The 71,175-nt window shown below is 34.5% G+C and overlaps 8 protein-coding genes across 12 annotated transcripts; 6 read left to right on the forward strand and 2 right to left on the reverse strand.

The window, feature by feature from the left end:
* The first annotated feature begins 8,720 nt into the window (after positions 1-8,720).
* Positions 8,721-21,878, forward strand: LOC111410602 (B3 domain-containing protein At5g42700-like). Of its 4 annotated transcripts, none has more exons than XM_023041028.1 (9): positions 8,721-8,817; positions 8,907-9,018; positions 9,096-9,185; positions 10,499-10,530; positions 10,596-10,758; positions 10,980-11,186; positions 11,274-11,364; positions 11,477-11,662; positions 11,746-12,234. In XM_023041028.1, the coding sequence occupies exons 2-8, from the start codon at positions 8,941-8,943 to the stop codon at positions 11,659-11,661; spliced, it is 846 nt and encodes a 281-aa protein (XP_022896796.1). In that variant the 5' UTR covers positions 8,721-8,817; positions 8,907-8,940; the 3' UTR covers position 11,662; positions 11,746-12,234. The 4 variants fall into 4 exon arrangements, 3 of the variants coding, with proteins under 3 accessions (XP_022896796.1, XP_022896798.1, XP_022896797.1); XR_002705718.1 differs by lacking the exon at positions 8,721-8,817 and adding an exon at positions 12,716-13,879 and having other exon boundaries at positions 8,840-9,018; positions 11,746-12,563; XM_023041030.1 differs by lacking the exon at positions 8,721-8,817 and having other exon boundaries at positions 8,837-9,018; positions 10,596-10,692.
* Positions 21,879-22,099: 221 nt separating this feature from the next.
* LOC111410603 lies at positions 22,100-23,530 on the forward strand. Its single transcript, XM_023041031.1, has 2 exons — positions 22,100-22,209; positions 22,362-23,530. The coding sequence occupies exon 2, from the start codon at positions 23,119-23,121 to the stop codon at positions 23,524-23,526; it is 408 nt and encodes a 135-aa protein (XP_022896799.1). The 5' UTR covers positions 22,100-22,209; positions 22,362-23,118; the 3' UTR covers positions 23,527-23,530.
* A 6,264-nt stretch (positions 23,531-29,794) lies between these two features.
* On the forward strand, positions 29,795-34,909 carry LOC111410604 (B3 domain-containing protein At5g42700-like). 2 transcript variants are annotated; one of them, XM_023041032.1, is made up of 7 exons: positions 29,795-30,153; positions 30,493-30,600; positions 32,677-32,708; positions 32,833-32,989; positions 33,065-33,271; positions 33,798-33,888; positions 34,075-34,909. In XM_023041032.1, the coding sequence occupies exons 1-6, from the start codon at positions 29,953-29,955 to the stop codon at positions 33,822-33,824; spliced, it is 732 nt and encodes a 243-aa protein (XP_022896800.1). In that variant the 5' UTR covers positions 29,795-29,952; the 3' UTR covers positions 33,825-33,888; positions 34,075-34,909. The 2 variants fall into 2 exon arrangements, with proteins under 2 accessions (XP_022896800.1, XP_022896802.1); XM_023041034.1 differs by having other exon boundaries at positions 34,198-34,909.
* Positions 34,654-39,500, forward strand: LOC111411435 (B3 domain-containing protein Os01g0234100-like). Its single transcript, XM_023041968.1, has 8 exons — positions 34,654-34,790; positions 35,858-35,921; positions 36,377-36,589; positions 37,619-37,650; positions 37,800-37,953; positions 38,029-38,235; positions 38,306-38,399; positions 38,581-39,500. The coding sequence occupies exons 1-8, from the start codon at positions 34,654-34,656 to the stop codon at positions 39,186-39,188; spliced, it is 1,509 nt and encodes a 502-aa protein (XP_022897736.1). The 3' UTR covers positions 39,189-39,500.
* A 204-nt stretch (positions 39,501-39,704) lies between these two features.
* Positions 39,705-40,812, reverse strand: LOC111410605. Its single transcript, XM_023041035.1, has 2 exons — positions 40,095-40,812; positions 39,705-39,981 (listed from the first exon to the last, which is right to left on the reverse strand). Exons 1-2 carry the CDS (start codon positions 40,528-40,530, stop codon positions 39,968-39,970), a joined length of 450 nt encoding a protein of 149 aa, XP_022896803.1. The 5' UTR covers positions 40,531-40,812; the 3' UTR covers positions 39,705-39,967.
* Positions 40,813-45,269: 4,457 nt separating this feature from the next.
* LOC111410606 (protein CHROMATIN REMODELING 25) lies at positions 45,270-56,095 on the reverse strand. Its single transcript, XM_023041036.1, has 21 exons — positions 55,815-56,095; positions 54,930-55,310; positions 54,444-54,530; positions 54,083-54,323; positions 53,895-54,020; positions 53,741-53,797; positions 53,552-53,638; positions 53,265-53,360; positions 53,032-53,082; positions 51,650-51,724; positions 51,449-51,535; positions 49,986-50,077; positions 49,767-49,899; positions 48,843-48,962; positions 48,647-48,760; positions 48,442-48,525; positions 48,275-48,346; positions 48,135-48,193; positions 47,483-47,657; positions 47,312-47,410; positions 45,270-45,785 (listed from the first exon to the last, which is right to left on the reverse strand). The coding sequence occupies exons 1-21, from the start codon at positions 56,018-56,020 to the stop codon at positions 45,432-45,434; spliced, it is 2,796 nt and encodes a 931-aa protein (XP_022896804.1). The 5' UTR covers positions 56,021-56,095; the 3' UTR covers positions 45,270-45,431.
* A 13,026-nt stretch (positions 56,096-69,121) lies between these two features.
* On the forward strand, positions 69,122-69,697 carry LOC111411436. Its single transcript, XM_023041969.1, has one exon. It carries the CDS (start codon positions 69,122-69,124, stop codon positions 69,695-69,697), a length of 576 nt encoding a protein of 191 aa, XP_022897737.1.
* A 14-nt stretch (positions 69,698-69,711) lies between these two features.
* On the forward strand, positions 69,712-70,527 carry LOC111411438. The gene has a single exon (XM_023041970.1). It carries the CDS (start codon positions 69,712-69,714, stop codon positions 70,525-70,527), a length of 816 nt encoding a protein of 271 aa, XP_022897738.1.
* Positions 70,528-71,175: the final 648 nt, after the last annotated feature.

A 71,175-nucleotide genomic window follows, 5' to 3' on the forward strand; every position in this document is an offset into this window, starting at 1 on the left:
CATTGATTTTTACCAATTGTAATAGTAGACAATACCAATGAAAAATCAGTTGGTATTGGTTAAGACTTTTGCCAACAAAAATTTCGTTGGTAAAAGATTCACACTTTACCAACGGAAAATCCGTTGATAAAATGTTTACTCTTTACCTACGACATGATCCGTTGATCCGTTGATAACTATCAGCGACCCTCAAATTACCAACGGATTTGTGGTTGCAAATATTCCGTTGGTGAAGATTATTAGCAACGGATATTGAGGCTTTAGTAACTGAAAATTCGTGCCTAAAACTCTATTTTTTAGTAGTGATCCATTAACTTAAGTGTCAAAATGTCCAGAACAGTCTCACATAAGTTGCAATTTGGAGAAACACGTTTTCTCCATAAAAAACAATCACCAAAAAATAATAAAATTTGGATAGATCAACTTGATAATTTTTGAAATTCAAAAAAATTATTAGTAAAAGGAAATAAAAATGTGTGAGTTTGAATTAAAATCAAAATTTAATTATCTGTTCAATTATAATGGATGTTGATGAATATGGTTCAATAGCAATTGTTTATCACTTTACCCAGTTTGAGAGTTTTACATTCATAATTGTGATAACCGATGGATATTTATGTATGGTTTAATTAACTAATTGAGATGGATATTTGTTTATTTTGGTATTGAATTTGATTGAGTTATGTTTAATATGGGTGTATATATTTAACTAAAATGTTAATTTTGATTGAATTGGATAAAATTTAAATTAATTTATTTTTCACTGTAAACGGTTTGCAAAGATTGAAATCGAAACCAAACCCCTTTGAAGTGATTTGGTTCGGTTCAAAATCAAATCGTTGACGGATTCACGTGAACTCAAACCAACGATTTCAAAAAAAAAAATAAAAAAATAATCGGTTTGATTTTGTGATTAGATAGTTTCATTATTCAACCCTAACGTATGTGAAGCTCTTCTCCATATTGGTTAGTTAAGAAAATCATGCTGATTTATAAGTTGTAGATGAGCCCATTGTTTGCGAATTTATCTTGAATTGGATGCTTTAAACATTCTAAAAACTCAGCATTGTGCATATAGCTAGCATAAATAAGGTCAAGTGGTGTAACTTTTACTAGGTCTAGACTCTTTAGACACGGGTTGGGTTGATTTTGAGTCCAACCTGAAACCTAAACTGACTTGGATAAATTTCAACTAAAATCGACCGAATTTAGTCATTGAAACTAAACCAAACAAATCAGTTTGGGTTGGTTTTGTTTAGATAATCGGTTTGAACATTGATGCGAGTTAAAATAAATTGTCTACCTATTTTAGGTTAAAAATTTTACTTTCCTATGTGTATATATATATTTTTGCTTGTGTAGTACATATCAATAATTTGTATAACATAAATGGTAAATATTCAATTTTTTCAAAGTCATCCTATATTTGATAGTTACCAACAAATAGCTTGGGAGTAGTTTGGTTTGAGTCTATTTCAACTCCAACTCGAAACCAAAATCAAATTAGTCGGTTTGGGGGAATTTCAACCTAAATCAACTCACTATAACGCTTAAATTGAACCAAACCAAACCAAATAGTTTGGTTAGTCGATTTGGATTTTTAGTTCAAATTGAATTTTTTTTTTTAAAAAAATTGTTCTAGTTTTGGGCTCACTTAAATTACAAAAACTAAAATAATCAAATAATTTCATATATAAAAACTATTGACTAACAAATTAAATCAGGTTAATAGAGATGGATCAACTGAAATCTTAAAAATTTTGCTGTTTTTTATTATGTAGTATGAATGTTGGAATAGGAAAAAATGCTAAGTATAATATAATGAGCACGTAAAATGAAATTTTTAGTGCTATTACTTATCGACAATATCATAAATTGGAGAGAATCGAGATATAATAATGAGATTAAGACTTATCTTTTGCTTTTTATTTTTCTTAAATTAAAAAAAATGGTAAACATGTAAGTGGGTTGGATTAATTCGATTAATCAACAGTTTGAGATTTTAAACCATGACTGAACCGACACATCATGATTTTGTTTGAAAGAAAACCAAATCAAACCAATTACCAGCCTCAAACCAACCCGAATCGGTTCTGTTGATTGGTTTGGTTGGTTTTTCGATTTTTTGTCCAGGCCTACCAACAAACAATCTAAATTTGAAGTTTAGATTAAACACTTCTTCGTTTTGCTTTCTTTTCTTTTAATATTTGAAGTGTCAGTAGAAAAAGTATAGACGGTAAACAATTTATTTAAGAAAATATTATATTTATGTATTTATTATTTTATTTTTTAAGTTTAAAAATGATTCATTTTAAAATTAAACAAAAAAGTATTAGCGGATTGGGTCGATTAATTGACGGGTTGGTTGTTTAAATCAAAACCAACCCAACCCGACTGTTTAATGGTTAAAATTAATTCAACCAAACCAATTTTTTGGTTCAAATCAATCCGACCCAATTCAATTTGGTTTGTTTTGCCCACCCCTAGTTTTTGCGGTACTGTTGCTTGCATTTTCTTTTCTTTGATAGGTCTAATTTGTTCTTAGAAGCTAGATGATTTTGGTCATGCATATTGTTGTCCAAGCATCTTCTTGCGATATAATTAGATTAATTTCGTTGAAGCACATTCCACGATTTACCTCCCTTACAAAGCTCTAAGGGCGGGACGGTGAGAGCCCTCGAGGTTGGGATTCAACATTTTTTAGATTAATTTCATTGTGTGAATTTTCTTCCAAGTTGAGAGCTACCTACTTATTTTCCTACTGTTTCAAGGATCAACTAATAAGAATTTTCTTTTGTATTTTACTAGAGCAGGTGAACACGGGAAATATGAAAAGGGATACGATGAGGTAACTGGATAGTTTATTTATGAAAAGTCAGTTTCTTCAGATTCCTGCATGAATTTTATTTTATTTTTTTAATTTGTAACTTGGTATGTTCTTTTATATAATTCTGTAGTTATGAAGCAAAGGTGAACACAATCACTGATGGGAATAGTTGTAAAGTCGAGGCCTCTGCCCAGAAGCGAGCGTAAGAAGTTCGGGCAAATCTGCCAGCAAAGTTCCCGACTTCTGCTCCGCCTATGCTCGAATCACATGTTACTGGTGGTTGGTTGGTTAGTGCAAATTCACCCTGGCGCTGCGAATTCCTTAAAATGCTGATGTTTATATAAAATTGCTGTCAATTATTCTCAATAGCAGGGTTTGCCGGAGCCACTTTGTGATACACATTTGCCAAAGCTTGATTGAAAAACCTGGACTGAGTGGCGGGTGGAGAGGCTTCTCCCTTGCTCACAAATTGTTGGAGGGAGATGTCTTGGATTTCCAATTGATCTATCCTTGCAAGATTAAGGTATCTCTTCACATGGATTATTTTGGCACTTTCCTTTAATGGTGGATCGTGATAGATTATTAAACACAGCCAACATGTTAACAGTGCTAGTTGGATTACGGTTATACTAAAATCTGTGTGTTTGTTTTGTGGGTTTTTCCATATTGCTTTCCTAGAATATTTTCCAAGAAATAATACGTGAAATATTTCGCTGAAAATGGTATTAGTGCAAATGGAAGAAAGAGCACTGAGGGTTGATTTATTTGGAGCTGTCTGCCGTATACATTCATCGAGAGAAAAACCCCTCAACATTAATTTCTGACAGCGAGCCTGATGCAGATCGATCTGGGAAGGACCGACCTACAGTGCCCGCGGGGATGACCGCACACACACACACACCACAGACGGATCACATTTTAAATTCAGGTGGGACCCACTTTGGTATGTGAGGGTACGGTCACCCGTTGTGTCAACCATGCGGGTCCTTTGGCAAAATCCATCTGGGAAGGATGAAAGCGATGAATTTGGCTCCATAATTATGGATGGCATCAGATTATCAGAATCTTCTGCTGACTTTAAAGGCGTGAAAAGTTCCAAAGATTAAATATTCCTGTGAATGGCTTAATTCTAGACTTGATCTTCAAACCAAATATTAGGAGCCGTGCTCCAGCCAAAAAATGTTCCTTCACGAGCATCTTGTTGAACAGTAAATTAGCTGCTGGAATGATTTCCGAAACTATTAACATTGCTGATGCTATAAGAGCTGCGAAGGTTAGCACATCTCTTCATCATTTGGAAAGTCCGGACAAAAATCTAAAAGCTTTTGAGGGTTTAGGCTTGGAGGTTGGATTTCTACGTGCACGGCTATATGAGCTTGTAAGCCTTTCACGAGAATATCCCGAGTGATTATTGAATCGAAAAAACATGAATGCGCTAAAGCAAAAGAAGATATTTGAGATCTTGAAGCGAAATTTTTGAAGGTTAAATGGCAAATGAAAATTTTAAAGGATGAGATTGAGGCCCTGAAAATGACGAGAAGCTGACCACAACATTTAAGGAGATTGCAGCATCAATGGCATTAATTTTGTTGAGGTGTACCATTTCTATCATATATGATTGGGGTAGAAGTTGTAAACAGTGAAAATATCTTCATATCCCTGATACAGCCTAATGTAGTTCTTTAATGTTGTAACTTCTAGTTCATATGGATTAGAGAAACGAGTAGAATTTGTTCATATGATTTAGAGAAGAAATGAGAAGAATTTGTTCATATGAATTAGACAAATGAGTAGAACTAGAATGCACTAAGGTTGGTGTGCTTTTGTGTATGTTATGTTACCTATTCTCGGAGAATATATATTTTGTAGGGCATGTATGGATAGTAAGTACATGCATGTGTACTTTCAGGTTTCGTGTTTAAGGTTTATAATTTCCAAAAAATATAAATGCATATGAATATGATGCTCATTCTTCAATTTTCCAATATTAAATTACACAAAATTTAGAAATATAATCGTCATATTCAACTCAATCATATCAACACTATCAAAGAATACAAGTAAAATAATTTGTATAATCTCGTTTATTTCTTATTCAAGTATATTTTTTCTAGATGACACAATACTGTTATGCAATTGTAAAAATAATTTATAATTATTTTCTTATATCATAGAAATATTTCTAGATATAGCTTCAAAAACTTTTCAAAAAATTAAAATTTATACACTAATAAAAATACAATAAATGCAAAATTCGTGTAACACACGTGATAGTTACTGTGCGGAGAGTTTTTTTTTTTAAACTTCGCACTGTATGAAGAGTTTGCCAATTCTCCGCACTGTGCGAAATTTATTTTTTATTTTTTATTTTTTTTACTCTGCATTGTACGGAGAGTACTCACTTTGTGAGGACAATGTTCGCACAGAATGCCATCTCTCCGCACTGTGCAAAGAGTTTTGCTATGGTGTTTGCCATCTTTCTGCACTGTGCAGAGATTTTTTTTTTACTTCGCACTGTACTGAGAGAGTGCTAACTTTTCGCATATGGTTTGTCATCTCTCCGCACTATGTGGAGAGTTTTTTTTTTTACTCCGAACATGGTTTGCCATCTCTTCGCATTGTGCGGAGTTTTTTTTTTTTTTTTTTAAAGCTCATGTGCGAAGAATTTTTTTTCATGGCATTTTCTATTTACTAAAATTATTATTATTTTTAATGCCAGTGGCATGATGTATGGAAGAACATTTGTTTGATATAATTATTTTTTTAATATTAGTGAGATGATGTGTGAAAGAACATTTATTTGACATAAACAAAATAGAAAATAAAAAAATGACATCATGCATAATAAATTTGGATTCATTTACTATTGCATGAATAGTAGATCCTCCTTCCTCTTTTTATTAGAAGTTAGATATATGTTGAAATGCGTTATATTTCAAGTGATTCATTAACTTGGTTACCTTGGGAGATTACACGGCATTCAATGAAAAAAACATAATTTTGACTAATTTATTTACAAAAGAAGACAACATGTAACATTGACATTTCCAAATAAACTATGTAATTTTCCTGTGGGTATCCAAACCATGTCTCATTCAATACGAAATAGTTAATACTTGACATGTACCTTATGAAATTAAGTCCGTATTTAGTTACGAAAGTTGATTAAAATCTAAGCTAAAGTATTAACTTTATTCCCAATTTTCTTGAAATCATTACTTTTCAACCTTACATTACATGATCTTTTATTAAAAAATCTACTAAAATCTAGTTTTAATTCAAATCACCGTTTTGCCCACATTCTCTTTCATTTTTTTTCCTCGATCTTATTTTCAACCACACAATCTTTCATAAAATAATATTACACGTAAATCGAAATTTTTCATTCTTTTTCAACCACACATTTTTCAAAAAACACTATTTCAAACATTAAAATTTAAAAAAAAAAAATTGGGGGCCAAATGGGATTTAAAAAAATCTACTAAATTCTAATTTTATTCAAATCAAATGGAGGCTATATATTATGGGAAAAATTCATATTTCAGGTCTATTCTTTACAGCATTTCAAAAATCAGGTAAGAAGTTTGAAAATTCAAAATTCAGGTTTGTATTTAATTAATTAAAAATATTTATTAAATAAATATATTAAAGTGACAATTAAATAATTAATGGTCACAAATTTATTTACTGGTAACATATTATCAAATTAATTGATCACAAATTCATTTACTGGTCACATATAAAACATTTTATAGGTTACAAATAATTTCAGGTCATGGATCAAAAAGGATTATCAAATTTCAAGGTCACAAACCAAATCGTTGAGGTCACAAATTGTCAAATTTTAAGGTCACATGCCAAATCGTTGGTCACATATACCAAATACTCCATTGTTGAACCCAATCCACCACCAATGATTCGTCACAGAGCAACCAAATGGTCACCACCACCACCAACAATGTCGTCACCACTAGATCCAACACATTGCCAACAAAAATACCACAACTACCACTATTAGATCCATACACACAGAACTCACACAAATAAGCACAAATACACCACAGATCGGCCACCTGCGCCAACGATCATCGTCATCGCCATAGCCACAACAATAATCCTAAAACCACCAAAAACATAAAATCACTGTAGCCTTGATCTGTGCCATCACCATGCCGCTACAGCCATCGCGCACAGCATAGCGTCGAGATCTTCGTACCCCCCACAAAATCGCACACCTCCACTACCACCGCAATCACAAAACTAGGACACCATCATAGTGCGCTGCTCCACCTTCCTTGATGGCTCCACTGCAAGGCGCCTGTGGGTAGGGAGAGGGATAAAGATGGAATGAAGAGAGGAATGTATAAGGGAGAGAGATGTAGGGTTTGCTATATGGGAGTTGAAATCGACTTCTATTGTGTTTGGATTTAATATTTAAATATATAATAATTAAATTGAAACCTGAGATTTGCATAAACAACTTTGGAACCTGACTCTTGCACTGGGATCTCCAAATACCTGGGATTCTATAATTTCCTCATATATTATCCTTTCAGTCCAGCACTTGTTAGAAAATGGCTACAAATTTACTTACCAATTGATAAAGTGACAAGATTTGATTAGTTCGAAATTTCATCAACCAAAAAAAAGAAAAACACCCCTACATTTTTTTGATACCTCATAAATCTGTAAAACATTATATAAATGATGATGTATAACAAGCATTTTTCATGTTTCCCTTGTCATGATTTTTAGTGCTTGTTTGGAAGTTTATAAGTTGCTAAAAAATTGTGGTCAAAATCAACAATTAAGCCCCTATTTGTGCTCCATTAAAATGAGATTTGGGGGAAAAAATATTTATGAGAATAGTGATTTTTTGGAAAATGTTTGAATAAAAAAAATGCTTTGAGTTTATGTGTAACATTATTTTATAAGCGAATAGGTGGTTGAAAATGGATCTTGAAAAATATATTTTTGAAAAAAAGGAGCCCAAACATGGACTAAAAATTTAACTAGATATGTACATGGGACCCACAACTATTATTCATTTTTCACATCTCTTCAAAGTATGTAAATTTAAAAAAATAATTGTTGTACATTACCATTTATAGATTTTCTTTAACAGATTGATGAGGTAGCAAAAAGAGAGTAGAGAACTTATTATTATTATTTGATTGTCGAGGTTCTTAATCAAATCTCGTCGTATCGTCTGTTGATAATTAAAGTTGTAAATTATGATATCCCTATAGCACAACCGTTAAATTAATCCCCCATTCGTCTACCACTAAAGCAAAACTTTTTTTCTCAAACTCATTTTCAACCGCACACTTACATAAAATATGTTATAGGTAAATTCAAAATTTTTTTTGATATTTTATCGACACATTTTTCTAAAAATTACTATTCAAAAATTAATTATCACAAAATTACTATTTTGAAAATAATGGAATTAACTAAGGCTATCTCCAACGCTGTACCAAAATTTGAACAATTTTGCACCAAGTCTTTCACCAAACCAAAATTTATCTCCAACCCTTACACCAAATGAACAGTGTTTAACCATTTTTTCCCTTTTTTATTCTTAATAATTATTTATTTGAAATATTATTTGTTTAATTATTTTATAAATATTATGTTGTTTAAATGTAAAAAAAAATAATAATAATTTATTGTATTAAAATATATATAGCACACATGACACAAATATCTTTAATCAATTTATTTGGAGAAGGAAAAGTTAGGATAAAAATGACATTATACATTTTGCACCATTTATTTCGAAAAGGAAAAACAAGGGTAAAAATGATATTATTCGCTTTGCTCTATTGTGTAAAATTGTGCAAAGTTTAATGTCACTTTAGATGAAATTTGAACCAAAATTTGGTACATTTTGATGAGATGGTGCATGCATTGCAGATCCTATAAGAGCTTAGGATCCTAAACTGCTGGCTGTATTGCAACAAAGTACAGCAACGCTATATTTCCGCAGAGTGGGTCCTCATTTGCTGTTTCCTTAATTCCATTTCGTTGTCTGTTTCGGCTGTTTCTTTCTACACTCATTTTCATAAATGTATACCAGGTTGTAAAAATAGCCAAGCAGGACAGGATTCGCCATGGAAACCAAGAAACTGAGAGAAAAATTACACGAGATTAAGACCCAAAACTTTACTGATTCTCATTCTTCATCCAAGGTCTTTTTTAATTTAATTTTTTTCAAAATTTCTGCCTGTGATTTTCGTTCTTGTAATTGCAATTTTTTATTTGATAGGAAAAGAAGAATAAGAAGACAATGCAAATGGGAACCGAGAAAAAGATAGTTACAAAGAAAACCAAAACTCGCAAATCTAAGCATAATGAAGTGAGTTGTTGTATTTTTTTTATTTATGTGTGTGTGTTATTTGTGGTTCTTGAATAATGAACAGCATGATGGTTTATTATTTTTGCTGGGCTCAGAGAAGGAAAATTGGAGCAATTTTAAATGTGGGTTCTCTTGGTTTTCCTATAACATATATGTAATTTGTTCTGCTTTGCGTCTTTTGGGTGACCGAAATCTATTTTCGGTCGAACTTTTGAAACCCTAATTTTTAGACGAACTAAGAATTACAACAGATTCCGCTAATCGGTGAATGAGGTTGTACCAAATGTGGTTTCGTGATTTCCGATTTTCTTATTTTAATCTCTGATGGTTTTGTTTTTATTACCAGTTTTTCCTCGTGAGCTGAGACCCAGTGTTCAGATAGATGGCTTAAACTAATGAGCTCGGATATTAATGGACTCTTAGAAGAGTTATCTGTCGGAACAATACTCTTACCTATCTATTAACAAGAAGTAGATCCTTTTTGGGGTTTGTGAAAATCTTTGCTCCAAATGGTAGCTCATGACTGTGATATAATTGAAGACATTTGATCAGACAAAATCTTGTTTGATATTTTCAACATTATAATTTATGGGGACTTTTTGTTGGGTAAATGTCAAAAAAGTGGGGAATGTAGAGGCCAAAGCTTAGCTATAAAGTGGTAAGAGTGAAGTCAGGTCAATGGAAATAGATCCGAGCCTCCTTTGGGAGGAGCATGAAATCCTTTTATCTCGTTTTAAAAAATGAAAAGAAGTCAGGGAATGTAACGAGTAAATCATTCGAAATGAGATAATATCACACACGAAATTCATGTGAGTTATTCTCACAAGTATATTAACATTAAAGTAGAATTATAGAATTTTACTTTCTCATCATTTTCTAGAAGACGACCGATAGCAGTATATCGTTTTATATGTTTCTTGAAATTCATGTATTAAGTCTCGGGATGGTTATCTTTCTTTAGAGAAGTAGCTCAATTCCGTATATGTTGATTATTGTTTTTATATAGATCCGATGTGGATTTTACCCCAATATTCAGCCTTGAGATTCCATCTTAAAAGTTCAATAAGAGGATTAGCCCACACTAATATATATGATAATTGTTTCATATTTAAGTGAGGTGAGATTTTATCTTTATAATTATGTTGCCTGTGTCATGTATTAGTTGGATATTCAACTCGATGGCTCATATAAATGATCCATTGTTTATCTTAATTTTCTCTCATTAGCCTATGCAATGTGTGAGGAGACTTAATGCTTTACGTGGTTTAGAATATATTCAATGAATTGATGCAATTACCTGTGCTCTTGACTAGGTGTCTTCCGATAATTCGAAGAAATCAGAAAGGTTAGCAATTTATTTGAATGACTTTACAATTTGGATTTTTTTTCTGATTTCCTGATCTACCCCAGCATTGTACGAAAGAGGGCAAGGTATAGTGACATGTATGATGATATTGAAGCCCGATTCTCGGTTATGGAGCGAGCAGATAAATTGCTGGCTAGTATAGTGAGTAAAACCCCTAACTTTATCAAGTGTATGCTCCCGTCAAATGTTTCTCACGGATTTTGGCTGGTAAGCCTGAAATTTTGCACTCTTTTTAAGAATACAAGCAAGTTAGGCTAAGCTTAAAAGCTACTTTTCTCAGAAGTAAGTTAAGAGAGAAGAATTCAAAATTATATTTGACAAATAAAAGCTTAAAAAACAGTCATACTTCTTAAGCTTAGCTAGACATGCTCTACCCCACATATTGGTGAACAAGATGGAGATCTTTGCGCTAATGCTTTTAATGACAGCATCTGCCTAGGAAATTCTGCGACCTGCACTTGCCGAAACATGATTCCACTACTGTTTTGGTGGATGAATGGGGAAATGAATACAAAACATCTTACTTACTGGAAAGGAATGGTTTGAGTGCTGGATGGAAGGGTTTTTCTGTATCTCACAGGTTACTGAAGGGAGATATATTGATTTTTCTTTTGGTCGAACCTTTCAAATTGAAGGTTATTTTTTCATCATTTGTATGTACATATATGCTTGTACGTAGATCGAAGATTACTTTTCCATTCTAAAGCATTATGTTTTTGTAGGTGCACATAGTGAGAGTTAATAGTTCAGACGTCATGGATGCAGCACTTTGCCTCATGAATTTGTATGCTCATGGGAGAGGCATAGATCCGGGTTCGTTTTCCTTCCCGTTTTCTTCGTCTTTCTCGATTCATGAAATATTATCCAAAATCTGCTATGCTGTCGATCTCGTATGTATTCTTTGACATTTTACATTTGAGTGAAGATCTTGTGAAGAAAGACAATAAGAAGCGTAAAAAAGCAACTTTTGTAGACCCTTTCGTGCTTGTAATATCTACGCCGCCAGAGAGTGTTCATAGCCAAGGCAAAAACACACCAAAATCTGTCGTTCAGCCTGTAACAAATCAATCTGAAAGTAGTAGCAATGGTTTTCGCTCTGAAATTCTTTAAGGTACATGGTTGGTTAGAATATATTGAATTATGAATTGAGGACCCCTTGAAATTTATAATTGATCCAGGAAATGGAATTTGTAGGCATTGACAGCATGAAAGACCCTAAACTCTTCAACTCTGGTTCATCATATCTACATGGCCAAACCGGCCAAACTCGCGAAGGGGTCACCTGTAGGTAGAGGATTCCAAGGAACATGGGTTTTTTGGCATTAGCTCAGATCGATCTGAGCATGTTGACTATCAGTGTTCTGTTCATGAGACTTGATCCCGATAGGTACGTGAAAGCGCGAATGTACCGACATTGAACGTCAAAGGTAAAACTTACCCAGTAACAACAATGTAGTAGCTGTAAAATACTTTTGTAGGAACTTGCTTGTATCAACTTATGAGTAAAAAATGAATTAAAATATTCAAACATTAAAAAAAGAAAAGAAAAGAAAAGAAATTGGTATGGGCTTGTTTTTAATTGTTGTAAGAAAAATGCGAAATCAAATCGCTTTGTAAAGGATAGAAGTATATTTGAGAACATTGGATTGGATCAAGAGATGTTAAATCGCTTTAATTCTAGAACTTGGGGTTCCAGCATCATTTTAAAGCTAGATATGACCAAGGCTTATGATCGGCTTGATTGGAATTTTCTTAAAGAAATCCTTCATTCTTTCGGCCTTGGTGAGAATTTCATTCAGCTTATTGATTATTGTGGGACCACCCCAAAGTTTTCTGTTATGATGAATGGGCCGTATAAGAGTTTCTTCAAATCTTCTCGTGGAGTTAGACAAGGAGACCCTTTGACCCCGTATCTTTTTATTTTAGCAGAGGAGTTGTTGACCAGAATGTTGAAGAATGCATTTGAAAATGGAAAGCTTGGATACATGATTCAACCTGTTGGTGAAACAAAAGTAAGCCATCTAGCTTAAGCAGAGGATATAATAATTTTTCTAAGAGGAAACTCTAGGTCAATCAAAAACTTATTGAAGATACTAGACAAATATCAAACTCTTTTTGGACAAAAAATCAACAAGCAAAAATCTGCCATGTTTTCTCTTTCCAGATGCCATATGGAAGGAAACAAAATTTGCTATGACTAACGGGTTTTGCCATGAGTTCCTTTCCATGTTCGTATTTGGGTACTCCTATTTCCCCTGGCCGAGTAAGCTATCGTGATTTCGAGCCTCTGATTACAAAGATTAGGAAAAAGATGGACGGTTGGAAAGGAGCACTATTATCTGCAGAAAGAAAACTCATTCTTGTTCGACATGTGCTGTCAAGCATGCCCATCCATCTTATGATGGTGATAGCAGTCCTTAAAAAGGTAATTCATCAGCCGAACGTGCTGTTGTCTAATTTCTTATGTGGTCAAGGAGAGTTTGGCCCAAAGAAACATTGGGTTGCTTGGAAAAAAATAGCAAGGCCTACTGGAGAAGGGGGGATCGGTGTGTGAGATTTCTCAGGGGTACAACAAGCTCTTCATGTTAAGTTGGCTTGTAATTATTGTTTTGGGACTTGTGGGCTAAATTTATGAGAAATAAGTATGCCACTCAAACTATCTGGGAGACATCCAGAAAAACTAGCTCAAAACAATGGAGTATTATTTCCAAATGTTAATCGGTTATCAAAGAGCATTCCTGTTGGTGGATTAAAAAGGGCGACAAGAGTTTTTGGTTTGATAAATGGTCCAAATCTGTTTCATTATCTGAGCTTCATCCTAACTTCAGCAATTCACATTTAAGAGTGAATGATTTATTAATAGAGACTGGTTGGAAAGAACAGGAGCTCATTAATTTGGTGGGCGAAACACAAGCAATGGAGCTCATGTCTAAAATCTCAAAACTCAAACCTGGGGAAGACTCAATTATATGGTGCCCAGACTCAAAAGGCAGTTTTCCATACAAAAGTGCATGGGATGTGATACGTGATAAGGGGGGTATGCAGAACTTCTTTGATTGGGTATGGCATCCACTTATTCCAAAGAAAGTATCCTTTATGATATGGAAAGGGCTGGACAAGGCTTTGAGTGTGGATTTACGTATTAAAGAGGTTGGTATAAACTTAGCATCAAAATGCAACTGTTGTGAATCACCCTCTCAAGAATCGGAAGAACACATCCTGAGTACGGGGGATTTTGTAGATAGTTTATGGAGGAAATTTGATTCTGGGCTTACAACATCAGGTGGGTCTCTCATGGAGAATCAGATTGGAAAACTGGTGTAGACGAGCTAAAAAGACATCCCAATCCGGTACCTTAATGGGAATTTTTCCTCGTCTTAATCTGGATTCTGTGGAAAAGGCGATGTCGTGCAAGATTCGGAGGCATTTTAGATTCGCAAAATGCATGCTGGACAAATATAGAACTGGGCACAGGAGTTTGCTTGTCGTATGGCCGAGGACAAGAAGCTGAAAATTGGTGATAAACAAATTATGAGCAATTAATCCTTCCCTTTCCAATACCCTGCTCAAATAAAAACACCAAAACTGGTGGTCTGGAGAAAGCCAAGGCAAGGATGGGTGAAACTTAATGTCGATGGGGGGGCTTCACAAGGAAATCCTGGACCAGCTGGTGGAGGATTAGAGACGAACTTGGTATTTTGCAGTTGGGTTTTTCAAATCATTATGGTGAAGGAACCATATGTTTGCAAAGTTGCGTGCTCTCCTTGATGGGGTGCGATTTTGCGTGGAGCTCGGGTATACACAAGTACAATTAGAATCTGATTCTCAGGGACCGGTGCAATGGATCAATCAGGGGTGATGCTCTCTTTGAGGTTTTTGGGATGAACTTGAGCTTTTGCTGCAACAGATCTCTCTTTCTTTTGAACACGTCTATCGTGAAGCAAATTCTATAGCAGATCATCTGGCAAAATTAGGGACTAGCAGTGTGGAGCTAAAGATTATGGAAGCGAAAGATTTACCTTAGAAAGCTTGAGGTGTATATCGCCTAGACTTAGTTTCTTTTCCCTTCATACGTTTAAAATTTTTTTATTGAGAGTACTAAAGATTTTTGTTAAAATAATAATAATAATAAAAAAAAATAAAAAAAAATAGCTAGTGCATTTTCACTTATTTAAAAAAAAAAAATTGATTCACAAACAATGGTGCGACAACATGAATGGGCTAAAATACCCAATAGGAAATACGGTTGAGGACCATTAACTACAAGCCGAATGCGAATTTAGCGCAAAGGGAGTTCCTCAGACTATCTGGTCAATGTCTGGGGTTCATTACTTTAGCTACTTTTGTCTACGTGCCATTTGGGCAATTTCAAAACTTCATGGACCAATTTGATATTAAACAAAAAGTTGGTTTGCCAATGCGATCTCTGCCCTTTTTCAAACTGTCGTAGATGGTGACGAATAGAATTTTAATTTCTTTTTAGGGTGATTAGCACAAAAGGTCCTACATTTCAATGTTATTGGGCAAAACGTTCATACCATTTTTTTTTTGACATTTTTGCCCTTATTTCAATGTTTCATTGTAGAAAACGTCATTTGCTACATTTTTTAATGTAAAATGACCAAATTACCCTCTCATTTAAATAAAAGAAAAAAAGAATAAATTATAATTTTACTCTTGAATGTTTTAAAAAATGCAAGTGAGTTTAAATAATTATTAAAATGCTTAATAGCATAAAACGTCTTTACGTTTGGCCTATAGTATGCAAAACGTTCCTACGTTTCAAATTGGTGGAAATGACGTTTTTCACAATGAAACGTGAAAACATGAATGAAAACGCAAAAAAAAAAATTTGAAATGTAGGGACGTTTTTCATAAGAAGTGTCAAACATAGGGAATTTTTTTGCTATTAGGCCTTATTAAATATTAAAAATAACAAAAAAAATTCTCTCTCTTTTCTTCTTCTCCAAATGAGACTATCACGTTAGAAGTGAAAAAACTCCGACCAAACATCATCCAAATCGCCGAACTTTCATACCGTTGAACCATCTGTTGATATTTTAAAACCATGAAGAGATGCACCCTAATGAGTATAGTCGATTGGTGTGTTGGAAATGACATGAGTCTCTCCTAAGCAGATAATGCCACCAGTATTTGCATTCACGAGTTGGGTATTTTGACTTGCAATTCAGAACAAATCTATTAGCATGAAGGTTTTAAGGTTGGACGTTAGATGGTATCTGTAGAGGGAAGTAAGGGCTTTTCAGTGGTATGGTGGTCCAGCAGTTTGGGTGGTGGTTTGCTGGAGTTTTTTGGCTTCTAAGGTGGTTGACCCATTTGGAGAAGAAGAGAAGACAAAGAGAGAGAGAGAGGTTTTTTTTTTTTTTTTTTTTGGGTTATTTTTAATATATTAATAAGGCTTGATAGCAAAAAGAATCCCTACGTTTGACACTTCTAGCTGAAAACGTCTATGCGTTTCAATTTATTTATTTATTTATTATTATTATTATTTTATTTTTTTTTGCATTTTCATCCCTATTTTCACGATTCATTGCGGAAAACGTCATTTTCACTAAGGGTCCGTTTGATTGGAAAGATAGAATTAAATTGCCTAAAAAACGAATTTCAAGGAATTGAATTACCTAGAATTATTTCCCTGAGAATTTTAAATTATTGTGTTTGATTGGTATAATTTTCCACGTGGAAAATGTTGAAATAAAAGTATTTTTTAGTGTTCGTTTGGTTTTGTTTTATATGAAAATTGTCAATTAAAGAGATAGATTTTACTGATATTGAGGATTAAATTTGTTTCCATTGCCAACAAAAAAAATTCAAAAAAGTCATCTATCTTTTGGTGCTCGTTTGACTTTATTTTACATGAAAATTGTCATTTAAAGGGAAATATTTTTTTACAATAATTCTTAGAATTTGCTTTTATTGCCAACAAAAAAAAAAAAAAAAAAGTGCTACAGTACGTAGGAATCCCACCATATATGGTGGGAATTGGTTTTCCTTAAAAATCAAGAAAATTCCAAGCTTCAAGACAACCTATAATTCGAATTCCAAGGAAAAAAAAAAATTGTATCAAACATCTAAAATTGGAAAATTCAATTCCAATTCCATCTTTCAATTCCATTTCCACCGTATCAAACACACCCTAATTTGAAACGTAGAGACGTTTTGTGCTATTAAGCCTTTTAATAATTATTTGGACTCACTTGTATTTTTTAAAACATTTAAGAGTAAGATTGTAATTTATTTATATATTTTTTTTAAATGGGAGGATATTTTGATCATTTTACATTAAAAAATGGTGAAACGACGTTTTCTGTAATAAATCATTGAAATAAGGGCGAAAATGTCAAAAAATGAAAGGTGGGAATGTTTTTACAATAATATTGAAATGAGCCTTTTGTGCTAATTACTTTTTTCTTTTTATTTTTTAATTTAGTTCAATATGTGCTATGTGTATGGGACCGGAATTCATTAAATTAAAAGATGCCAATTATTGATTGACCAGTGTCCCTCACGATCTTTTTTCCTTTCTAATATAAGTCAAAGGGGCTACATTAAGTCCCGTTTGGTAACAATTTTTTAATCAAAAAATTTATTTTTTGACTATTATTTCACTATTTGAGCCATCATTTTTTATTTCGTCACTCACAGGTAAGACCTACATTTATCTCTAGCGATCAAAAAATCAATTATCATAATTATTACTGAACATATCCTTAACTTTATTGAGATTGTGTTCAACTCCAACAAATTTAGCAAGTCATGGAGTTTGGAGAGTCTCTTACAAATGTGAATTGTTCGTATTAAAATAATTAAAATAAAAAATTGTGGTAGTCTTGTTTGAGAGAGAGAGAACGACAAGATTGAATTTTGGAGGAATACAAACCATTTCTTTTCCCCTCTTCATTTCTATTCTTCTCTTTAGAAAGGCATAAAACAAATCATAATAACGTTAATTCAGTACAGATCAGTGCCCAATTGATTAGCTATGAACTTGATATAGGCCTTTTTTTTTTTTTTTTTTTTTTTTATGGTGTTTGAGAAGTTAAAAGGAGATTTTGAGATGTAAAAGTTTCTTTTGGATTCGTTTAATTAATTTTATGAAAGTGTTTTTTCTAGTTAACATTTTTTTTTTTAAAGAAGATGTTGGTCTGTTGTAGAATTCTTTAAATACACTTCGGACCAGGAAGTTCTTATAGAAATTAGTTTCCAAATAAAAATTAAGGTGAACTTTTCAAAAAACTCTTTTATAAGAAATAAAAGTAAAAGTAAAAATTATGCTAAAGGGGCTCATTGTTACGTTAATTCAGTCTAACTTCAAAAATAGAATTGCAATTTTAAAATAAAAATAACTTCACTAAAAAGATAAAAATGAGACTGTCAAAGAGTATATATGACCTTTTACGTGACAAACTCTCAAATGGGAAATTTAGTTGAACTTAGGTTACGTTTGGCATACCATATAGAGATTCTCACATTCATAGATTTTTGTTTCTGTTTGAGTCCTATCATCTAAAAGTTCATTTTTTCTTCAGGCTTATAAAATAATTTTAAACATAAAGTCAAAAAAAATTATTTTGTTGTGCTTTGGTATTTAGTTTTTATAAATATGACAGCAATAAGTGCTAACTACGGAAGGTTGATGATAAGAATTCGATAAAAAAAGTTGGTGATTAAAAGTGCTTTAACGAGTAAAGATCAGTGATTTTGAGTGCAATGTAATATGGTGTATGGATTTCATTCTCATATTACCTAGAACTGCAAAAGATCATGATTCCATTTTCGTGTTAGTCAATAGGTTCTCTAAGATGTCACACTTATTTCTGTGTTCCAAATCTTCTGATGCTTCCCATATTGCTAATTTGTTCTTCAAAGAAGTTAGTTTTCATGGGCTTCCGATCACTATTTATCTAATCGAGATGCTAAATTTGTTAGTTACTTTTGGAAGGCATCGTGAAAATTGTCTGGGACAACGCTTAATGTTCATTATCTGCTTTCCACCCCCAAACTGGTTGTCAAACTGAAGTTGTGAATCGTAATTTAGGTAATCTATTTCATTGCTTGATTAAGGATAAATCGGATAATTGGAATCTTGTGATATACTTCATTGACTTTGCCTATAATAATTATGTTAGTCGGTCTATCAATTATAGCCGCTTCAAGATCGTTCAATGTTTTCCTCACATCAACCTCTTAATTTTGTTCCTTTGCCTACCGATTTTTGTCCGGCTACCTCCGCTCAGGCTTTTTCTTATCATATTCGTAATTTGCACGATAAGATTAAACATGAAATTTCTTAAGTAATAAGCATTATAAACTATCGGCTGATTCTCACAATAGGCATAAAGAATTTAATATTGATTATATCATAGTAAGACTTGCACCTGAACAATTTCCTAAACATGCTGTCAAGAAACTTTGTGCTAGATCCCTTGGACCTTTCCCCATTATTAAACAACTTGGAACTAATGCTTATCTCCTTGAGTTATCATCGCATTTAAATATCAGTCATGTTTTCAATATAGCATATTTGTATCATTTTTCTAGTTTGTTAGAAGAATTGTCCGACTAGCGATGCTACATGAATTATTTAAGATGAGTTTCCATCAGTTGGATGACAAGTTTGGATCATACCTCGTCAGAGTCAAGTTCTTTTCAACTGCAGGGGAATGATACAACTTGAAAGTGATTTCCTTTATTAGTTGTGTTTTTATAAAGATGTCAATTGATTGTAACAAGATAGACTTGAATATTGAAATAAACTACAATCTCCCTCATTTTGTCCTTTCTCTTCTTGATTGGTCTTTTACTGCTTGCATTCGTCATCACTTTAACTCTTCTTTGATTGGCAACATTTATCCTTAATGATGATTTTCTTATGAAAAAAAAAAAATGAAAGAAAGAAAGAAAAACACTCAATGTTAACGCACTTCAAAACTAGAGACAAGTATATAGTGTAATTTTGTAATTTTTTTTCTATTGCTTATTCAAAAATACGATGGCAAATTAATATTTTTGTTATCTCTTAACAGCAATTTTGGATAGAAATAATCATTCGAGACAATATGTGCTAATCAATTGAAAGATAATAATAAAAATGCGATGAAAAAAGTTGAACATGGTATATAATGAGTAAATGTGCCGATCCTTTCATGCAATTTAACTATGGTGCATCTAGAACTATATGTGGTATGAATGTATGTAACCTATAATTGTCAATATAATTTTTCCCTATTACTTCTCTTTTTACTGAATTTACCTATATACCCATAAATCTGTTTCCTCCGATTTATTTAAAAAGAAATTCTACCTCAATTTTAAAAGTTCACAAAGGTGAGGGACTTCCCTGTAATTTTTCGTTTTCCGCAGTTACTAAACGGCTAAAGCACTGAATACGAAGTGTTTCTTCCCTCACACTGCCAGTGTCCTCAACAAATCCATCTTCTTCCACACTTGGGTTTGCTATGTATATATGCAGATCTTCGTATAACCTTTTTGTACATAGACATACATTCTCATTAAAATTGGGGGAAAAAAAGAGAAGAATTTTCAATGCATGCAAGTAGAGAGAAAATCATGAGCGAAAAGAGTCCGAATTTTAGTAAAATTTTAACAGAATTAAAGGAAGAAGAAGTGGAGTTCGAGCAGCGAGAACAAAAAGAAGAAGGAGAAATCACTGGTTCAGACGACGAAGAGTTTGACTACCCATCGGTATTTCGGTTTCGGCCGAACCGAATCGTTTCCTCCCCTGCGGTATCTCTTCGCCTATTGTCTCTCATTTATCGCATTCTACTGCACAGATTAAGATTATCATCTGATCTGAAGAGATTTAAGAAATAGATTAATTAAAGCCTGAAATTTTGCACTCTTTTTAAGAATACAAGCAAGTTAGGCTAAGCTTAAAAGCTACTTTTCTCAGAAGTAAGTTAAGAGAGAAGAATTCAAAATTATATTTGACAAATAAAAGCTTAAAAAACAGTCATACTTCTTAAGCTTAGCTAGACATGCTCTACCCCACATATTGGTGAACAAGATGGAGATCTTTGCGCTAATGCTTTTAATGACAGCATCTGCCTAGGAAATTCTGCGACCTGCACTTGCCGAAACATGATTCCACTATTGTTTTGGTGGATGAATGGGGAAATGAATACAAAACGTCTTACTTACTGGAAAGGAATGGTTTGAGTGCTGGATGGAAGGGTTTTTCTGTATCTCACAGGTTACTGAAGGGAGATATATTGATTTTTCTTTTGGTCGAACCTTTCAAATTGAAGGTTATTTTTTCATCATTTGTATGTACATATATGCTTGTACGTAGATCGAAGATTACTTTTCCATTCTAAAGCATTATGTTTTTGTAGGTGCACATAGTGAGAGTTAATAGTTCAGACGTCATGGATGCAGCACTTTGCCTCATGAATTTGTATGCTCATGGGAGAGGCATAGATCCGGGTTCGTTTTCCTTCCCGTTTTCTTCGTCTTTCTCGATTCATGAAATATTATCCAAAATCTGCTATGCTGTCGATCTCCTATGTATTCTTTGACATTTTACATTTGAGTGAAGATCTTGTGAAGAAAGACAATAAGAAGCGTAAAAAAGCAACTTTTGTAGACCCTTTCGTGCTTGTAATATCTACGCCGCCAGAGAGTGTTCATAGCCAAGGCAAAAACACACCAAAATCTGTCGTTGAGCCTGTAACAAATCAATCTGAAAGTAGTAGCAATGGTTTTCGCTCTGAAATTCTTTAAGGTACATGGTTGGTTAGAATATATTGAATTATGAATTGAGGACCCCTTGAAATTTATAATTGATCCAGGAAATGGAATTTGTAGGCATTGACAGCATGAAAGACCCTAAACTCTTCAACTCTGGTTCATCATATCTACATGGCCAAACCGGCCAAACTCGCGAAGGGGTCACCTGTAGGTAGAGGATTCCAAGGAACATGGGTTTTTTGGCATTAGCTCAGATCGATCTGAGCATGTTGACTATCAGTGTTCTGTTCATGAGACTTGATCCCGATAGGTACGTGAAAGCGCGAATGTACCGACATTGAACGTCAAAGGTAAAACTTACCCAGTAACAACAATGTAGTAGCTGTAAAATACTTTTGTAGGAACTTGCTTGTATCAACTTATGAGTAAAAAATGAATTAAAATATTCAAACATTAAAAAAAGAAAAGAAATTGGTATGGGCTTGTTTTTAATTGTTGTAAGAAAAATGCGAAATCAAATCGCTTTGTAAAGGATAGAAGTATATTTGAGAACATTGGATTGGATCAAGAGATGTTAAATCGCTTTAATTCTAGAACTTGGGGTTCCAGCATCATTTTAAAGCTAGATATGACCAAGGCTTATGATCGGCTTGATTGGAATTTTCTTAAAGAAATCCTTCATTCTTTCGGCCTTGGTGAGAATTTCATTCAGCTTATTGATTATTGTGGGACCACCCCAAAGTTTTCTGTTATGATGAATGGGCCGTATAAGAGTTTCTTCAAATCTTCTCGTGGAGTTAGACAAGGAGAGACCCTTTGACCCCGTATCTTTTTATTTTAGCAGAGGAGTTGTTGACCAGAATGTTGAAGAATGCATTTGAAAATGGAAAGCTTGGATACATGATTCAACCTGTTGGTGAAACAAAAGTAAGCCATCTAGCTTAAGCAGATGATATAATAATTTTTCTAAGAGGAAACTCTAGGTCAATCAAAAACTTATTGAAGATACTAGACAAATATCAAACTCTTTTTGGACAAAAAATCAACAAGCAAAAATCTGCCATGTTTTCTCTTTCCAGATGCCATATGGAAGGAAACAAAATTTGCTATGACTAACGGGTTTAGCCATGAGTTCCTTTCCATGTTCGTATTTGGGTGCTCCTATTTCCCCTGGCCGAGTAAGCTATCGTGATTTCGAGCCTCTGATTACAAATATTAGGAAAAAGATGGACGGTTGGAAAGGAGCACTATTATCTGCAGAAAGAAAACTCATTCTTGTTCGACATGTGCTGTCAAGCATGCCCATCCATCTTATGATGGTGATAGCAGTCCTTAAAAAGGTAATTCATCAGCCGAACGTGCTGTTGTCTAATTTCTTATGTGGTCAAGGAGAGTTTGGCCCAAAGAAACATTGGGTTGCTTGGAAAAAAATAGCAAGGCCTACTGGAGAAGGGGGGGATCGGTGTGTGAGATTTCTCAGAGGTACAACAAGCTCTTCATGTTAAGTTGGCTTGTAATTATTGTTTTGGGACTTCCTTGTGGGCTAAATTTATGAGAAATAAGTATGCCACTCAAACTATCTGGGAGACATCCAGAAAAACTAGCTCAAAACAATGGAGTATTATTTCCAAATGTTAATCGGTTATCAAAGAGCATTCCTGTTGGCGGATTAAAAAGGGCGACGAGAGTTTTTGGTTCGATAAATGGTCCAAATCAGTTTCATTATCTGAGCTTCATCCTAACTTCAGCAATTCACATTTAAGAGTGAATGATGTATTAATAGAGACTGGTTGGAAAGAACAGGAGCTCATTAATTTGGTGGGCTAAACACAAGCAATGGAGCTCATGTCTAAAATCTCAAAACTCAAACCTGGGGAAGACTCAATTTTATGGTGCCCAGACTCAAAAGGCAGTTTTCCATACAAAAGTGCATGGGATGTGATACGTGATAAGGGGGGTATGCAGAACTTCTTTGATTGGGTATGGCATCCACTTATTCCAAAGAAAGTATCCTTTATGATATGGAAAGGGCTGCACAAGGCTTTGAGTGTGGATTTACGTATTAAAGAGGTTGGTATAAACTTAGCATCAAAATGCAACTGTTGTGAATCACCCTCTCAAGAATCGGAAGAACACATCCTGAGTACGGGGGATTTTGTAGATAGTTTATGGAGGAAATTTGATTCTGGGCTTACAACATCAGGTGGGTCTCTCATGGAGAATCAGATTGGAAAACTGGTGTAGACGAGCTAAAAAGACATCCCAATCCGGTACCTTAATGGGAATTTTTCCTCGTCTTAATCTGGATTCTGTGGAAAAGGCGATGTCGTGCAAGATTCGGAGGCATTTTAGATTCGCAAAATGCATGCTGGACAAATATAGAACTGGGCACAGGAGTTTGCTTGTCGTATGGCCGAGGACAAGAAGCTGAAAATTGGTGATAAACAAATTATGAGCAATTAATCCTTCCCTTTCCAATACCCTGCTCAAATAAAAACACCAAAACTGGTGGTCTGGAGAAAGCCAAGGCAAGGATGGGTGAAACTTAATGTCGATGGGGGGGCTTCACAAGGAAATCCTGGACCAGCTGGTGGAGGATTAGAGACGAACTTGGTATTTTGCAGTTGGGTTTTTCAAATCATTATGGTGAAGGAACCATATGTTTGCAAAGTTGCGTGCTCTCCTTGATGGGGTGCGATTTTGCGTGGAGCTCGGGTATACACAAGTACAATTAGAATCTGATTCTCAGGGACCGGTGCAATGGATCAATCAGGGGCGATGCTCTCTTTGAGGTTTTTGGGATGAACTTAAGCTTTTGCTGCAACAGATTTCTCTTTCTTTTGAACACGTCTATCGTGAAGCAAATTCTATAGCAGATCATCTGGCAAAATTAGGGACTAGCAGTGTGGAGCTAAAGATTATGGAAGCGAAAGATTTACCTTAGAAAGCTTGAGGTGTATATCGCCTAGACTTAGTTTCTTTTCCCTTCATACGTTTAAAATTTTTTTATTGAGAGTACTAAAGATTTTTGTTAAAATAATAATAATAATAAAAAAAAATAAAAAAAAATAGCTAGTGCATTTTCACTTATTTAAAAAAAAAAAATTGATTCACAAACAATGGTGCGACAACATGAATGGGCTAAAATACCCAATAGGAAATACGGTTGAGGACCATTAACTACAAGCCGAATGCGAATTTAGCGCAAAGGGAGTTCCTCAGACTATCTGGTCAATGTCTGGGGTTCATTACTTTAGCTACTTTTGTCTACGTGCCATTTGGGCAATTTCAAAACTTCATGGACCAATTTGATATTAAACAAAAAGTTGGTTTGCCAATGCGATCTCTGCCCTTTTTCAAACTGTCGTAGATGGTGACGAATAGAATTTTAATTTCTTTTTAGGGTGATTAGCACAAAAGGTCCTACATTTCAATGTTATTGGGCAAAACGTTCATACCATTTTTTTTTTTTTGACATTTTTGCCTTTATTTCAATGTTTCATTGTAAAAAACGTCGTTTGCTCCATTTTTTAATGTAAAATGATCAAAATACCCTCTCATTTAAATAAAAGAAAAAAAAGAATAAATTATAATCTTACTCCTGAATGTTTTAAAAAATGCAAATGAGTTTAAATAATATTAAAATGCCTAATAGCATAAAACATCCTTACGTTTGGCCTATAGTATGCAAAATGTTCCTACGTTTCAAATTGGTGGAAATGACGTTTTTCACAATGAAACGTGAAAATATGAATGAAAACGCAAAAAAAAAATAAAAAAAAATTGAAATGTAGGGACTTTTTCACAAGAAGTGTCAAACGTAGGGAATTTTTTGGCTATTATGCCTTATTAAATATTAAAAATAACAAAAAAAATTCTCTCTCTTTTCTTCTCCTCCAAATGAGACTACCACGTTAGAAGTGAAAAAACTCCGACCAATTATCATCCAAATCGCCGAACCTCCATACCGTTAAACCATCTTTTGATATTTTAAAACCATGAAGAGATGCACCCTAATGAGTATAGTTGATTGGTGTGTTGGAAATGACATGGGTCTCTCCTGAGCAGATAATGCCACCAGTATATGCATTCACGAATTGGGTATTCTAACTTGCAATTCAGAACAAATCTATTAGCATGAAGGTTTCAAGGTTGGACGTTGGATGGTATGTGTAGAGGGAAGTAAGGGCTCTTCAGTGGTAGGTGGTCCAACAGTTTGGGTGATAGTTTGCTGGAGTTTTTTGGCTTCTAAGATGGTTGACCCATTTGGAGAAGAAGAGAAGAGAAGACAGAGAGAGAGAGAGGTTTTTTTTTTTGGGTTATTTTTAATATATTAATAAGGCTTGATAGTAAAAAGAATCCCTACGTTTGAAACTTCTAGCTGAAAACGTCTATGCATTTCAATTTATTTATTTATTTATTATTATTATTATTTTTTTTTTTTTGCATTTTCATCCCTATTTTCACGATTCATTGCGGAAAAAGTCATTTTCACTAAGGGTTCGTTTGATTGGAAAGATAGAATTGAATTGCCTAGAAAACGAATTTTAAGGAATTGAATTACCTAGAATTATTTCACTGAGAATTGTAAATTATTGTGTTTGATTGGTATAATTTTCTACGTGAAAAATGTTGAAATAAAAGTATTTTTTGGTGTTCATTTGATTTTATTTTATATGAAAATTGTCAATTAAAGAGATATATTTTACTGGTATTGGGGATTAAATTTGTTTTCATTGCCAACAAAAAAAATTCAAGAAAGTCATCTATCTTTTGGTGTTCGTTTGATTTTGTTTTATATGAAAATTGTCATTTAAAGGGAAATATTTTTTTACAATAATTCTTAAAATTTGTTTTCATTGCCAACCAAAAAAAAAAAAAAAAAGTGCTACAGTACGTAGGAATCCCACCATATATGGTGGGAATTGGTTTTCCTTAAAAATCAAGAAAATTCCAAACTTCAAGACAACCTATAATTCGAATTCAATGGAAAAAAAAAATTGTATCAAACACCTAAAGTTGGAAAATTCAATTCCAATTTCATCTTTCAATTCCATTTCCACCATATCAAACACACCCTAATTTGAAATGTAGAGACGTTTTGTACTATTAGGTCTTTTAATAATTATTTGGACTCACTTGCACTTTTTAAAACATTTAGGAGTAAGATTGTAATTTATTATTATTATTATTTTTAAATGGGAGGGTATTTTGATCATATTATATTAAAAAATAAAAATGGTGAAACGACGTTTTCTGTAATAAAACATTGAAATAAGGGCGAAAATATCAAAAAATGAAAGGTGGGAACGTTTTTACAATAATATTGAAATGAACCTTTTGTGCTAATTACTTTTTTCTTTTTATTTTTTAATTTAGTTCAATATGTGCTAGGGGTACGGGACCGGAATTCATTAAATTAAAAGATGCCAATTATTGATTGACCAGTGTCCCTCACGATCTTTTTTCCTTTCTAAAATAAGTCAAATGGGCTACATTAAGTCCCGTTTGGTAGTAATTTTTCAACCAAAAAATTTATTTTTTGATCGTTATTTCACTATTTGAGCCATTATTTTTGACTTCGTCACTCATAGGTAGGACCTACATTTATCTCTAACGATCAAAAAATCAATTATCATAATTACTACTGAACATGTCCTTAATTTTATTGTGATTGTGTTCAACTCTAACAAATTTAGCAAGTCATGGAGTTTGGAGAGTCTCATACAAATGTGAATTGTTCGTATTAAAATAATTAAAATAAAAAACTGTGGTAGTCTTGTTTGAGAGAGAGAGAACTACAAGATTGAGATACAAACCATTTCTTTTCCCCTCTTCATTTCTATTCTTCTCTTTAGAAAGGCATAAAACAATCATAATACCGATAATTCAGTACAGATCAGTGCCCAATTGATTAGCTATGAACTTGATATAGGCTTTCTTTTTTTTCTTTTTTTTTTTTAAGCTATGAACTTGATATAGGCTTTCTTTTTTTTCTTTTTTTTTTTTAAGCTATGAACTTGATATAGGCTTTCTTTTCTTTTTTTTTTTTTTTTTTTTTTTTTTATTTTTTTTTTGTTTTTTTTTTTTTTTTTTTTTTTTTTTTTTTTTTTTATGGTGTTTGAGAAGTTAAAAGGAGATTTTGAGATGTAAAAGTTTCTTTTGGGTTCGTTTAATTAATTTTATGAAAGTGTTTTTTCTAATTAACATTTATTTATTTATTATTTTTTAAGAAGATGTTGGTCTGATGTAGAATTCTTTAAATACACTTTGGACTAGGAAGTTCTTATAGAAATTAGTTTCCAAATAAAAATTAAGGTGATCTTTTCAAAAACTCTTTTATAAGAAATAAAAGTAAAAGTAAAAATTATGCTAAATGAGCTCATTGTTACGTTAATTCAGTCTAACTTCAAAAATAGAATTACAATTTTAAAATAAAAATAACTTCACTAAAAAGATAAAAATGAGACTGTCAAAGAGTATATATGACCTTTTACGTGACAAACTCTCAAATGGGAAATTTAGTTGAACTTAGGTTACGTTTGGCATACCATATACAGATTCTCATATTCGTAGATTTTTGTTTCTGTTTGAGTCCTATCATCTAAAAGTTCATTTTTTTAAGGCTTATTTTTAGTCACATTATTTCAATAAAATAATTTTAAACATAAGTCAAAAAAAATTATTTTGTTGTAATTTGGTATTTAGTTTTTATAAATATGACGGCAATATGTGCTAACTACGGATGGTTGATGATAAGAATTCGATAAAAAAAGTTGGTGATTAAAAGTGCTTTAATGAGTAAAGATCAGTGATTTTGAGTGCAATGTAATATGGTGTATGGATTTCATTCTCATATTACCTAGAACTGCAAAAGATCATGATTCCATTTTCGTGTTAGTCAATAGGTTCTCTAAGATGTCACACTTATTTCTGTGTTCCAAATCTTCTGATGCTTCCCATATTGCTAATTTGTTCTTCAAAAAAGTTAGTTTTCATGGGCTTCCGATCACTATTTATCTAATCGAGATGCTAAATTTGTTAGTTACTTTTGGAAGGCATCGTGAAAATTGTCTGGGACGACGCTTAAGTGTTCATTATCTGCTTTCCACCCCCAAACTGGTTGTCAAACTGAAGTTGTGAATCGTAATTTAGGTAATCTATTTCATTGCTTGATTAAGGATAAATCGGATAATTGGAATCTTGTGATATACTTCATTGATTTTGCCTATAATAATTATGTTAGTCGGTCTATCAATTATAGCCGCTTCAAGATCGTTCAATGTTTTCCTCACATCAACCTCTTAATTTTGTTCCTTTGCCTACCGATTTTTGTCCGGCTACCTCCGCTCAAGCTTTTTCTTATCATATTTGTAATTTGCACGATAAGATTAAACATGAAATTTCTTAAGTAATAAGCATTATAAACTATCGGCTGATTCTCACAATAGGCATAAAGAATTTAATATTGATTATATCATAGTAAGACTTGCACCTGAACAATTTCCTAAACATGCTGTCAAGAAACTTTGTGCTAGATCCCTTGGACCTTTCCCCATTATTAAACAACTTGGAACTAATGCTTATCTCCTTGAGTTATCATCGCATTTAAATATCAGTCATGTTTTCAATATAGCATATTTGTATCATTTTTCTAGTTTGTTAGAAGAATTGTCCGACTAGCGATGCTACATGAATTATTTAAGATGAGTTTCCATCAGTTGGATGACAAGTTTGGATCATACCTCGTCAGAGTCAAGTTCTTTTCAACTGCAGGGGAATGATACAACTTGAAAGTGATTTCCTTTATTAGTTGTGTTTTTATAAAGATGTCAATTGATTGTAACAAGATAGACTTGAATATTGAAATAAACTACAATCTCCCTCATTTTGTCCTTTCTCTTCTTGATTGGTCTTTTACTGCTTGCATTCGTCATCACTTTAACTCTTCTTTGATTGGCAACATTTATCCTTAATGATGATTTTCTTATGAAAAAAAAAAAAAATGAAAGAAAGAAAGAAAGAAAAACACTCAATGCTAACGCACTTCAAAACTAGAGACAAGTATATAGTGTAATTTTGTAATTTTTTTTCTATTGCTTATTCAAAAATACGATGGCAAATTAATCTTTTTGTTATCTCTTAACAGAAGCTTTGGATAGAAATAATCATTCGAGACAATATGTGCTAATCAGTTGAAAGAGAATAATAAAAATGTGATGAAAAAAGTTGAACATGAGTATATAATGAGTAAATGTGCCGATCCTTTCATGCAATTTAACTATGGTGCATCTAGAACTATATGTGGTATGAATGTATGTAACCTATAATTGTCAATATAATTTTTCCCTATTACTTCTCTTTTTACTGAATTTACCTATATACCCATAAATCTGTTTCCTCCGATTTATTTAAAAAGAAATTCTACCTCAATTTTAAAAGTTCACAAAGGTGAGGGACTTCCCTGTAATTTTTCGTTTTCCGCAGTTACTAAACGGCTAAAGCACTGAATACGAAGTGTTTCTTCCCTCACACTGCCAGTGTCCTCAACAAATCCATCTTCTTCCACACTTGGGTTTGCTATGTATATATGCAGATCTTCGTATAACCTTTTTGTACATAGACATACATTCTCATTAAAATTGGGGGAAAAAAAGAGAAGAATTTTCAATGCATGCAAGTAGAGAGAAAATCATGAGCGAAAAGAGTCCGAATTTTAGTAAAATTTTAACAGAATTAAAGGAAGAAGAAGTGGAGTTCGAGCAGCGAGAACAAAAAGAAGAAGGGGAAATCACTGGTTCAGACGACGAAGAGTTTGACTACCCATCGGTATTTCGGTTTCGGCCGAACCGAATCGTTTCCTCCCCTGCGGTATCTCTTCGCCTATTGTCTCTCATTTATCGCATTCTACTGCACAGATTAAGATTATCATCTGATCTGAAGAGATTTAAGAAATAGATTAATTGCTTTGTGTCTGATTATTCCAAAAAGCGGGGGAAATTTTAAAGGGCTTTAAAAATAAAAATCTGAAAACAACTTGGGAGAAATTATTATGTTTGATTAAGGTAAAAATGTAAGTTCGAAATAAGTATTGTTTCTAGTTAAAGTTAAAAATAAAAAAATAAAAATAAAAATGCTTAGGACAAGGAGAATACTCTGGGGTTTCTTATTGTTAATTTAATAAACTGTGTGTATGTTGAGTTCAATCAGGGAGAAGAAAGAGAAGAAGGAGAGATTATTTCCAGTTCAGAAGATGAAGATTATGTCTATCCATCAGTATTTCGGGTCGAGCCAAACCGAATTGACTCTTCCATTGCGGTATCTCTTTGCCTATTGTCTCTTATCTGTGGTATTCTAGTGCATGAATTAAGATGATAATCTGATCTGAAGAGATATCTAAGAATTAACAATTACTTTGTGTTTGGTTATTCTATTTTTATGTCCAAAAAATAGGGAATTTTGGGAAGAGCTGTAAAAACAAAAATCTAAAAATAACATTTTAACTGAATTATTTTTTAAAAGAAATTGGTCAAATATAGCTTGTTCCCTGCAAGCCCTAGCAGTGTTGATGCACTTGAATGTGTGAAAGAGGTGTATGTGTTCAATTAAGTTTGAAAAGTCAACTTATTTTAACTGAAAGAGATAGGATTCTTTTTCTTTTTCTTTTTTTTTTCTGAAAAAAAAAATTAATTTTCAGTTAAAAATATAAAAAGAAAAACCAACTTAGGAGACAACTTTTTAAAACTTTTCAAAACCTTTTAATTATTTTTAAGGCTTAACCATCAGTTGCAGTGATGGTTAATTTGATTTTTGATCAGAAATGCACTAATTTTGTTCTCTCTGTTTCTGTGAAAATGGACTAAATTTAGCATGCTTACACAAGGAGAAAATTTTGGGGCTTCTTATTGGAAAACTTAATACATTCGCGTATCAATTTTGGTGAAATATTCATTATTGTGGTGTTGTAACCCAAGGAGAAATGAATACAAGCATATGTGCTTTCTTGATTAATCCTATCATGTTAAAATAAATGTTTATACTGATGAACGGCTTTTGGTGATGAAGAGGAGGTTTCAATGTCGTGAATAAAATGATGATTATAACATCAAGGAGGTAAGGGGCAAGTTGCTTTTCATTTTGCTTACCCAAATTGTAGGCGTATATAGAAAATTGTATGAAGTTTTTCAAATTTTTATGCATAAAAGTACATTCAATTTTTATCCTTGAATTTATTAGTCTTAAAGGGATATAAGCTGAGAAAGCTCAGATTTGGCTTCAATTCCCTAAGCAAGGCGAACGGTGGAATTTGGAAGTCTAAATTGTGAATTTTGATTTCTTGATGATTTCATGCGTTTGATATTATTGGAGCCAGAACATATTATTTGCATTCTGCTGAATTAGATTTGTGAATTGCATATTTTAGAATGTTCAGTCAGCATAATAATTAGTTGGTTCCAACTATTCATTGTTTGCATATTGATGAGGATTACGTTTTTAATTATTTTTTATTTAGTGTTTCTTATTAATAAATTTGGATTTTAATTCCTTTTATTTCGAATTAGTTTTGAATATTAGGGCTTTTAATTTTTATATTATCTTTTAGTTTCAATAATTATCTAGATCTTAGTAATTATCTAGATTCTAATTATTACTTTAAATGAGTTTTTCAATCTCTTAATTCTCGATGTTTGATATTTGAAATCAATGAGTCTAAATTCTCTATTTTCATGTGCGAATCAAAGTGTTTTTGATCCTGTAGTTTTTTGGCATTCTTAGGAATTAACAGAAATTGGAAGGTAATCGTGTTATAGTATTTGTTTGGAATATCAAGAATTTTGTATTGTAGTTTGATTTTCACCAAAAAGTTTCGTTGATTCCAAACTAATACCACAATACACTCGTCTTTTTGTCTCCATTGATTTCTAAGAATACTAGAAATCCAGGCGTCAAAAACTCTTTTATTCGCTCATGAATATAGAGAATTTGGACCGGATGATTTTAAATATCAAATACAGAGAATTTAAATTATTGGAAAACTCCAGAGTTTATAATATTTATTCCAAAAATCACTTATTGCCATGATGAACAATCTAGATAATTACAAAAATCTTAGATAATTACTAAAATTTAGATAATGGTTAAAACTAAATTATAATGATGAAAATTAAAAGTCCTATATTGCAAAATAAACGAAATTATAACTAAAATATATTCAATAAAGAAATACTAATTAAAAACTCAATTTTTATCACATGCCTTTTGCTATCATAGTTATGTACAATTTTGTGATGAATAAGCGTTGCGTCAATGTGAGGTCTAAACTTACCTGAATGAAATCAGATTATAACTTTCTTTGACTGATGTGGAGTATTGAAAATATCGCTTTCTATACAGGCATTTCACTTGGATTTCAGAAGCTCTAAAAGGTAAGTGACCTCGTGTGTCGATAACTTTTAGATTTTGGATCACGCTATTAGAACTATGACTTTTAGGAGATTAGAAGGGAAGAAAACTTATTTAATTGTCTGCCTTTATTATACTCATAAACAGGACAAAAAAGATGGAAATGATGGACAATGTTGATGGGAACTTCCAAGTTAACTATTCTTCAGTAATGAAGCGATCAAAAGAGGTTCAAGCAAATCTGGACCCCAAATTCCCTAGCTTCTTCAAGTTAATGCTGCGTTTTTCTCAAGAATTTTGGCTTGTAAGTGTGTAAACATCAATAAAATACACAGATTACCAAGTGAGGCTTAATTTACTTCCTCTTCTTCCATGACAGCGTATTCCTTCACATTTCTGCAAAATGCACATGCCAAAGCATGACGAAACAATTTGTTTGGAAGATGAAACTGGAGAAACATATGAAACGAGCTACTTTGCAGTTACAATGGAACTAAGTTCTGGTTGGAGAGGATTTTGCATTCGGCACAACTTGCTTAAAGGAGACGTTGTTGTTTTCCATTTGGTGGCGTTTTGCAAATTTAAGGTGATAATAATTTTGATTCATAAAAATAAATAAATAAATAAATTTGGACACATCTGTGAAACTCTGGGAAATTACTATTTTTTTGAACTTGTGAGCTGGAAGGAAGAGAAGTGTGTTTCAGTGGTAGGCTCCTGTACTACTGTTACAGAAATTTGGTACAATATTTTGTCACAGAGTAACTTTTCGAAAGGCATAACTTGCATCAAAATGTTGATGTATCCAAGTCAGATAAGGTAAAATAGAAATAACAGCTTTAATTAAGATAAATGAAACACTAAAATTGCTTGTCGTTCTATATAACAGAAGTCAATCAAACAGAGTTTTGATACATGAAATTTAAGAGAGAGGTTTAACTCATACATTGAATTTTCTATCTTGATTTGCTTCCATAGAATTAGGAAAAGAAACTGATTGAAATTAAGAATACAGGTCATTTGGGAATTTATGATCACTCGGCACTCTTTGGATATTCTTTTTGAATTTATGTTTGTCAGATTTGTCATGTTTTCATCAAGTCATTTTCCAGGTATACATTGTGAGGGCAAGCACTTAACACAAGGTTGATGGAACTATTGGCAATTCAAATCTAGATGCTAATACTAACGAAAGAGACCTTGGTAAGCCTACTTTAATTTTTGTCCTCTCTCATCTCTGACCCTCTAAATGGGCCCTCTGATATCTTTATTCATGTTTTTTGATTCTCTTGATCATTCAAAAATATCAAAAAATGGGATTACGTGATGAAAAATGCAATACAACATGTGCTAATGTGGTAAAAATTTCTCATTCCTCTTACACTGTAGAGAATGATCAAATTAAAACTTTGACAAAAGTAGAGTTCGAAAGTGGTGAGGAACTCCCTTCCAGAAATGCAGATGCTGGGTTTTAAAGGTTGTTTATTGATTTTGATGAGTTCAACGTTGCAGTTAATGGCATCAGTGTAGACTCTATGCTTACCAAAGATATGCTTAAGAAGTATTATGAGCTTTGCTTCACTTGGGACTCTTACCTTCATAATCTTCTTCTTAAGAGCATCAACTGTATATGAGCAACTGGATCAATTTTAGAGACAATAATAATTGCTGATTAAGAGGGTATAAGCTTTCAACCTCCAGTGATGATTTTGCAATGTGGGACAATATGCATTCTCAGTTGAGCTATCTTATGAGTATTGTTGTAGAGAGAAGAGAGACATCTGAATCAGAGGAGGTATGCTGAAGCTAAATTTGAGCTCGACTCTGTGGAGGAGGAGATATTCGTACTCTAAAACCAAAGCTATGGGAGCTTAAACAAGCAAGAAGGAAGCTTGATATTTACATGGATGTTCTGAAGGCGGAATCTCATAGACGTGAGCAGATGTTTGAAGAAGAAGCTAGTAGCCGATGGTTGTGGAGCAAAAACCTTTTAGGATGTTTGTTAGTACAATAGTTAGGTGCTTTCGTGTAGTTCTACTGCAATTTGATAGAAATGCAGCAAGAAATATAACAATTTGTACCTTTTGGAATCCTTTAAAAGAATGGTTGTATCGACTTCATTATTCTGTTAAAGAAAACTAGGCCATTGGTCATGTGCACTTTCACCACTGTTTCTCAACCTAAGATCATGTAGTAATATAATCTGTAATTTTTTTTCTTGACAGTATTATTTATCTCTAACTTTTCAATTTTGGAGTATAGTAAGTTGTTAGTTATTACTCTTTCCATCCTGTAAAGACAGAAGAACTACTTTCTTTTTTTCATCTGTCCCAAATTATGAGTCACTTTCCTTATTGTGAGTATAGTTGATTTTTTTTAGTATTTTAGTACATTCCTATATAATGTGTTTTATTATTAATAAATATAAACTATTTATATTTAAATCATTATTTTATATAGAATTATATTATAAAAAAATATATTTTTAATTATATTAATTATATATTTTTTAATATGTGTGAAAATGGAAAAAAACCTTTCTTTGAGACGGAGTGAGCAGTAAATGGATTCCATCTACTTTCGTGTTAAAGAGCACGCTTTTTAATCACTAACGCTGGCTGTTCATTAATGGAGAGGTGGGTGGGAGTGGGGGATTATTTTTAAAAAAGAATTCTCCGCACTTTTGTGTGTGGTCCGAAATAGGGTCTTTACAACTAGCACAATTCTTTTTTAATACATTAAGATAAAAATCTGAATACAAACAAAAGAAAATAATTCATAGATTAAGACGTTTGCAATTCTCAAATTTTCTTTTTCTTTTTTCCTTTCCTTTTTTCTGGTCTCCATTTTGATCCTTGACTTTCAATCAATGAATACATTCTATTTCTATGCCAATTTGTCTTTAAATATTATGCTAATTTATCTCAAAAATAAGACAAATATTTTATCGAAATTTTGTGTTTATATTTATTTGATTACTTAAAAATGCAAAACGCATACAAGTTTTTTTTTTTATAGTTTCTTAACAATTTTTTTTCTAAAACAAGTTGTCTAAGAGACACGATTCTAAAATAATTATTCTCCTTGTACAACCCGAATACTCATAGGAGGGGGATCCATAATTTTTTTATTCAGCATAGCCCCCCTCTCATGTGTCTAATTATCAATCAAGGTTGTCAGCCTCGGTTGTATACATAGCACAAGTGATTCTAAAAAGCACGTCTGGGTGTGAACCTGTACTCAATTAGATTTTAAATTTCGCCTAGGCTTACAAGCTTGACTTTTAGAAAACTCATGTGATACTTGATATACATTCCTAAGCTTAGTGACCAAGTAGTAAAGTGTGAGAAAGTTTAGTGACCAGTCGAGTCAAACGATCAATCCACCTACTCTGTTGATGTATAGCATTGTTGATGTGCGTGTAGACTGTTCTTCTTCTTCCTATTAGTTTTCCAGTTTTTTCTGCATAAAAAAATGACTGCAAGTGCAGAGAGAATTAGGCAGAATACCCAGAAATGGGGGTCGGTTCAAGCGGCTTGAACCCCCGTTAGAAGATTCGCTGCCAATTTAAGATTTGCTCTGCATATAAGGTTTAAATTGATGTAACGTCCCCCATAAAGCCATTTGATGTGACTTATCAACTTTATGTCAATTCAACTCGGGGAAACAAACTGTCCGCCCACTCTACAAGCAAGTAGTTAAACAAGAGGTGGAGAAAGAAAGAGAAGAAGAATCTGCAGTACTCATTTCAGAAAACAATGAAGTAAAACAAGAAGAAGTGGATTTTGAGCAACAAAAACACAGAGAAGACGAATCGGAACTATCCACTTCAGAAAGTGAAGATGATGTGAACATCTCTCAGTTTTCAAAGTCCAAAGGGAAGCAAATTGATTGCTCCTCTGTGGTATCTCTCTGTCTATTGTGTATTATGGCATTCTTGTTCATGGTTTAATATTATTTATTATCATTGGAAGAGACTTTAAGAAGTAGATAATTACTGTCTGATTATTCTATTTTAATGGCCAAAAGGAATTTTTTGATGTAGAAGTTAGTAATATTGTAATATTATGTGACAATGAGGTAATGTTTGGGATGTAGATTAGATAGTTCTTCAGAGCGATATCAAGGAACAAAAAGAATTTAAATTATAATTTATTATACCTGGTACATTGTACAAAACAAATGGGAACTTGGTAATTTAATGAAGTAGCAAAACAAATTTTAGTGAAACGTCCAACCCCTCTTTACATCTGCCATTGGGTGGTGCAAACAGAGACGAAATGCTTCTATTCATTATTGTCAAATGGACATATACTATTATATAAAGGGTTTGATGTAGATTTTTTTTGAGAATATATATTGTGAAAAGTGATTTATTTTTGCAATGTGGGATTAAAAAAGCAAAGAATCTGTACCTGACATTGGCTGAATTGTTTGTTTATTATTGGCAGTATGTCATAGGCCAATGAAAGGACTTTGGGGGTGAAGAGGAAGTTTCAATGTCTTGATTATGACACTAAGGTTTTGCTGTTCTTATTGTTTATCCAAATTCTAGATCTTTCCAAATGTGAAATTAAAGAAACCAGCGTTAAAAAAACAAAAAACAAAAAAAAATGGAATAGTAGGAAATCTTTCCAAAAAATGATTCTCGAGTGTATACAGAATTTCATTCTAGTTCTTAGTGAATAACTTGAACTGTTTCAAGCAGAGTGGTTTGGTTCCAATCATTTCTAACAGTCTTTAAGGTAATGCAGCAGATTTTATGGTTTCTGTACCTTTTGCGAACCATTGTTATATGTATAATTATGTGCTGAACAGCCAATAGGCATTGCTCTAGTGGGAGTCTAAACATGCCATCTATGAAATTAGACTGAAAAGTTTCTTGGTTTATGTAAAGGATAATTGACAGAATTTCTTTTGATATATTCTACAGGAAGTTCGGTTGAACTCTAGGAGCCCTAAAAGGTAAGTGAATTCATGTAGTGACAAATTTTGGTATTTGAGAAAAGCAAGTAGTAATTTGATTCTGGATAGAATTGTGATGAGAACCAAGACTCAGGTGAACTAGAAGCAAATTGATCTCATAATCTAGTTTCGGTTTTATCATAAAACAGCAAACGAAAGATGGAAAGTGTTGATGGAAACTCTGGAGATACCTATTCTTTTGCAATGAAACGAGCAAAAGAGGTTCGAGCAAAACTGGACCCCAGATTTCCTAGCTTCTTAAAGTTAATGCTGCGTTCTCATGTTTCTGGAGGATTTTGGCTTGTGAGTGTTTTTAAATATCAGCAAAATACACATTTTACCTAGCAACTAAATTCGTGTGATCCTCTTTGTGGGCAGCATATTCCTTCGTCTTTCTGCAAATTGCATATGCCAAAGCATGATCAAACAATTGTTTTGGAGGATGAAACTGGCAAAGCATATGAAGTAAAATACCTTGCTGACAAAATGGCACTAAGTGCTGGTTGGAAAGGATTTTCCATTCAGCACAACTTGCTTGAGGGTGACGTTATCGTTTTTCATTTCATGCCGTTCAACAAGATTAAGGTAATGACATTATGTTAAGTGAACGATGTTTATGGTCAAATTTATGATGTCTCCATGTCTTCGCATCCAGGTGTACATAGTGAGAGCAAGCAGTTCAGGTGAGATTATTGATGGAGCCCTCTGCAATTCAAATCTAAACGCTAATGCAGGAGAAAGAGATCTTGGTAAGCTGAGCTTTAATTTTTGCCTTTGGTATTGTATATGAGCCATGCACCGTTTGATGTCTTTAGTATTATTCTTGGTGCTCTTCATCATTTAATTTTTCACAAAAAGGATCATGCGGTGGAAAGAACAATACAAGATGTGCTAGTGGAGAAGAAAAGTTTCATTCTTCCTATTTTACAGGTGGTAGAGACGAGTCTAAGAATGGTGAGGATTCCTCGGGCAAAAATACGGATGGTGTCTTTGAAGGATCTTTCGTTGATTTTCAAGAGTTCCACGTCACAGTTAATAATGTTATTATAGACTCCATGCTTACTGAAGATGTGCGAAGGAACTATTATGAGCTTTGCCTCGCTCGGAGCTCATATCTTCATGATCTCCTTAAGAGCGACAACAATATGTTAGCAGCTGGAATAATTACAGAGACAACAAAAATTGCTAATAATATTAGAGAGTGTAAGCTTTCAACCTCTAATGATGATTTTGCAATGTGGGACAAGACATTAGAAGGATTTGAAGTTTTGGGCATGGATGTAAGATTTTTGCGTTCACGGTTAAGCTATCTTGTAAACATTGCTTCAAAAATGAGAGAGACACCACGATTGAAAAGGTATGCGGAAGCTAGGCTTGAGCGAGACTGCAGAGAAGAAGAGATTCAGATTCTGAAATCGAGACTACAAGAGATTAAACAAGCAAAAATGAAGCTCGATAACGACATAGCCGTTCTGAAGGTAGAGGTCGGCAGTTTTGAGCTCATATTTGAAGAAGAAGCTAATAGATCATGGTCATAAGATACATCACCATGAGAACTTTTTATGATATGTGTACAGTGTCAGTTTTCTAAACCATTAGTTAGGTGCTTTCATGAAGTTCTGATGGCCTGATGGTTAATGGCTTAATATGGCGGCAGATATTAAAATTAATATGCCTTTTGCAATCTTAGAAAGAATGAATATGAATGGTTGGTTATATCCTTGTTATTATCCTGTTAAAAATAGCTTGGATTCAAGATGTTTGTACTCTGAAACTACAATTCCTTGTAGTTTTTTATGTAAACGTGGCTCCTCCATGTTATGATAATTACAATTGACCCCTTGAGTTTACTTTTCGTACAGTTTTTACACCAAATTCTAAAAGTCAATAACTACTGGTGATGTGAGATAATATTAGCTTCGAGATTACTATTTCTTCGTCGTTCATCTCTCTCGGCACCTGAGATTGACTAGAAACGTCAAAAGGACCTGGTGCCTATCTAAACGGAATAATTGTACTGAGTTAGGCTCTCTATATTCAAATGAGCAATTGAGTTATATGGTTGAAATGGTAAGTATGTCCAATTGAAGAGGAGAAAACAAATGACATGGCATCATAATGAGACTAGAAAAATGGAACACATACATATTGATTAGCACAATGAAGTACTAAACTGCAAAACATTTGTACAAACATAAACAGTCAACACAAATATCACTTGTCCCAGATGAAGGATGACAATCAACAAATCCCGGGCTGTACCTCAGCATGTTTCTGTGAATCCAGGAAAAAAAAATGACAAAAATCTTCTTCATCTTCACCAGTTGGATCCTGTAACAAAAATCAAATCCACATACAAACATGTACCATAATGAATTAATAAAGAATGATTTATGTAGCTGATCCAAAAATGATTAAGAACAAGAAAAAGATCCCGAGTTTACCTTTCAAGTTGGCATAAATCTGCTTATGGAATAGATCATCAGTTCTTTCTATGTTTTTATCAGCTTTCTTAGGTACAATGGGAGATCTCTTTAGACCTAATCTCTCCCTCCAGAGGCTTGTACCTTTAGCTAATCTTGGTGATGCATTTTCATAATCATTATCATCGTCGCCAACAAGGAGTTCATCTCTAAGGGTGGTGGTTTTAGTGCAGTTTTCCTTCAAGGGCAACAATTTGCCCTTAGAGAAAAGTTCGTCTGCAGAAATCATGGTATTATTAGAGATAGAAAACTCGAAATCAGACGAGACAGGGGCTTCTCTATAGCTGTTTCCTTGCTTCATCACTGGTTGAGGATCAGCAAAATCATTGGAGAATGAGATTCTTGGATTGTAGAGGCCTTGTTGTTGTTCATTCTTGACCAGGTTTAAGCAGGCCATGGAAGAGTATTCTCTTTCTGCTCAACTGTAGACTGCACTTGCAATGTGCTAACCCTTTATATAGAAGATTCTTCAACCAGTTTACGAGATGGATTATCCGAGTTTGAAGTATGGTCAAAAGTTCGAGTAATAAAAATCAGACAGTGACCACAAGCCTATCAAGTATCCTACTAGACAGAGGATGACACGAAATATAACTCGAGCATACCAAATTCATTTTCGAGGTTCATTTATTTTTGTATGTTTATTGGTATAAAGGTCAGAACGAACTCCGGCCTCATGTAGACTCGTTTTTTTCGAGAACTTGATATGTGCACATTTTTATAAATAAATGACCATAAGACTTAAAAGTCGAAATCTTAATTTGCTTTGAGTCTATCTTGAATCATCTTATCTAAAAATTAAATTATGTATTCAACGGAGCCTGCTTGTTTTATGTGCATGTTGTGTAGAAAAGTTGAGTTGAAAATAAAGTTAGGCAAAGTGGACAGCATTATTAGGTTCTTTTTAAATTATGGAATATATATAATAATCTTATTCAGATCTGTCTTACAGTGAGTCATGCAGGATACTGAATCCTTCTTTTTTCATTTTTCTTTAATTTTTTATGCTTTTCTTTCCCATTTTATGAATTTAAAATTAGAAAAAATTGTTAATAATTTGTTAGTCTAATTGGCGGACATGTGAGTCCTACATTTAAATAAGTCAAAAATGTCTCTTATGTTCCACCTAGTACATGTTTTCCCTTGATTTTGACACGAACAGATTCATCTCATGCAAAAATGCAAATGGATAAGATAACCAGTTCTTCATGGATTAAAATTTGATTACATCAAGGCAAAGTATTTCCATTTTGATATTTTCACTTGGTTGATCGTTCAAGTGCTCTTTACAACATAAAAACAATCTAGATACGATTGTATAATAACAAGTTAAAAGTTCGTTTGACATGACTCTTGAAAAATCAAAAGTTACTTCTGAATTAAGAAGCTACTATTAAGTGCACACCGTTTGGTTGTAATTTTTCACCCCAAAAAATCAATTTTTTGATCATTATTTCACTATTTTAGTCATCATTTTTTATTTCTTCTCTCACAAGTAAGACTCACTTTTCTCTCTAACAGTAAAAAAAATCAAATATGTTTGAATAATATACTGAAAGTGCTTTGTGTAGCTCGAAGAGCTTTTAGAGAAAATTTAAGGTAACTTTTTTCAAAAATAAAATTCTACAAAAAATAAAAATGTAAGTCGGATCCTAAACCTTCATTCTAATGAATTGAAATCAACTAATCTATCACACATGAAACATGGTAATTAAATGCGGACGTGTGAATATAGCATGAATCTAGGTTTCAAACTTGAGCTGTGGACTTGAAGTTTATATCTAATATAAATGGCAAGATCCAAAGTTGAAGTTGTGAAATGAACTCAAAAGAGTATAAATTTAGTTAAGCCATTACTCTGTCCAACTGTAAGTGATAACATCGATAAAGCTCCAGCTTATATCCAATAAATTTTATCTTTATTTTATTGTCTATTTAACAAGATGTAAAACCAAGGCTTTATCTAGCATAACCAAGTGAAATAAAAAGTTATAACAACATAATAGATCGAGAGACAAAAGAAACTGATAGCAATTTGGGAAACTCAACAAACTATTAGAAATAAACTAGTCGACTTTATATTCATCATGATAAAACTTAAACCTTGTACAAAAGTTATTTTTTGAGATCATTTTTCTTCTTCTTATTTTCAACCAAACACTCCTAAAATTCATTTTCACGTTTCCCACAACTTAGCTTTACTAACTACACATTCTTCAAATAAATAACTCTCACACAAGCACCACGTAACTTATTGGTGTAGCTTGAATGGTGTTCAATACACAACTCGATAGAGGCGAAAAGTGGAGCAAGTCGCTCACCGACTCAACTCGCATCCGAGATGAGCTCTAGGACAAGCTGAGCAACAACACACTCGTGCAAGCCAACTCGCTGGTGGCTCACAAGTCGCTTATGTTTTTGGCTCATATTAAGGCCTTGTTTGAGCCCCATATTTTGGGAAAAATAAGTTGTAGAATATTGATTTATTTATTTTTTTGGAAAATGTGTAATTAAAAATAGGAAAAAAATTAAAATATGTAATTAAATATGAATTTTGGGAAAAATAGATCTCAAACATAAGTTATAAAAGATTGACAAGCCACGAGCCAGCTCAATTAGGCTCTCCTCACCAAACGGCAAGCTCGACGATAAGCAACTTAGCAATTTGGCTCCAACCATTTAACGTCCTACATTTGGATAACCTTAAAACTTTCAATGCCTCTATCACTTGCAATGAATTCAATTAGTACTAAACGAGATTGAATAATTGTTCAGACAAAAAAAATCTCATTTAATATTTTCCAATCTTGTATTTAAATAGATCTCAAGAATAATAATAATATAATTTAATAACAGTGTTGAGTCAAAATAGGCTGCGTTTTTTCTTTTTCAAAAATATAAATTTCCTTTTACTATTGCCACATGGTAACTCGCTGCTTTATGTTTTTTGCCCAAAAGACCTATCCCAGGTAATTCATTTCTGGTAGATTAAGTCATTGTAAAGTAATTTACAGTTCACTTGCTACTTTTTTGGACACTGCAAAAATCCTAGAATTGATAAAAAGTAGCAAAAGGTAATGATGCACAACATGGGAAGCAAAAGTGAACATCAACGGTATAAAGCTGCTCTAACAAGGAAATGAAAACAGGATTTAAATCCAGTATCAACAGTATAAAGCTACTCTGACGAAAAATGAAAACAGGGTTTAAATCGCAGCATCTGATTGGGTACTTGTTTTATTTTTCAAAAAATTGGGCAACCAAATGTTGACACGTGGCACCTGGATTTAATCTCTGTCCCCATTCCCTATTTTTGTAGCAAAACTCACATCAATATTATATAAACAGAGACGACGACGACTTTGTTCTTAACAAATCGAGATCAAAAATTAAACTTTTTGGTCAATATGTTTGGTATTCATTAAAAGATTGTTAGTTTTAATCTCTCTAATCAAGAATATCATTATATGTAGATATATACACGAATGCATGCCCGGCCAAACTTGCATTTCCACAGTAAGAAATTTGGGAGGCTTTAGTCCACCTCCACACACAGCTTTTGCATGAATGAAAGACAGCAAAATTTTGACATTTCGAAACAAGTTTAACTTCTCGATTATGCATTCGAGATGGTCAACAAAATATTCGCGCATTAGAGACAAAGAATACTAAAAACTTGACTCACTAAAAAATCCCTTGGTTCAAATAGACGTTTTTAGGACAATATTAAATAGTATAATGAACGAACCTTAGTCTGTTTTTTCAAGCACCATCCACTTTTGGTTTTTACTCTAGTTTTATACACAAGTGCACTTTATTACAACTCAGAGTGCATAGAGTTTTCTCTGTAAACAATTCCCATGGCACATGTGCAGTTAGAATCCTTCCCTTTGAAGTCAGACCGACACTCAATAAACAAGGATAGTTTAAGTATTGGATTTTGACTAATCAACGTGAATAGAGAAAGAGATTCCACCTTCCATGGTTGTCCACAACCTATCCTCACATGGTTAAATCCTCTAGTTAAATGGATTCCCAACAGGTGGCTGATTCCCCCATATTCAAACTCTTGAAAAAAAGAAGAAAAAAGTTCTGGAAAAAAGAGAAGCAAATGGACAACATTTCATCAAGTGGAAAGGAATTTGGTCTAACAGCATTTTGCTCCTTTTGGTCTCCTGTCAAGTGAACAATCTTTTGTCTTTTTTCTCTCCTATTCAATTTTTTTCCTCATTTATATCTTATTTATGTTCTCTAGCACAATTTACGATGTCAAATCAAGAAATATTTAATACTAATGAAGGTACATTGTATAATGCCTATATTCGCCATTAGATATATTGAATCAGACAAATAAGAATCTAAGAATAACAGAGTTCATAAACATATTGCACCACCCACAAGACTCCAAGAAAAATATGAAAAAAGGGATTAAAAAAGCATTAAATTAGAACACTATCAAGTACCAACTTAAAATGAAGTGTAAAAAGATTTAAGCTTTCGGAAAGAAAATGTGTTAATCAAAGAATAACATTTATATGTAGACGAGAACGCATACGCACAAACATATATGTTAACATTCTCATCAATATAGAGGCATAAAATACATACCAATTATTGCAATCCTCTAACTCTCTTGAATCATCATGTCAACACCATTTGATTCTGCATTCCACCATTTGCCTGCAAAAAGCACTTCCACAACCAAGCAAACAGCGTTCTGATGCTATAAAGATTTCTTATAGCTAGTTATTTTTCCAAATTAAGCATCAATATCAACTACAATAACTTCTTCCTAATAATAATAAGAAATACATGCATATATCTTCCAGTTTAGCTTTTGTTATATTCGAGAAGTATAAAGCACAGAGTGATGCAAACATCACAAAAATCACAGCACAAATGAATTCCTTCATAGAGACTTCTTAATTTCACCAAGATAATTGGACGACAACCTTGATGATGAAAGGACCCAGATATCTATTTTAGGATTAAAATTAGTTGACTGTTATGTTGGCAAGATACAAATAGGTAGAGAGAGATCTAATCGTGTCAGCATCCTAGTGTGCTTCAGAATTTAATTGTGTGTATCCTTATAGCATTCATATCTACCAGTACGCGAATTTGATTGATGTAAACTAATTGCCCCAACATTATCAGTTAACATATACTGCTACGTAAATTATTACATTTGGAGTCTTGTATGTAGTGATGATTACAGATAAAGATGGTCAAACATGCTGAGCCATTTCAGCGATGAAATTAGAGAAATGAGAAAGAATGAATCAATCCATCCAAAATCTACTCAAAGTCATCATCGTCTACAAAAGCATGAGATAAATGTAGGGGGGGTGTTTGATTTCCGGGGGAGATTTTATTTGTCGGCATGACATGAGTTTTACCTCCTAAAGTTCTCATGAATTTTATGTGGGTCTTTTCTGGAGGTTTTAGATTAGATGAGCTCACTGCAGAATCTCTACTAGAGAACGATGGTAATGTTGCTTGATGCTGAGACAACAATGTTGCTTTTCCAAACATATTCTTTCTAAAACTGGGCAATTTTTTATGTCCTTCTACATCCTCTGTCTTGTCTTTTACAGCTGATTCTACAGGGACAAGCTTCCCATCTACTTGGTTTGTGAAAACAAATGAGACCTGCAGCAAAAAAAATAAAAAAATAAATAAATAGCACTTATGCTGCTTTCCACATCCGATTAGACACAAACAGCATGTTTGGCTAAGCTTAAGAAAAGCAGACGCTACTAAGTAACATTTTGTTTTCAAACAAGTTTGAAATTGTTAATATTTTCTTAAGTAGAAGAGTTGTTTTGAAAGTAACCACATTCTGATCATAATAATTAACTTACTCATTTCCAACTTGGACCAATAAAAATATTATTTGATTATAAGTTAACTCATAAGCAGACCTTTTAAACTTAGCCAAACACGTTCATAATGAACTTAACAGTTAATAGACCTACATATTTCCAAGGCTCAGTTCACAGTGTGATTGGTGCTATCATATTTATGAATACACAGTTATCAACATACAGATGGCCCCGAGAAAAAGCAAGAAAAAGACTTAGCCTCCTGTTGGGAAGAATTTATAAATGATTTATTTAAAAGAGAGAAATGAGTGGTGAATTAGTGGATAATGCTTGTGGGTCCGTTGGATTGTGTGGTTGAAAAATAAAGTTTGACAATATATAAATTATTTATAAATTTTGCCAAAAGGAAGCTTAGTTGAGGAGTAAAATCATGGAAGAAACCTCAGACAATCTAACTTCCCATGGCCATTAGTCCAGGTTTGACATATGTATCAATAGGCCTCCATTTTTGGCAAATTTATAAATGATAATAAATAGGAATAGTAGTGGGTCTTTTCAAATGCGGCAGTAGTTATGAAAGTGCATTTGAAATTAATGTTGAGTTTGACTGTATTTATAAACCATTTATAAATTTGTATCCATTGAAGGCTAAATGGTTCGTATTGATTATTGTAGAACCATGATCTTAAGTGAGACTCAAATTCTTAATTTTGTTCGATTGTTAATCGTATTAGGAATCAAAATTTTATAATGAAGCTGGCGTTATCAGATTATAAAAACAAGAATGGATCAGAAAATTCAACACAAATACGAAATGAATAGGCAATACATATTTTAGCAGAATCTATTGAATAATAGTTCTTATTAAGCCATAAGAATTGTCTAAGAGGATACTTATTAAGACAAGGTCATGTATTTAAAAGTTATAAAAATAAAAAATCAAAGAAAATAATAGGGAAAAAAACCTCAAGAATTCCTGGAAGCAAATTGAAAATAAAAATAGTATAGCATCAATACACAAACAACAAAATGATAAAATTAACAGCGCCAACACAAAATAACAAAGTTAATGAATTTCAGGTAAAATTTATTCTACCTTCAAGGCTTCAACAGTCAACAAACCAATGCATTCACTTTACAATCATAAACACAAAGAAATACTTGAAAAACAATGAGACTAATTGAAAATTTTAGAAATCTCTAACACTGGATGTTTTCGGGTCAACATAAGTTAAAGCATCTGTTAATTCATGAATAGTCTATGTGAAATCAGACTATATGATCAAGCATTGATATATCTTGTAATATGGAAGCAACAAATCCACTGTAGTGAATTTTTGTTTCTTGGCTTACCTCATCTCCTGCCGAAGCCTGAAATATGGTATCAGGTACAGTTGATGGAAAATAATGATGGCCCCAACTAGCTAAATCCTCTTCCTTTGGAGCACCGACCTTGAAAAAGAAATCTTGTAAATTGAACGTTCTTTACGCCTAAAATATCCTGATTCAATTACAGTTACGAACCTGTTTCTCTGAGCTTTTCAACTTATGCAAGCACCCAGTAATGCCTGCAAACCCACCTATATCATCTTTATCAGATTGGCAGCTCTGATTTGTGGATTCCGATTCAACAGTGCAATCTAGCACCATTTCATGTTGTTTGCAGCGATTGCAGAACATCTTTTCGTGAATTTCCGAACTACACAGAAATCATTGTTTAGTCTGAAGGAACATTTAATAGGTTTGAAATGATATTAGTAGAATTTGGAAGTAAAAGACTATAAGATTAAAATATTAGTGCTCTTAGAGTCATTTGACTCGCATCAGTTTCATATGTTAAGGTCACCATTAAATTATCCTGGCCTTCTAGTCCCGAAAACCACTAGTGGAACTTCATTAAATGTATTTTTAAGATGATCTAATAATAAAAGATGGTGGGAAAGGACTACGGACTTTGGGAGTTCTTTATCGGTATTGATCTATTACTATGTAATGCAGACGTTCGTCTTGTACACTATAACTAACACTGATAAATCATATTGTGTTGATTGATTGGCTGGTATTTGTGCATTGTTATTGACGACACTGTTCCATACATTTAACACTAATTTATGGTAGAAGTGTCTTCTTATAAGCAATAGGTGATTGACAGACAATAATTTCAATAAGGGCACACCTCACATTCTCGTGAAATGTGAACAGGTCACGTAAATCTTCTGTTGAAAAAAAGTTACCCTGCAATTAATTAGATATCCACATCATGCTCCCAGAACAGCCATTATAAACATGGTAAGAGGAAAACCAGCTGAAAAGTACCTTATCAGAATCGACATGCTCTTGCTGAATAACTTTTTGAAGTCCTTCCTTTGACATCTGACGCTGGTAGACCTGCAGAAAGTGCAGAATAATACAATCAGCATGAATAGAAATACAAAGAAAAGCACAAGCACGAGCACCAGCACCCAGAATTTGCTAATTTAAACCTTTTCTTCAATGGTTCCAGAACTCAAAAATCTATATATGTAGACCCTCTTCTTCTGTCCGTCCCTCCAGACTCTAGCTGCAGCCTGCAAAGTGTTGAGAAATTGTGCAAGTAGAGAATGCTCTTAATATTCATACAAAGAAAGTTCCCCTACTGAACGCATTCTTTTATCATTTAGCAAGTTTCCAAAGTAAAAGGGAAAATGCCTGTTTATCATTGGCTGGATTCCAATCAGGATCAAACAGCACCAGTCGATTTGCACCAATCAAGTTGAGGCCACAACCTCCAGCTTTACTACTCAAGAGAAATGCAAACTCATCCTGCAAGATAAATTAATGTAATACAATGAAGGCAGGCATACATATGGAAAAAGCAAGAATTACAATTGCAAAATCCACATACCTTTGAGGGATCATTTAAACGATTAACCAACTTTTGTCTTTTGTTGATTGCTGTAGATCCATCAAGTCTCAGAAAAGGATATCTTCGTTCACGACATAATTGAGCAAAAAGGTCCAATGTCTGATGAGAAGAGAATAAGTAAAAGCCAGAAAGGGGATTTACTGCAACTAAAAGCACAATATTCATAGCCAAGCATCCATGTACAGCAGTCAAAAGATTAGTAAAACCAGGAGGTGAATTCATGCTTCAGATCCTTCCCCCAGTCCAGCACATGAAGTACAGGAAGTATATATAAGGAAATGCTTACAAATAAAGGAACATACTATAGCATGTGAAGCTAAGTGCAAAACAATATAGTCCAACAGAAAACCCAACACAAAAGCCATGAGTGGAACAAGAGTGAAAGTTCTTTTCCTAAACGATCAGTTGATTGTTAAAGTATGAAACAATTTATTATCCTGTGGAAACATCAAATAGAACCAAGGCTTTGTTTAACCTCTCAAAGAGAAAGAATGCAGAACTGTGCTTGAAATACACTAGATTTTCGGTTTTAAAGAGATCTTAAAGGGATCCGTTATCAAATGATTCTATTACTAAAACACACTAAAGCAATTTGTTCATTGTTAGGTGTTTTCCTGTCCACTGACTGCAGAAAGAGATGCTGAATTACTGCTCAGTCAGCATTTCACAAAACATAAAAAATAAAAAACTTGTAATATAGAATATACTCATTTGCATAGCAAGTTGCTTAATCTCATTGCAGTAATATTAACTTGTCTCTAGGAAAAGAGTTATAAGTGAATTTGACCTAACCAAAATAACCACCATTCCTGAAACGTAATTATGAAATACAGTACTGCCTGGAGTTCCACATGGTGTCATCCAAGATATAACTGGAAAGAAATGAAATGCATAGCATCAGACCTGCGTGTAATTAGAAACAAGAACAATTCTATCATCTGTACTATTACGGAGTAGAGCAAGTAACCGTGCCAAGACATGCATTTTCCCTGATAATTCAACCCAAACCCCATCACCACCGGTCCATGATCCAGATCTAGCAGAACAAGAGAAGGATTTTATTATTCGATTTAGGTAAAACCCAAGTTCATAAGTAAACGCAATTTTAACAGTATAATTTACCTTCCAGAGAACATTTCTGAAGGGAAAAACCGCAGGCATTCCTCAAATCCAGATATTCCAGGACTCCCACTTTTTATTGTATCGTATATTAGCTTGAATTAGATATATCTTGCATGAGTAAACAATAATAGCTATAGCTTACAAAATAGAGAAATTAAAAGATAAGCAGTATGCATTCATCCAAATGAGAATGAAGGGGTTGAGATCAACAACAGAAATATAAACATGCAAAGTATGAAATGCTATGAATCAGACATGGAATATGCTAAAATCTATATTTGCAAGCACCAGTGAAAATCTATTAAGACTATTTTCATTATCAAGAATTCAGGATATAAGAGTCAAGACCTGCGCTTTTTAACTAGAAACTGCAGCATGAAATTTGTAGAACCAATTACTTCCAAGAAACCCAGAACCCAGCAGGTAAACTTTAGATTTCCGTCCTATTAAAAATTATATGAAGCTAGCTAGTATTATTTATAATCACTTGAAACGATAAAAGTTCAGACATCTCATAGTGATCAATATTCTTTCTTAAAAAGAAATTCAGCAGCAGAAGAAATCCTTCAGGGTATGGATTTGAACAAAAGTCAAAGACATGATTTCCAATGGCCTTTGTCATCCACTACTAGAAACTGAAATTTGGCTTTTACTGGAAATTACAGTTATCCAATCATAAATCTAATATCATATTAAAACAAACAAATGCACTCAGGTTTCAATACTGAAGCTGGAATCGATGGTAGCCATGGTTCTCAGGTGTATCAGGCTTTTTCTCAACATGGTACAAAAGAATTTAGAGGTTCTGCATAAATGCTTCCATGAAAATGGTAATCCAATGGCTGAAATAAAAAGGCAAACTGTTGTATCCATTATGGTTCACAATCATCTTATTCCATTTGCTCACTACGAAACTAATGACAATGTTTTGGCTGAATGACTTCTTCGTGAGGATTTTCTTCATTAACAAGTTCTTCATTAACAAGAAATATACGACACTAATTATGGCTAGATTCTAGTGATTACAATTATTGTGTTAGTCTATCCAAGGTAAGAATATTACACTGCATTTAGAAAACCTAATTACACACACACATATACACACTAATTATAGTAACATAATCTTTGCCGTTGATAACTAATGCATGAAATATCATGATTCCCAAAAAAGGGTTAAGAGTGAAGTTAGCATATCAAGAAGTTATAAAAGTGGATGACTCGGAGAAAAAAATGATAAAATCTAAACCACCATAAAAAAAATATATATATATATACATATATATACATATGTACATATATGTATATACGTGTATATACATATGTACAGATATGTATATACGTGTATATACATATGTACATGTATTATACATATATATGTATATACACATATACATATATATGTATACACATATACATATATATGTATATATATATATATAATCCCATTATCTAGACTGTTATACCTTTGGATGGTTGCAGAGTTTCTTAAGTGCTGTTATGTAAGCTAGAATTTTTGATTGCTTTGTTTCTTCAGTAATTGCGCGTTTAACCTGTGCTTGAGAGTAAAAGAAGTTTAAGTGGGTTGTTACAAGTTATCAACACAAAAAACCAGAAGCTAACAGCAACTGGCATAAGCAGTCAAGTAAAAAAGAAAGAAAATTTACATTTTTTGAATGTATAAAATGGCTGTACAGCTCTGATTGGAGAGTGGTCAATTTGCAACATATGACTTCCACTATCTGCAAGAGAGTAGCCATTGCATTACTTCAACTCTACAGAACATTTTTAAAATATGTACCAATAGGACTATCATTATTTAAATGTCATGTAACCAAATGTTTCAAATATTAACCTATCTTTTATATCTGTGCTCAATACTTAACAGCCAATACATAGCTCTAAGATACAAAGGTTGCATTTGCTCAACATTCTATTACACTTGAAGTGGGAAACGGGAAAAAAATCGCCAGATAGGTAAAATAAGACCAAGGAACCAAATGCCAGAACCTTGACAAACTAGTCCAGTTTTTCCTTCAGAGGCAGTATAGATATAAAAATCAATCTCCTACACTTCAGCCATAAGATAGAGTATGAAATGGAAGACAATTAGTTTCATGCACTGTATGCATGTAACATAACATGCCTTCATTCTGCAGATGCCAAACACACTAAAAAATTAATGTTTCTTCTTTTTAACCCATCAAGTATTCAGGTAAACAAGCTCACTTAAGTCCATGCATGTACTCAGCAGACACACGGGAAAAAGATAAGAATCTAAAGAAACAAACTTTAAATTCGCTATCTCGTCAATTAACTGTTCATAAGCTCAGAAGTACGAGCAATCCAACACAGTCAACTTCTGAGGTGGCTCAGTAAGGAAATATTATCTTCCAAATATTTTAAATAAAAAATACCTCCAAGTGACACAAGGATTTAACTAGCTATATGCCAAGAAGATATGTACATTTTGAGTTTTGTTTTAATTCAACGGCACCTCCAAAATCCAGAGGCTCTGAACAAATAAAACTATGCATGATTGGGGACAAACGTGAATAATGAAGTGAAACACAATATAAAAAAGTGTCCCCTTTGAGTCAAAGTATCAAAACATAATATTAATGATAACAAAATAAGGACCTAAACTGGGGAACAACAATTTTTTTTTTTTTTTGATAAGTAGTCAGATATTTTATTAATCATGGATAATACAGAGGAAGTGTATTATCAATTAATACAAAACAGAAACGTCATGAAATTGGACAACCAGTCTATGCGAGTAATAGCCACAACATTAAACCAAATATACAATGTCAGAAAATTGGGGAACAACAATAAGAATTCAAAAACCAAAGTAGTGACATAATTTACTTGATATAAAGATTTTGAGGCAAGCTTATGTGTTCATGTGTCACAAGTAAGGGTTCATCAATAAAAGTCATTTAGTTTGGAAAAAAAAAATATGTGTTAATGTGTCACACCCAATATAAAAGCAAACATTTGTTAACATATGCAAGAACAATATATGGATTCCATATAATTTTGATACCTTTGGTGGCAAGTGGTTTGATAATAGCGCATTAGTTCTCCTCAGTATAAACTGAAAAATAAGCATGCGAACACTTGTAAGAAGCTAGGGAAATTTAAATTTATTCAAAATCAGCTCTAACGAACATGATATTTCTAAATAAAGAAGATTGATTGTGATTCTACGGAACCTTGAACTCAGATCACCTTTAGAGAAAGCTAGATACGGGCATTTAGTCATTGCAAGAGAGTTACCTGATTTACTTTTGCACTGAGTTCTGCCGATCGTTCATCTCCTAGCTTCTTCTCTTCTTTGGAAGCTGTGGGTTCTCTACCACAAATAATTGGCATCTTCACTTGGGAGAGCAGATAATCCAGTTAGAATGGAATATGTGCTATATATACAACTGGGACAATTAGATATAATAGTGGAACTCTGTCTATTCCCAAGAAGAATCACGTCTGTTGACTTGTTAAATAGAAACTTCCAAGAAATTCATGCTCATTGCCAATAATTCCAAAAATTCAACCAGTTAGCTTACCTCATAGTAACGCCGGAAATAAACAGCATCACCCAAGACTCCTGGGTTTGTAAAATTAACCATGGCATAGAACTCTTCAAGATCATTCTGGATTCAAGGCAAAGTAGATTAAAGTATCGCCCAAGAAAGAAGAGTGAAAAATAATTAACACAAAACAATGAAAAATAATCACGCATAGGTTGTTCTCACTTGCATTGGAGTCCCCGACAAAAGTATGCGGCGCTTGCAGGTTAAAGCAGCTAATGCCTGGACCAAAAATTTATTTTAGTCATCTCAAATCTGTTCTCCCATTGTGGTCTCCAAGGAAATAAAATCAATTGAACAATAACTCAATATATCGTACTCGATTGGTCAGTGTCTGGTCATTTTTTAGCCTGTGAGCTTCATCACATATAAGAAGGTCACACGATCCACTTTGGTTGAATTTTGAAGAATGCATACGGAATGTCTCGTAGGAAACAATCAATACCTATGAGAGTGTCAGTTAAACATGTGCCCTCACCAAATAACCAGATAGTACCAGAATTTTACCTGTAAATGGCTCCGAGGACTTGTGAAATTATCAATGCCAGAGATAACATCGTCTCGAGTGCTTTCACATAAAGCAACAAGTTTCACCCTCTCCCCAACCCATTTCTTGATTTCAGCTTCCCAATTACCCACGAGACTGGTAGGAGTCACGATAATTGCTTTTTTAACCATTGGTTTCCCATCAAGTCCCCGGAAAAGAAGAGTATAAAGCAACGTGATTGATTGCAAAGTCTTCCCCAAACTGCAGAAAACAACCCAAGAATAATAAGAATCTAAAAAATTTGGCAGAAAATGAGTCTTGTGATCATAAAATAACGCAAAAGAACATAATCCAGAGAACTAGAGGTACTGTTTGTTTTACCCCATATCATCAGCCAAAATGCACCCATTAATGTTGTCAGAACTCAGTACACCTGAAACACAATCAAACATGAACTGCACCCCTTCTCTGCAAGTGAAAATCAAGTTCAGCCTTCCAATTAACTACATAATTAAATCACCAAATAATGGAATTTATCTATTTATGCAATAGTTTTCTCTTTGATTTAAAATCCTAACATTCTAACAGCTACCAAAACAGCCACAAATAAATCAAAAGTTGAGCAAGTGCTTTGCTGCATAACACCAAAAAATAAGAATTAACATCTGATAAAATACTCCTCTATCTACTCTGGTCAACTCATGCTGAAGAAAAACTTCAACGTGTATGTGAGACCTCAAGAATGTGACAGCCACAAAATGTATGTCCTTAATTATAAGGATGATTTCCCGACATGATATCACATTTATACATATTTACCTTCTAGTCTTCTACCTTACATGATTATTTAATGATGACCAGTGGTACCTCTGATGGGGCCGGAGGAACGTCACAAGCAAGGGATCCACAACTATAGACACAGACTCGCAGTCTCTCCCTTCTGGTTCTTCAGACTGCCACAATATCAGAGGCTCAATTCCTGGAGGTAAGCATATTTCCTCCTCTGACTCCTCTTGCTCGATAGTGTTAGAGATGTTGAACGTGTTTGTAATTGTGACCAAAGCAGGCCTTGATGAACCCCATGGCACAAATCTTTTACGAGCCCAAAGTCTGCGTGAGAGTTGGTCTTTGTTCTCAGTATATCCATTAGATGAAGGGGGCTTGAAGGGCTTTCTCAAACTAGCTGCTGCATCTTTCACTGAATACACTCGTGGAAACAGTGACTGCCTTTTCACTTCGAGGTTTCCCCTGATTCATTGCCATCAGAAAAAATAATGTGTTCACCACACAATACTATCGTGAACTATAAAAATATGATGATATTAGATCTCAATAGAGGATAAAATTCATATGTATAAAATAAATTGGTCTCTTCCCACACATTTATACAACAAACTGATAGATATAAATAGACTACATACAAATACAAAAGTTCCTATTGACAAACTAAAAGCATAATTCGAATTTGAGAAACTCTAGTTTGAATTGCAAAGAAATGCATCTAGAATTATTAAACTCAAGAGCAAGGACCTCACTCCTCAGTCAAAAAAATGATATGCGTCATCGTCTCTGAAATACACTGAATACATCAAACATATTTTACTAGATTCAACGAGCTGAAATGTAAGCAGAATGACAAAACCCGAGATTGGCGGGATTCAAGGACCTCACCAACAATTTAACAAAACCGGTATTTCACCTTGATTAATCAATCAGATCAATAGGATCGATGCAAATGTAGAGAAAATGTACCTCACTAGATCTGAAATATTTTGTGACTTCCAGGCATGGTTTCGCTGCAGAGCTGAACGTCGGGCATAGGGCTTTTCCCCTTCATCTTCATCGCATTCGGAACCATAGAATTCGGATTTAGCTTCAGAATTATAACCGTATTCGGCTTCTGATTCAGCTGAATCCAAGGATTCAGAATGCAACAGAGATTCATCTCCGTCTTCCATTTTAGTCCAGTCTAACGTTCACTTGCTCTTGCCGCTTGTTTTGTAGGAGATACACGAAAATGGACTTTCACAGTAGCAAATTTTCATGACCCATTAAATGAATTAATAAAAAGAAATTAAGTTTAAAAAAAAATTTACACTATTTACCTTTAGCTAGTGATTGTTTGAATTTTAATTTTCTAACCGACCGACCACAAAAGAAAATCGACGCACAATCGCCTAAAAATTGTCCGATCAATCACCGTCGTAGTGAGCTAAATCGACGACCACGCATCTACACCAGAAACAATACCGGTTAGTTTTCTCGCACAGTATGAGTTCCAGTTGAAAATTTATTAAATAATATTAGATTTATTAGATTTAATTAGATGAACATTCGGTTTAATTAGATCATGAGCATGAATAGTATTATATTGTAGACATGTTGAGATGAAAAAATGTGATATTTTTTGTAATTTTTGGACCTATAGCGTCGACAATGACGATTTTTGACCAGAATCGAAAAAGACATTGCTGTTAACAGTCGTGGGCCGACTGTTAACTCGGCCCATGACTGTTAACCGACTGTTAACAGTCGGCTCATTGACTGTTAACAGTCTAATTTTTTTAAAAAAATATATATATATATATATAATTTTTATTTGTTTTTTATAATTTTTGTAATTAATTTAATTTTTTATTTGATTAGTAATTATGTTATTTATTTATTTAATTTTTATAATTGTCTTTTATTTATATAATTTAATAATTGAATATTATCTTTAATTAACAATTTTGTGTCGTTTCTTTTTTTTATGAAATAATCTTTAATTTTATTTTTAAATTTATTTAAATAATATAAATATTCTTTACATTTTTTTAAAATGTATTTAATTTGAAATTTTTTGTTTGTAAATATATTTTTCAAATGATTATAAGATTAATTTTCTTTATAATTAATTAATTTTTATTTGATTAAATAATAATTATGTTATTTATTTGTCTTTTATTTATATAATTTAATAATTGAATATTATCTGAAATTAACAATTTATTTTGTTCCTTTTTTATGAAATAATCTTTGATTTTGTTTTCTAATTTATTTAAATAATATTATACTTTAATTTGTATCTAATTTTAATTTTTTTTCGTAAATATATTTTCTAAATGTAATATACAAGATTAATTTTCTTTATAATTTTAACTTGATTAAATAATAATTATGTTATTTATTTATTTAATTTTTATATTCTTTAATTATTTAAAATTTATTTAAATAATATTTATATTCTTTAAATTTTTTTGAAAACATAGTTAATCTTTAATTTTTAATTTTTTTGTGTTCTTTAAATATTAATAATTTCCTTTTATTGAAAATCTCATTAATTTGTATTTTAATTATTGAGAGAAGCAATAGGCTGTACGAGACATACTTCCAGGGACATGGGTCGGTGCTTCTACTCAACTTGATGGTCGCGATCAGGGGGTGCGACCAGATGCTAGATAGATTGAAGCTTGGGCTGGTCTACATCCTCGAGAGTGTGATGAGGTGTCATCACAAGAAAACTGTAATCGACATTTTTCATTTGCAAGTTTTTGACGACATCGATGCATTTAACAACTATCCATGGGATCAGAGATGCTACGAAGACACTGTACATGTCTTCACCAGAGCACACTCGAGGCCCAGGGGGTCGATGCATAAATACGATACATATGGATTGCCCTTAGCGGTGCAGGTAAATGTTTAATATAATCAAAGTTAAAATTTTAGTATATTACATTTGTGCATAATAAGTGTATGTGTTATAGATTTGGGTGTATGAAACAGTCCCTGTACTGGGGGCCGGCTTTGCGCAGCGAGGGGAGACACGCTCTCCTCAGATGCTTCATTGGAGATCATTGCGAGCGGAGGGATGTCCCACTGGGAAGCAATTATCGGCCTTTCTCGACGATCTTCAGGTAAGTATTATGCATTTGTGATTTATATTATATGTAGTTTAAAATTTTGTTTATATGATCGTTAAGTAGTTGAAATGTCAATATGTCAGCTTGAAGTCATACCTGAGTTGACACTGTCGATGGAAGAGGAGGCTCGGGGTCTTATGCGGGATTTAGGCGTTCCGCACACTCCAGACGAGGAGATGTCTTATCCGAGTTTGGACCGAGATTGGGTATGTAAATGAAATATAATTTATTAAATATCGTCGATGTATAAATTTATTGAATAATTTGTAATGTTATTTATGTAAGAGGGCGGTCCAGTTGATCCACGATCACCTCCGCCGAGGGTATCGCCACCACCATTGGCATCACCTCCGCCGAGAGTATCGTCCCCACCATTAGCATCACCTCCGTCGAGGGCATTGCCGCCGCCATTGGCATCACCTCTGTCCAGACACCTCCCCCGTGTGTCTCCGGCACACAGTGATGATTTGCATACCCGTTTGACTGGATTTATAGAGGAGGAGGTCGGCGCATTACGACGAGATTTGACGGAGAGGGTCGATGATCTGGGACGAGAGTTGACAGGGAGGGTCGACGATCTGGTAGGGAAGGTCAACTATCTGACAGGGAGGATCGACGATATGGGATGAGAGTTGACAGGGAGGGTTGACGATCTATCCCATGATGTTGGAATATTACAGTCTTCCGTTGTCGACTTCAGGATACAGTAGCGGCGCTTAGAGGAGATTTAGCCGGCAGACAATGGGAGGACAGAGGGGATGGCGGAGATCATGATCGAGAGGGTGACAGAGATGGTGATGGAGAGGGGGGTCACCCACATTTTTGGCGTGATGAGACATTGGAGTCATTGTCATTGTCTATGGAGGGGGTGGCCCCGACGGCAGGGGCGGAGGAGGTGGCCCAGGAGGTCGAGAGGACGCCCGGCGTGATTGAGGGTAAGAGACATGCTGTTGATGAGACGGAGCACGTGGTCAGCAAGAGGTTGAGAGTGCCGTCACAGTATGGTGTTTCCCCCTTCACGGCTGAGGCCAAGCGGAAGACACTCATCGATGGGACGCACCCGAATTTATTCAGGAAGGTGGACAATGCCAAGTGGAAAACGTTCAAGACAGAGTGGCGGAGAAGTATCCTCGAGTAAGTATTGTATGATTTTATTAAAGTACTGTACGCTAACTCGTCTACGTTTATTTTAACATTTCCCTGTTTTTTACAGAGTTAGCCGCACGATAGGTCAAAGGACAGTCTCGGACCCTTACAAGTGGTTCCACGATATCACCACTGCAGGAGCTTGGCTCGCCGACGATGTAAGTGAACTATTCATTTCGTGTATTTTATGTATACATTACTTTGTGTTTATTAAATGAATAACTCATACTTTTTTGGTGTTTCCTGCTGCAGCACATCGACCTGGCCATGGACTTGCTGCGAGATCGAGTTCAAAGACATCCAAAATCATTTGATGTCCATGGTCGAGTCATATTAAACACCGAGTTCTTGCGTGCCGTTACCATAGAGTATCAGTCGCTCGAACTTATGGGTAACGAGTACATGGTGCTAGAATATATGCTCGAGTGGGTGATAGGTCTGTCACCGAGTGTCAGGGAAAAATCATGAGAGGGTTGTACACATATGTACATTCCAACATGCATCAATAAACATTATATTACGCTGGAGGTCGTTTTTGCTGACTCGACTATATATGTGTACGACCCAGATCATTCATGTTTGACACAAGGCCAGTTGGAGCAAAACCTGGAGTCTGTGGCTGTAATTGTTCCTATGATGACCGGACGAGTGGGGATAAATGTACATGACAGATTACGGATTGTTCGGAACACAACAACAGCGCGACAGTCCGTAAGGTAAGTGTTTGAAATTTGTTGTTTTTATCTTTCAGATTTAGTTTTTACTTATACAGTACTGAATTGATTCATTCTTGTTCAATTGCAGCGGCGACTGCGGTATATTTGCCATTAAGTACGTCAAATTTTTAAGTATAGGGCATAAGGTTGATGGAATCAACCAGTCGGGGATACAGAACTGGAGAAAGAAGCTAGCATGTGATTTATTCGAATTTAATGCTAACCCGTAAATTTGTATTAAATATATGTAACATTTCAATTGTAAATTTAATTATTTTTTTGTGATTATGAAATAATTGTAAATTTGTGTTCAATGTATATAACATTCACATTGGAAATTTAATTATATTTTTTATTTTGTTATTTTACACGTAGGCTGAGTATGGAACTATTTTTTCATATGAATCATTATAAATACCATTTATCAAAAATAAATATTGAATATCGAAGATTTATAAAAAATAAATATTGAACAGTGTAAAGTAAAAGGAAATATTATTCATTTAACGTACCTGTCTAATTGTCATTTAGGGGAATTTGACTGGTACAAAATTATCGAGTATGCCCTACGGCTCTGCACCTGCCTACGCGGTCGAGGAAACTCTCTGGTAGATGGTATTCTAGATGTACTTGGACGTCCAGGACCACGCGGTTCAAATGCTAGTGGCAACAAATTATGAAATGTGAGAATGTGCTCGGGAACTTCCCATTCGGCTTCATTCGGCAGAGGAAATATAGTCTTAGCATATGCTGTTCTCCAACACTCAGTCGTATAATACAAAGAGCATAACGTTCTCGCTGCAAAGCCTCGATACATGGCCACCGCAACTGCACGCTCACATGGAAAACTCTCCAACTGAAATCTCGTACAATTACATGTGTTATCAGTTAAGTCCACCATATATACCGTATTACATGCACATTGCACGGAGAAGCGAAACTCATCTAGTGCTTCCACATTCAACTTCCTCGCAACCTCTGTCGCCTTAAACAGTTTCTCCTCTTGAACTGGGGCCAACACACTACTGCAACTCTGTAATGTCGCACGTCGGTCATGAAACCACTGTTGTAACTTGCTACGAATGTTCTCAATCATTGCGAGAATTGGTAACTCTCGATCCTTTTTAAACAATGCATTGAGAGACTCCGCGTTATTCAATGTCATCATGTTGTATTGACGTCCTGAAAAGTATCATCGTGCCCAATGTTCGATCCCCATCTTCGTCAGATACTCCAATGCCGGTAATGATTTACTTCCTATCTCGAGCATGAACTTATTACACTCTTCAGCACTATAAGCTTCGGCTGCTCTCCTGAACAATGAAACGATGCCTGTGCCCCGATACCTAGTCTTCAAATTATCTTGTATATAGTACATGCAATACCCATGATGTGCCCCGGGAAAAACTTCAGCAATACCGTTTATTATAAACTGTCTCCGATCGGTTACAAAGGCAAGGTCTTCGACTTCCCCGATCACTTCCCTCGGTTTAGAAAAGAACTAACGCATAGACAGATCATTCTCGCTGTCGACTATGTCGAATGCAATAGGGTAAATTTGGATGTTGGCATCTTGACATGTAGCAATAATTAATTTGCCTTGATATTTAACTTTCAAAGTTGTACCATCAACTAGAATTATGGGTCACATTGCATTTTGAAAACCCCAAATACATTGTTCGAGAGTCATGAAGAAATATTTAAAATAATAATTGCCCCTCGTCTCAATAAAAAATGTCGTGCCAGGATTAGTTGTCCCCATGTTATGGCAATACCTAGCCAATTTAGCGTAACTCTTTTCAGCCGATCCCATTAAATCCTCCAAAACACATTCTTTGTCCTTCCACGCTTTCTGGTAGTTCATGACCACTCCGTACTTTGGAAGGACGTCGTTAATGATGTCCGAAGGTCTGTAAATCGTCCGAGAATCCTGATACTTGTGCATTATCTGTCGACCAATAAACCATGATCGAGCTTGCCTGTGATCGTTTCGAAGAATTCCCACTTCACAAGTATGTTCCCGTGAATACTTGCGAATTACGAAGCACTCATTCGTGTCCATCTTAGTTGCTCTCAAGCGCCAATTGCAACTATCTTCGACGCAGGCAACTGTCAACAATGACTTGTTTGATTTCTTTACCTTGAACTCAAAAGTTATATTTTAATGCCATCAGGTGCACAGCTTCCTGCAAATCTTTCTTGGTTTCAAACAGTTGCTTAACCTGCAAGTCCTCATCATCAGGAGCCACATGGGAAGAATTGGAGGACGATCCACTTGTTCCAACCTGTGAACACCCACCCGGCTCGTGTCTCTGTCGGGATAAAGCAATCAAATTCTCATTTGTAAACTCGTTTATATTCTCATTGTCTTCAACTATCGACGGAATTCTGCGCGTAACAGCGACATCACGATCAGAAACAACTATTTCAGGAATAACCACATCATCCGCGGGAACTATCTAGTTTGAGCCACATTCTAGGAAAAAATACATTATTCATGTTAAATCAATAGAAAATATGTGGTTAAAAAATAAGAAAAAATTTTAAATTTGTGTGTAATATTGTTCGTAGAAACCCACAAGCGTACGGGATCGTTGTACAATTAATAAGATTTATGAGTTAAGAGTTTCGTTCCCACGAGAAATAAGGTCTAATATTTAGTTAAGTAGCTTTTACTAAATTCGAAGTAATATAAAATCAAAAAAGTTGTGACTCGTATGTNACGGAGCACGTGGTCAGCAAGAGGTTGAGAGTGCCGTCACAGTATGGTGTTTCCCCCTTCACGGCTGAGGCCAAGCGGAAGACGTTCATCGATGGGACGCACCCGAATTTATTCAGGAAGGTGGACAATGCCAAGTGGAAAACGTTCAAGACAGAGTGGCGGAGAAGTATCCCCGAGTAAGTATTGTATGATTTTATTAAAGTACTGTACGCTAACTCGTCTACGTTTATTTTAACATTTCCCTGTTTTTACAAAGTTAGCCGCACGATAGGTCAAAGAACAGTCTCGGACCCTTACAAGTGGTTCCACGATATCACCACTGCAGGAGCTTGGCTCGCCGACGATGTAAGTGAACTATTCATTTCGTGTTTTTTATGTATATGTGACATTGTGTTTATTAAATGAATAACTCATACTTTTTCGGTGTTTCCTGCTACAGCACATCGACCTGGCCATGGACTTGCTGCGAGATCGAGCTCAAAGACATCCAAAATCATTTGATGTCCATGGTCGAGTCATATTAAACACCGAGTTCTTGCGTGCCGTTACCATAGAGTATCAGTCGCTCGAACTTATGGGTAACGAGTACACAGTGCCAGAATATATGCTCGAGTGGGTGATAGAACTGTCACCGAGTGTCGAGGGAAAATCATGGGAGGGTTGTACACATATGTACATTCGAGCGTGCATCAATAAACACTATGTTACGTTGGAGATCGTTTTTGCTGACTCGACTATATGTGTACGACCCAGATCATTCATGTTTGACACAAGGCCAGCGCGACAGTCCGTAAGGTAAGTGTTTGAAATTTGTTGTTTTTATCTTTCAGATTTAGTTTTTACTTATACAGTACTGAATTGATTCATTCTTGTTCAATTGCAGCGGCGACTGCGGTATATTTGCCATTAAGTACGTCAAATTTTTAAGTATAGGGCATAAGGTTGATGGAATCAACCAGTCGGGGATACAGAACTGGAGAAAGAAGCTAGCATGTGATTTGTTCGAATTTAATGCTAACCCGTAAATTTGTATTAAATATATGTAACATTTCAATTGTAAATTTAATTATTTTTTTGTGATTATGAAATAATTGTAAATTTGTGTTCAATGTATATAACATTCACATTGGAAATTTAATTATATTTTTTATTTTGTTATTTTACACGTAGGCTGAGTATGGAACTATTTTTTCATATGAATCATTATAAATACCATTTATCAAAAATAAATATTGAATACCGAAGATTTATAAAAAATAAATATTGAACAGTGTAAAGTAAAAGGAAATATTATTCATTTAACGTACCTGTCTAATTGTCATTTAGGGGAATCTGACTGGTACAAAATTATCGAGTATGTCCTACGGCTCTGCACCTGCCTACGCGGTCGAGGAAACTCTCTGGTAGATGATATTCTAGATGTACTTGGACGTCCAGGACCACGCGGTTCAAATGCTGGTGGCAACAAATTATGAAATGTGAGAATGTGCTCGGGAACTTCCCATTCGGCTTCATTCGGCAGAGGAAATATAGTCTTAGCATATGCTGTTCTCCAACACTCAGTTGTATAATACAAAGAGCATAACGTTCTCGCTGCAAAGCCTCGATACATGGCCACCGCAACTGCACGCTCACATGGAAAACTCTCCAACTGAAATCTCGTACAATTGCATGTGTTATCAGTTAAGTCCACCATATATACCGTATTACATGCACATTGCACGGAGAAGCGAAACTCATCTAGTGCTTCCACATTCAACTTCCTCGCAACCTCTGTCGCCTTAAACAGTTTCTCCTCTTGAACTGGGGCCAACACACTACTGCAACTCTGTAATGTCGCACGTCGGTCATGAAACCACTGTTGTAACTTGCTACGAATGTTCTCAATCATTGCGAGAATTGGTAACTCTCGATCCTTTTTAAACAATGCATTGAGAGACTCCGCGTTATTCAATGTCATCATATTGTATTGACGTCCTGAAAAGTATCATCGTGCCCAATGTTCGATCCCCATCTTTGTCAGATACTCCAATGCCGGTAATGATTTACTTCCTATCTCGAGCATGAACTTATTACACTCTTCAGCACTATAAGCTTCGGCTGCTCTCCTGAACAATGAAACGATGCCTGTGCCCCGATACCTAGTCTTCAAATTATCTTGTATATAGTACATGCAATACCCGTGATGTGCCCCGGGAAAAATTTCAGCAATACCGTTTATTATAAACTGTCTCCGATCGGTTACAAAGGCAAGGTCTTCGACTTCCCCGATCACTTCCCTCGGTTTAGAAAAGAACTAACGCATAGACAGATCATTCTCGCTGTCGACTATGTCGAATGCAATAGGGTAAATTTGGATGTTGGCATCTTGACATGTAGCAATAATTAATTTGCCTTGATATTTAACTTTCAAAGTTGTACCATCAACTAGAATTATGGGTCACATTGCATTTTGAAAACCCCAAATACATTGTTCGAGAGTCATGAAGAAATATTTAAAATAATAATTGCCCCTCGTCTCAATAAAAAATGTCGTGCCAGGATTAGTTGTCCCCATGTTATGGCAATACCTAGCCAATTTAGCGTAACTCTTTTCAGCCGATCCCATTAAATCCTCCAAAACACATTCTTTGTCCTTCCACGCTTTCTGGTAGCTCATGACCACTCCGTACTTTGGAAGGACGTCGTTAATGATGTCCGAAGGTCTGTAAATCGTCCGAGGATCCTGATACTTGTGCATTATCTGTCGACCAATAAACCATGATCGAGCTTGCCTGTGATCGTTTCGAAGAATTCCCACTTCACAAGTATGTTCCCGTGAATACTTGCGAATTACGAAGCACTCATTCGTATCCATCTTAGTTGCTCTCAAGCGCCAATTGCAACTATCTTCGACGCAGGCAACTGTCAACAATGACTTGTTTGATTTCTTTACCTTGAACTCAAAAGTTATATTTTAATGCCATCCGGTGCACAGCTTCCTGCAAATCTTTCTTGGTTTCAAACAGTTGCTTAACCTGCAAGTCCTCATCATCAGGAGCCACACGGGAAGAATTGGAGGACGATCCACTTGTTCCAACCTGTGAACACCCACCCGGCTCGTGTCTCTGTCGGGATAAAGCAATCAAATTCTCATTTGTAAACTCGTTTATATTCTCATTGTCTTCAACTATCGACGGAATTCTGCGCGTAACAGCGACATCACGATCAGAAACAACTATTTCAGGAATAACCACATCATCCGCGGGAACTATCTAGTTTGAGCCACATTCTAGGAAAAAATACATTATTCATGTTAAATCAATAGAAAATATGTGGTTAAAAAATAAGAAAAATTTTAAATTTGTGTGTAATATTGTTCGTAGAAACCCACAAGCGTACGGGATCGTTGTACAATTAATAAGATTTATGAGTTAAGAGTTTCGTTCCCATGAGAAATAAGGTCTAATATTTAGTTAAGTAGCTTTTACTAAATTCGAAGTAATATAAAATCAAAAAAGTTGTGACTCGTATGTTTTCTATGCTAATCTTAAACTAAGAAAACAAATAAAATATTTATTTAATATGTGAATATTTGTATTGGAATCGTGAATTCCCCTATTACCATTTAATTCAACTCTTAATTTATAATCTAGTAAATTCATGCATTCAAAACAATCGATAATCCACTTTTATTCAATATTATTTCCCAAGATATATTAAACATATGTTTAACACGATCCGATCCTATTCCTAGTCCGAATTCATATGAAAAACATGCATTGATTTACAGGATTTATCACACATGATTGCACATGCCATAGATCTTATTCCTAACACCTATTGTCCATGTGTTGATTTTACCGCATTCTAGACTTATTGTGAGTATTCATATACTACAACAAACAACTTATTATCTAATTGGTGATCAAGCAATTAAATAGTTTAATGGGAATGCAAAACCAATCAAGAAAAAAATCATGAAATACTAAATTAATTGTCTTGAATTAAAATAAACAAACGATAGGGTTCATCATTCATCCAATACAATGAAAAACTAGTCTAGCATATTAATATATAAATTACAAGAAGATTAATAGAAAAAATCACCCGGATCATGAAAGAATACAAAAAATGTTGATTTTCACGTCCAAAGTTGAATTCTTCAAAACTTGATGTAATTGGACTTCAATTCCTTGCTATGGCTTGATCTTCTCTCTCAAAATATAGCAATTAACCCCTTGTTCTTGACGAATTTGATGAAACTATTGTGTACGAAAAGGCAAGAGAGAAACCATTTCATTACTGCCCATGTCTTGTATTTATATGATGAAATTAAGTCAAAATTCACGTCCGAACTGTCTTCCAAAAGAGTTTGAATCAAATAAGGAAAGTTGCCTTCGTGCGCATATAATTTTGTCTCTGCACAATCTTTAGTATTCCGATCATAACTTTCTCTTTTGGTGTCCGATTCAGGTGATTCAAAGTACATTGGAAATCTAATTAAAATATCTACAATTCTTCTAGAGATACAATTTTTCCAATTCAAACTTTCTCCATCCGAAAAATGGGTCTCAAGTTGATCAAAAATCTTGAAGATATCCTATATGATTGGAAGTCGATTTATGGTAATATTATAATCATATCCCCTTTCCTTTTTTACTCCAATTTGCATTCAATTGACTCCTATCAATCTTCAAAGTATCTTTTGTGGTCCTAATCAACCATTAAATATTTACACTTTGGTCCCTATACTTTGGATTTGCTTCATTTAGCCATTTTCCGTTCTTTTTTCCAATTCTTCTTTGAAACATGAACTTTTCCTAATAAAATCAATCAATAACAAATTAGGTACTAATTCATTCAAAGAATAACAAAATATCATCATTTAAGATCCCAAATAAGTATAGAAACTATACTTATCAAATATTATTTTATTAAAGGATGTGTGGTTAAAATGATGTCAAATCATTATTGAAGAATGTATTTTTTTGAAAATGATGTGACTCAAACAAACCCTAATTTTTTTCTCCTATTTTCAACCACACAATCTTCAATAAAATAATATTTTAAGCAAATTGAAATTTTTTCATTCTTTTACAACTTGCAATTTTTCAAAAAAATATTATTCCTCCCATTATAAATCCAAATAATGGGGGCCAAACGAGGACTTAAATAACGAGGATAATTTCGTGTAAATACTTCTTAAAAAAAAAAAGTTAAGAAAATGAAGCTATAGAAAGATAAACGTCTAATTGCCTGCTTGGTTTGAATTAAAATCTAATTTTAATTTAAGTTAAAGTAAAACAATCAATATTAACCACAACTTTCATAGGTCTCATAACTTTTCAACCAAACATTTCAAAAACTTATATCATGATCTACTAAAAAAATCTAATTTTAATCCCACCAAACACCCTCTGAGAATACCAATATTGCATACTTGGTGACTATTTTCCTCGAGGACTCCTTACACGCTTAGCCTCACTTTTCTACCAAGATGTCCTCGAGATATGTTTGCCCTCGAGGATCTTATCCTGAGGACTTTGCTTATATGACCATGAAACTCACCTCTTACTGTCCTCGGGTCATTGTTCATTAAGAGATCCTCGAGATGTATTTGCCCAACCAACATACACATAAACTCCAAATGACTCTATATCAACTCTAACACCACTAGTCAAACAGTTCCATTACGAGTAGGAGATTCCTCACAAACAAGACTCTATCGGATAAGAACATCCACCCCATTCCAATTCTATCAGGAATGTACTACTACCACTATAAATACCAACCTTGGACATTATTCAGATATGTTTTTATTATTTTTCCAGTTTATAGCCTACGCATATAATTCCCTTTCTGACTTGAGCATCGGAGGGGCGGCGAGAACATATCTCGTTGCCTTTGTTTTAGGTACCGAAAGACTACGATCGTGCTCATTCAGGATCCTCCAGTTTGGAAAATCATCAGGTACGATTTTTGGTAGCATCATTGGTGCCGTCAGTGGAAAACGCTACCAAAAGCCATAGTTAACACGTGATTAGGTCTTCTTTCGGCAAGCTTATCCGCTCCCAACCATCATCCTACTGAAGATCAACTGACTCCTTAAGAAGAATTGTCAGGAGTACCCGCACCCCAGCCAACAGTCGTAATAGTTGGAGCCTTCAAAGAGCTTTGTCAGCAGGTAGCCACGCTAACTCAGCTGTTAAGTCAAAGAAATTCGCAACCGTCATCGGTAGAGGCAGAACATGGTGGTTTTATGACTGATGCTCGAGCTCGAGCACCAAAACCTGAAACTAGTGAAGGAGGAGTAGGGACCTCGGGTGCTCGTAATATAGCCTCGGGCTCGAGATCGGTTGCTATGGATTTTGGTGAGATTGTTCGGAACATTCAGGGGAGAGATTACAGCTGGCTTGCAACAGAATGCTCAGGGGCCAATGGGTTTTACTCCTAACACTCCATTTACGCAAGATATTGTCATATCTCCTGGCCGACAGATTTAAATATCCTTGTATCAAAGAGTATGATGGGATGACCAACCCAATCAACCATCTTAATGTATACACCGATGTCACGAACTTGCAAGTTATGCCGGACCAAGTTACGTGCAAAGCTTTCCCGCAAACACTGACTAATGCTGCTAGGGATTGGTTTTCAACATTGAAGCCCAACTCTATAGCCTCATTCTCAGATTTGGCCGATAAGTTCTCAACCTTCTTTGCAAGTAGCAAGCGTATCAGAAAGATTGCGAGCCCTCTCATGCAACCTCTCCAGGGACCAAATGAAACCGTACTAGGTTTTATGACGAGGTTTAACAAGGAAAGACTCCAAATACCAGACCTTCACATTACAGCGGCAATTTTCGCCTTCACCTGTGCCATAAAGTGTGAAGCCTTCAAAATGACCCTGTCAAAGACCCCGCCACAGACAGTGACTGAGCTCCTTACCCGAGCTGAAAAATACATTAATATGAAGGAAATGCTGAATCCAAGGAGAGCTAGTCCTTCTCATGAAAAGGCTGAGAACAGGAGGGAACATGATCTCATCTTCCGGCTAGAACATCCTTGGGATAAGCGTAAGAATGAAGGGCCGCCAAGGCCCCTTACCTGGTTGAACACCTCGAAGGAAAACATCTTAATGGAGATCAAGGATATGAAAAGTTGAAGTGACCTTCAAGGATGAAATCGTCCCTTGATACAAGAGACAGGAGCAAGTATTGCGAATTCCATCGGGATCATGGGCATACCACAGAGGATTGTCAAGTCTTGTGGCGGGAGATTGAGGTCCTCATCAAAAGGGGATTTTTAAGAAATTACATTGGTCATGATAAACTTCTTCCGAGGAACAACCGTGATTATTGGAAAGAGCCTGGGGCCGGAAGCAGTGCTCAACCTACCGTCGGGACCATTAACATTATCATTGAAGGCATAGCATCTGGGGGAGACAAAAGTAGTAGGCGAAAACAATATGCCCGCCAACATGCTCGTACCTCGAAGGAATCTCACGATAAACTCAAAGATATTACTTTTGGGGCAAGGGATTTGGAAATAGTTTCATATCCTCATGACGACGCTTTGGTCGTCTATGCAATTGTGGCTAATTTTGAAGTAAAGAGGGTTCTGATTAATAATGGTAGTACAACAAATATACTTTCACATGAGGCTTTTACTAAAATGGGGATCTCTCTCAAACAGTTCAAAGTAGTTAAAACTCCTCTGCGGGGATTTGATGGTGGGGTCATTATCCGGGAAGGCATCGTCGAGCTTTCGCTTACATTGGGTTCTGACAATGCACAAGTGATGGAGATCACTCCTTTTCAAGTTGTTAGTACTCCTATGGCTTACAACGTGATCCTGGAAAGGCCCCTATTGAACAAGATCCAAGCCATTGTATCAACTTTCCACCCAGCCATGAAGTTCCCAACATGTCATGGCATCGGAGTAGTTCGAGTAGACCAAGCAACTGCCAGACAGTGCTATGTTACTAGCATCTAAGAAATAAGTACCGACATTATGCAACTTTCAAACCTCAATCTCGAGCTCGAGCCTAGGGGTAGACTTGCCCCGGTTGAGAAATTCGAGGTGGTCGAGCTCGAGCATGGAAAAATGGTAACAATTGGTCGGGATCTCAAGGCCAGCCTCCGGGAGAAAGTCATCAATTCTCTGTCCCGCAGCATTGATGTTTTTATATGGAAGGTCGAGGATATGCTAGGGATAGACCATGAAGTAACAGTCCATAGACTCAACATAAGCCCAGGTGCCAGACCAGTTAAGCAAAGGAAGAGGCAATTTGTGCCAGAAAGGCGATTGGTTTTTTAGGAAGAGGTCGGCAAACTGGTGAGAGCGGGGTTCATAAGGAAAGTCCAATACCCCGATTGGCTCACTAATGTTGTTCTTGTGAAGAAGGCCAATAGTAAATGGAGGGTCTGCATTGATTTTACAGATCTTAACAAAGCGTGCCCTAAAGACAGCTACTTGCGCCCTAGGATAGATAATCTTGTGGATAGCACATCTGGACATAAGTTGTACAGCTTCCTAGATGCATTCTCGAGGTATCATCAAATTCTCATAGCCAAGGAAGACCAAGAGAAGACTTCATTCATGGCTGATTTAGCTATATACTGCTATAAAATTATGCCGTTT

Source organism: Olea europaea, chromosome 15 (assembly GCF_002742605.1).
Source record: "Olea europaea var. sylvestris chromosome 15, O_europaea_v1, whole genome shotgun sequence".
Classification (NCBI taxonomy): Eukaryota; Viridiplantae; Streptophyta; class Magnoliopsida; order Lamiales; family Oleaceae; genus Olea; species Olea europaea.

Coding starts and splice junctions, on each gene's coding strand:
- LOC111410602 (XM_023041028.1), top strand. CDS start 8,941: ATGGAAACCAAGAAACTGAGAGAAAAATTACACGAGATTAAGACCCAA. Junction 9,019..9,095: donor ATTCTCATTCTTCATCCAAG/GTCTTTTTTAAT, acceptor TTTATTTGATAG/GAAAAGAAGAATAAGAAGAC. Junction 10,531..10,595: donor AATTCGAAGAAATCAGAAAG/GTTAGCAATTTA, acceptor GATCTACCCCAG/CATTGTACGAAAGAGGGCAA.
- LOC111411438 (XM_023041970.1), top strand. CDS start 69,712: ATGAAATCGTCCCTTGATACAAGAGACAGGAGCAAGTATTGCGAATTC.
- LOC111410603 (XM_023041031.1), top strand. CDS start 23,119: ATGGAGCTCATGTCTAAAATCTCAAAACTCAAACCTGGGGAAGACTCA.
- LOC111410604 (XM_023041032.1), top strand. CDS start 29,953: ATGCATGCAAGTAGAGAGAAAATCATGAGCGAAAAGAGTCCGAATTTT. Junction 30,601..32,676: donor GAATTGACTCTTCCATTGCG/GTATCTCTTTGC, acceptor CTTTCTATACAG/GCATTTCACTTGGATTTCAG. Junction 32,990..33,064: donor TTTCTCAAGAATTTTGGCTT/GTAAGTGTGTAA, acceptor CTTCCATGACAG/CGTATTCCTTCACATTTCTG.
- LOC111410605 (XM_023041035.1), bottom strand. CDS start 40,530: ATGGCCTGCTTAAACCTGGTCAAGAATGAACAACAACAAGGCCTCTAC.
- LOC111411436 (XM_023041969.1), top strand. CDS start 69,122: ATGCCGGACCAAGTTACGTGCAAAGCTTTCCCGCAAACACTGACTAAT.
- LOC111410606 (XM_023041036.1), bottom strand. CDS start 56,020: ATGGAAGACGGAGATGAATCTCTGTTGCATTCTGAATCCTTGGATTCA. Junction 54,021..54,082: donor GTCCTCGGAGCCATTTACAG/GTAAAATTCTGG, acceptor ACACTCTCATAG/GTATTGATTGTTTCCTACGA. Junction 48,761..48,842: donor GTTTAAATGATCCCTCAAAG/GTATGTGGATTT, acceptor TTTATCTTGCAG/GATGAGTTTGCATTTCTCTT.
- LOC111411435 (XM_023041968.1), top strand. CDS start 34,654: ATGGTTGTGGAGCAAAAACCTTTTAGGATGTTTGTTAGTACAATAGTT. Junction 35,922..36,376: donor GCACGTCTGGGTGTGAACCT/GTACTCAATTAG, acceptor CCACTCTACAAG/CAAGTAGTTAAACAAGAGGT. Junction 38,400..38,580: donor TGCAGGAGAAAGAGATCTTG/GTAAGCTGAGCT, acceptor CCTATTTTACAG/GTGGTAGAGACGAGTCTAAG.